Source organism: Pogona vitticeps, chromosome 15 (genome assembly GCF_051106095.1).
Source record: "Pogona vitticeps strain Pit_001003342236 chromosome 15, PviZW2.1, whole genome shotgun sequence".
Taxonomy (NCBI): Eukaryota; Metazoa; Chordata; class Lepidosauria; order Squamata; family Agamidae; genus Pogona; species Pogona vitticeps.
In genome coordinates this window covers 11631231-11700319 of record NC_135797.1, presented here as the reverse complement: position 1 = coordinate 11700319, position 69089 = coordinate 11631231, and the positions used below count along the sequence as shown (strand labels likewise).

The 69089-nt window shown below is 49.3% G+C and overlaps 4 protein-coding genes across 12 annotated transcripts in view; 1 reads left to right on the top strand and 3 right to left on the bottom strand.

Annotated features, from left to right (window-relative positions):
* RELA (RELA proto-oncogene, NF-kB subunit) overlaps positions 1-32450 on the bottom strand; it is a 36387-nt gene extending 3937 nt beyond the window's left edge. The window contains exons 1-10 of one of the 2 annotated variants that reach the window (XM_072984325.2): positions 32127-32450; positions 14808-14840; positions 12264-12415; positions 11010-11158; positions 9822-9913; positions 8769-8903; positions 7648-7752; positions 5915-6127; positions 962-1042; positions 59-133 (exon numbers count right to left, since the gene is read on the bottom strand). In XM_072984325.2, coding sequence (XP_072840426.2) covers positions 59-133; positions 962-1042; positions 5915-6127; positions 7648-7752; positions 8769-8903; positions 9822-9913; positions 11010-11158; positions 12264-12415; positions 14808-14840; positions 32127-32181 — 1090 coding nt within the window. In that variant the 5' untranslated portion in view covers positions 32182-32450. Of the gene's footprint in view, positions 1-58; positions 134-961; positions 1043-5914; positions 6128-7647; positions 7753-8768; positions 8904-9821; positions 9914-11009; positions 11159-12263; positions 13703-14807; positions 14841-32126 lie in introns of those variants that run through there. The other variant, XM_078382082.1, reaches the window with a different exon arrangement.
* Positions 32451-36500: 4050 nt separating this feature from the next.
* On the top strand, positions 36501-52653 carry KAT5 (lysine acetyltransferase 5). Of its 7 annotated transcripts, none has more exons than XM_078382079.1 (15): positions 36501-36612; positions 36713-36779; positions 38894-38962; positions 39977-40113; positions 40460-40612; positions 41788-41868; positions 43668-43742; positions 43857-44144; positions 45580-45669; positions 47439-47579; positions 48709-48802; positions 50274-50433; positions 50675-50756; positions 51500-51630; positions 52462-52653. In XM_078382079.1, exons 1-15 carry the CDS (start codon positions 36601-36603, stop codon positions 52502-52504), a joined length of 1623 nt encoding a protein of 540 aa, XP_078238205.1. In that variant the 5' UTR covers positions 36501-36600; the 3' UTR covers positions 52505-52653. The 7 variants fall into 7 exon arrangements, with proteins under 7 accessions (XP_078238205.1, XP_072839878.2, XP_072839877.2 ...); XM_072983777.2 differs by having other exon boundaries at positions 40433-40612; positions 43896-44144; XM_072983776.2 differs by having other exon boundaries at positions 40433-40612.
* Positions 52654-52770: 117 nt separating this feature from the next.
* RNASEH2C (ribonuclease H2 subunit C) lies at positions 52771-55453 on the bottom strand. Its single transcript, XM_072983782.2, has 4 exons — positions 55185-55453; positions 54074-54186; positions 53547-53666; positions 52771-53304 (listed from the first exon to the last, which is right to left on the bottom strand). Exons 1-4 carry the CDS (start codon positions 55348-55350, stop codon positions 53278-53280), a joined length of 426 nt encoding a protein of 141 aa, XP_072839883.2. The 5' UTR covers positions 55351-55453; the 3' UTR covers positions 52771-53277.
* Positions 55454-57440: 1987 nt separating this feature from the next.
* AP5B1 (adaptor related protein complex 5 subunit beta 1) lies at positions 57441-62849 on the bottom strand. Of its 2 annotated transcripts, XM_072983957.2 has the most exons (3): positions 62768-62849; positions 61254-61414; positions 57441-60168 (listed from the first exon to the last, which is right to left on the bottom strand). In XM_072983957.2, exons 2-3 carry the CDS (start codon positions 61404-61406, stop codon positions 57571-57573), a joined length of 2751 nt encoding a protein of 916 aa, XP_072840058.2. In that variant the 5' UTR covers positions 61407-61414; positions 62768-62849; the 3' UTR covers positions 57441-57570. The 2 variants fall into 2 exon arrangements, with proteins under 2 accessions (XP_072840058.2, XP_072840057.2); XM_072983956.2 differs by lacking the exon at positions 62768-62849 and having other exon boundaries at positions 61254-61871.
* Positions 62850-69089: the final 6240 nt, after the last annotated feature.

Here is a 69089-nt window from a genome sequence, read left to right as displayed (position 1 = left end):
GAGGCCCGTTGAAACGGGGAAAACACAGGGCCAGGGGGAAGAATCTAGCATTTCTTACCGCTGGAACTGGGCCGTGCCAGGCTATGCTTCGGAACAGCAATGCGGCGCGGAGAGCGTGATTCTGGGGCTCCGACTGTAGGGGAGAAAAGAAAAGTGGGTCAAACAGCAGGTAATCTCAAAGCGAAATGGGTCCAGCCACAACTTCCTCTCCGCCCCAAAGGAAAGAAGCCGCCTTGCCCAAAGGAAGGTACCCGGGGGGTTCGCTATTCAACCAAGAATGAAAAGACTTTGACTCTTTAGCTCCTTTGACCTTCTACGCCCAGATGTCCCTGGCCAACATGGTAAAGGATGATGGGATTGAGACATCTATTCATGCATTGGGACGAGGACCAATAAACTGAAGGTGAGTGCCAACGAGGCAAAGGATCTATAAACTGGTGTTTCCCATGTCCAAACACGGGACATCCATCCATCCATCCATCCATCCATCCATCCATCCATCCATCCATCCATCCATCCATCCATCCATCCATCCATCCATCCATCCATCCATTGACTAACCCATCCATCCATCCCTCTTTCCTTCCTTCCTTCCTTCCTTCCTTCCATCCATCAATCCATCTCTCTCTCTCTTTCCATCCATCCATCCATCCATCCATCCATCCATCCATCCATCCATCCATCCATCCATCCATCCATCCATCCATCCATCCATCCATCCATCCATCCATCCATCCATCCATCCATCCATCCATTGACTAATCCATCCATCCATCCCTCTTTCCTTCCTTCCTTCCTTCCATCCATCGATCCATCTCTCTCTCTCTTTCCATCCATCCATCCATCCATCCATCCATCCATTGACTAACCCATCCATCCATCCATCCATCCATCCATCCATCCATCCATCCATCCATCCATCCATCCATCCATCCATCCATCCATGACCCTCAATTTTTACCTGCAAAGGGCGCCTTTTGCACAAAGTTCTTGAAAGTACTGAGTGTCCGCTTGCGTTTCTCCTCGATACGATGAAAGTCACCTGTTTAAAAATGGTGGAGCAAAAAAAAAGGAAAGTCATAAATAACTAAATAAACCTATGTCCACTCCTGTGGTTCCTTGTGGGCCGTGTTCCCACAGCTCAGCCGCTTAAGTTACAAAGGAACGAGAGGGCTTTGCACATGTTCAGAAGGGCACTTAAAGGCAATTTCATGCTCTGGACTAATCTTGCCGCGTGCTGTACGAAAAATCACATTGTGGTATTTCCCCCCCCCCTGCTCAGGAAGTGCAGACCTTACTTTTTTTTGCATACTTAGGTACACACATATTTCCACTATGGACGACTTGTCTGAAATCTAAACACACAGGCACTCCGCTTGAGGCACGCCTGCGTTTGTCTCTCGATAAGTCTGGATGTCCAGGTTTGGGCAGTGGCCAGGAGTGCGTTTGCACAATTAAAACTAGTGCATCCACCACACCCGTTCCTGGAGAGGTCCGATCTTGCTACGGCAACACATTGCTTAGCTACCGTGTTTCCCCAAAAACAAGACAGGGTCTTATATTCATTTTTGTTCCAGAAAACGGCATTAGGGCTTATTTTCAGGGGAAGGTTTATTTTATTTTCATGTACAACCATCTACATTAATTCAAATGCAGTCCTGTCATCATCTTCTGGTTGCTGCAGAAGGGTGGAGGATGGGGCTTTCACTGAACTGGGGCTTATTTTGGGGGTAGGGCTTATATTATGACGAGCATCCTGAAAAATCCTACTAGGGCTTATTTTCAGGTAAGGTCTTATTTTGGGGGAAACAGGACACATCCTGACTGCATGACTGTTCACACACATTACATGGGTCTGCCTAGGGGAAGTGTGATTACATCAGCTCTGCTAACTGCCGATCTGTTTCTGGGCAGAATTCAAAAGTGCTAGTTTTAACCTATAAAGCCCAAAATGTATTGGGTTCAAGCTATCTCAGGAACTGCATCTCCCATTATGAGCCTGCCTGGGTTTTAAGATGACCGGGAGAAGCCTTCCTCTCAGTCCCACCACCTTGACAAGCGTTCTTGGTGAGGACACAGGAGGGGGCCTTCTCGGTGGCTGCTCCCAGAGACTCTGGAACTCCCTGCCACTGGAGGCCAGCCTGGGTCCCATCTTTGCTGTCCTTCCACAAGTTGGCAAAGACCTCTCTCTCTCCTTTTCACACACACACACACACACATGTCATGGATTTGATTATAAAAATAGAATAGTGTTGTATTTCATAGGATTTAGTTCAGAGCTGCAATGAAAAAGCTAGAAATCTGCTTATGCCCAGGTGCTAATTAGAGAGAAAATGTACAAGGTCAGTTCTTCTCCAGCTAAAGAAAAAAAAAAGTTAAGAAGAGCAAGCTGACCTTATCTTATCTCAACTCCTCGATGGACAAGGACATAACTTCTTAATTTAAGGAAGATGGAAGAAGAAGAAGGAGAAGGACGGAGAAGAGAGATGGGGGAAGAGTTTGCTTTCACGACAGCCAGAGACGACACATGGAGAGAGATGCGTCCGGCAGAACTTTAATCAGAAGACTGCGTAAGAATGCTTATTTAAGATATAGCTAGACTGTTTTATTATTTTCACTTTATAGAGGAAATGACTGGTGGCTAAGGCTGGGGGTTATTTTGGAAATACTGAATAACGTTAAAATAAGCTTGTTGAAATGATATCTTTTGTAATAAAATATAAAAAGGCTGCCTTTGACGGAGCTAACTAAGAAAAGGCAGCCTGTCAAGGTAAAATGGACCCCTGAATGTCAAAATGCTTTTGATGCATTAAAGACCAAAGCCATCAATGCCCCTATTCTAAAATCACCTGATTTTAACAAGTCTTTTGTTTTACAAACAGACGCCTCAGAATTGGGTCTCGGAGCAGTATTATTACAACAAGGAGAAGATGGGAACCTGTATCCTATTTCCTACTTCTCCAGAAAACTCTTAGAACGAGAAAAACATTATGCCGTACCGGAAAAGGAGGCACTTTCTGTTGTCTGGGCATTAAATCTATTAAGACCTTATTTATGGGGGCGCAAATTCACTCTGCAAACTGATCACCGAGCTTTGGTTTGGTTACAAAAAATCAAATCTCACAACCAGAGATTGCTAAGATGGAGTCTATCCCTGCAAGACTTTGATTTTGAAATACAACATATTCCGGGAAAATTAAATATTGTTGCAGATAGTCTTTCACGAATGTACGCTGATAATGAAACTGAGTAATTAAGATAACTGTATATACACATGTGATATTGTAAATAGTCACTTGCATAATCAAATGTTAAGTTAGTAACAAAATAAGAACTTTAATAGTCCTATATTTTGTATCTTTAAGGGGGGGCGTGTCATGGATTTGATTATAAAAATAGAATAGTGTTGTATTTCATAGGATTTAGTTCAGAGCTGCAATGAAAAAGCTAGAAATCTGCTTATGCCCAGGTGCTAATTAGAGAGAAAATGTACAAGGTCAGTTCTTCTCCAGCTAAAGAAAAAAAAAAGTTAAGAAGAGCAAGCTGACCTTATCTTATCTCAACTCCTCGATGGACAAGGACATAACTTCTTAATTTAAGGAAGATGGAAGAAGAAGAAGGAGAAGGACGGAGAAGAGAGATGGGGGAAGAGTTTGCTTTCACGACAGCCAGAGACGACACATGGAGAGAGATGCGTCCGGCAGAACTTTAATCAGAAGACTGCGTAAGAATGCTTATTTAAGATATAGCTAGACTGTTTTATTATTTTCACTTTATAGAGGAAATGACTGGTGGCTAAGGCTGGGGGTTATTTTGGAAATACTGAATAACGTTAAAATAAGCTTGTTGAAATGATATCTTTTGTAATAAAATATAAAAAGTCAAATTGTCTGTAAGCTGTCTCCTTGTATAGACCAAGCTACTATAGTAAATTTGATATTTTTGAACTAAGATTGTTTTGATCTGGCCACATTACGCTACTAAATGAGGGTCCTAGAGTAATAAAAGAGGAAGAGCAGACCTTCCAGATTGTTTATTTAAAATCGAGACAGACTTGGGTGAAGGAGTGTGAAGTCGCCTAGAGCAAAATTATAGGACCCGATTTTGCTGGCATTAGGGACTAATCATTCTGAATCCCTCTCTGTCTCGTGTAAAGGCAGTTCTAAGGAACGCTTTTACCACATATTTTACCATATATTTTACCACATAGGTACACACATATTTCCACTATGGACGACTTGTCTGAAATCTAAACACACAGGCACTCCGCTTGAGGCACGCCTGCGTTTGTCTCTCGATAAGTCTGGATGTCCAGGTTTGGGCAGTGGCCAGGAGTGCGTTTGCACAATTAAAACTAGTGCATCCACCACACCCGTTCCTGGAGAGGTCCGATCTTGCTACGGCAACACATTGCTTAGCTACCGTGTTTCCCCAAAAACAAGACAGGGTCTTATATTCATTTTTGTTCCAGAAAACGGCATTAGGGCTTATTTTCAGGGGAAGGTTTATTTTATTTTCATGTACAACCATCTACATTAATTCAAATGCAGTCCTGTCATCATCTTCTGGTTGCTGCAGAAGGGTGGAGGATGGGGCTTTCACTGAACTGGGGCTTATTTTTGGGGTAGGGCTTATATTATGACGAGCATCCTGAAAAATCCTACTAGGGCTTATTTTCAGGTAAGGTCTTATTTTGGGGGAAACAGGACACATCCTGACTGCATGACTGTTCACACACATTACATGGGTCTGCCTAGGGGAAGTGTGATTACATCAGCTCTGCTAACTGCCGATCTGTTTCTGGGCAGAATTCAAAAGTGCTAGTTTTAACCTATAAAGCCCAAAATGTATTGGGTTCAAGCTATCTCAGGAACTGCATCTCCCATTATGAGCCTGCCTGGGTTTTAAGATGACCGGGAGAAGCCTTCCTCTCAGTCCCACCACCTTGACAAGCGTTCTTGGTGAGGACACAGGAGGGGGCCTTCTCGGTGGCTGCTCCCAGAGACTCTGGAACTCCCTGCCACTGGAGGCCAGCCTGGGTCCCATCTTTGCTGTCCTTCCACAAGTTGGCAAAGACCTCTCTCTCTCCTTTTCACACACACACACACACACACACACACACACACACACACACACACACACAGAGAGACAGAGAATGATGTGGTCATTGTACACAATCTGAAGGCAAGGGCTGGTGGCCGCTTTACGAGTTCATTAAATCACCCCAAAAGTAAGCCAACTTTTGACCCCAGGCAGATCGTCATCATTTCTGACCCGAATCTCATTTTGTAAGTCGCTTTTAAGAAATGAGAGAGGCCCGGACACGTGGCCATGATTTTCAGAGGGTTTTTTTTTGTTTCTTTTTTTCTTATTCTGTTCTTTATTCTTTTTTATTATTTACGTTTCTGCTGTAAAGTCTTAAAATTACATTGTTGTTTTTACTGTAAGCCGCCTAGAGTGGTCTAATATGATCAGATAGGCGGGATAGAAATAAAATAAATAAATAAAATAAATAAATAAATTTTTTGGCCTTTTTTTTTGGCACAACCCCCAAAACTTTCTGTGCCAACCTGACGAACACCCCCCATCCCCTCCATGGGGTCAAAAGCTAGTGTCCGTTGGTGATTTTTATATGGGAAGGTCTTGGTCTTTGGAATCCTTGAACCAAGACGGTCTCTGGAGGTGCTCTGGCAAGTGTAATTTGGGGGGGAAAAAAGAATTTCCCCCAAGCTCTTGTGGGTTTAAATCCCTAAAAAAAGCAAGAACATTCAAGGATTCCTCCCTTTTAGTTCTACTGTCTTTTCCGCAGGCAAGAAACGGCTGGTGTCTCCGAGAGCAAGAGGCAAAACACGCTCTAGAAAAAGGGCTATTCCTGCTGGCTTGTGTGTATGTGTTTGTGCGTGTCTTGAAATACCTTCATCCGGGAGATAGCGGAATTCCATGGGCCCGCTGACTTCTTTGTCCGACGGGCGGCGCAGCTGCATCTGGACTGTCACCGGCTCCCGCAGGGTTTGGTCCATGTACGGCGGGGTCTTGAAGACGATGGCCACTTGCCGGTGGACGTCGGCCTGAGAGAAAGACCCCCTTGCCTCCCAGGAGTCCTTGAAGAACCGGACTTCAATGTCCTCTAAAACAGAGACAAAGGACTAAGATGTAAGTCGAGGGGCTTCTGAAAGACAGGAGTGCGAGAAGCGACGATGCAGGGGAGGCCAACAGCCGAGGGACCCTAACCCACGACTTTGTCCCAACCAGAGGAGAACCAACCAAACCAACTGGACTTTGTGAGTCAACACCAATGAATAAATATAATCAGAATTCATACAAACCTATATCCATATGGTAAATCGTTTTATCTATGGATGCCGCATTTTTCCGTGTATAAGACTACACTTTTGTCTAAAAACTTTAAACTAAAAATTGAGGGTCGTCTTATACACAGAAGCAAGCTGAGGAGAGAACACACACAAGCGGAGGGGAAAGCAGGGATCAAAGCAATCCTGCAGGACTTTGATCCCTGCTTTCCTTTCCAGTTGCTAAGCCTTAGCAAAAGGAAAGCAGGGATCAAAGCGCTGTAGGATTTGATGTTCTGCTTACTAAGTCCCATGGGGCTTAGCAAAAGGAAGAGGGGAAAGGATCAATGTAATCCTTTGGCTGTATAAAGAGAAAAGGGATCAAAATGATCGTGCAGTGGCAGGATTGCTTTGATCCCTTTCCCCATCCTTTTGCTAAACCCCGAGGGCTTAGCATGAAGGGAGAAAGCAGGGATCGAAGCAGTCCTGCAGTGCTTTGATCCCTTCCCCCCTACACTTGCTAAGCCCCACTTTGATTTCTTAATTGTGGGTTAGAAAAGTGGGGGGCATCTTATACATGGGGGTGTCTTATACACAGAAAAATATATCCACTTTAACTCATAATGTTTGAAAGCTAGGTCCTTGGGGGCAGAAAAACAGAGAAAGAAAGATCCTTTATGGCCATCCAAGCCTTCACATTGGTCTCTCTCAAGGCGGTATATTCCCTCCCATTTTTTTTCTGAGACCAATAGAAGCAGTGATGGGATGTCCCAAGAAAGTCTGACACCTGAGCCACAGAAGCAAAGAGCACATACTTACTTCAAGATGCACAATACAGTACAGCCACGATATCTAAGCCCTTTCCCCATGGACGCAGAAAAATCAGGAAGTAGCAAGTACTACACATAGCATAGTCTCTGCCTTCCTCTAAGTAACTAGTTCTGGTAAATACATCATGGAACTACATAAAGTCAGGGCCCCTTATCCATGGGGACCAGTATCCACTGATTCACTTACCCACGGTCTGAAAATATCAAAAAATATTAAAAGAAAAAAATCCAGAAAAACTATGATCTCATGTATTACCAGAACCAGCCACTAAAGGGAGCCAGAGAATACTTGTTAATACATAGCAAGTCTCTGGCATCCTCTAGTGGACAGTTCTAGTAATGCATGTGAAAATACATTTTGAGTCCCCCCCCCCACATTTGAGCTTGCTTGCTTGCTATCTATCCAGCATTCACTATTATCCGAGGTTTTTAGTATCCACATGAGGCTTGGAACCAATCACCAGAGAATTGGGGGGGGGTCCTACTCCTACCCCCAGGCAAAGACAAAGCAACCTCCAAATTGGTACCTTTCTGGACTTTGTCACAGAGAAGGAAAATCTCGTCTCCCCCCAGGCAGCTTCCCGAATTACGATTCACTCGACAGATCTTCAGTTCAGCTGTGTTTGGGGCACCTTGAGAAAGAAAAAGGTGAAAACACACTTGGGGGGGGGGAGGTTGGTGCCACCCACCACAACCCCATTGAAATGTTAGGAGGTAACTTTAGACCCATCCCTTTTCACGGGGACTCAGCACAAGGACTAAAAAGCCAAGGTTCCAGTCCTCACTGAGCTATGAAACTCTTATGGGCGTTAGGACCAAGTCACTGGCAGCCTCTACCACCTAGCAGGACTGTTGTTCTAAGAATAACATGGAGAGAGTCACATACTCCTTTGAGAGAGCAGTTGAAGGAGAGGCAGGATATGGTTCTAAACCATCAATAAACTGAGTTCTAGAGCATCAATAAGCTGGGTTCTAGACCACCAATAAACTGAGTTTGTGTGCCCTTGGCTTGCTTGAATCTTGGGGCTTCTGAAATGGAACTGAAAATGAGACCGATTGGATTTAAGGATGTGACGAATTCTTCCAGATTCTTTTTTTGAAAATTATGATTATTATTCCTCATGTCAGGTCAGGATGCCTTGACATGATGAAGAATTTCCCTTGATGAGGAATTCTTGGGAGATTCTTCTCCTTTAAGCAACAGAGTGTGCATTTTCTCCCTTCAAAATCCTGGCCATTTCTGCAGAAGCTTCTGTTCAAAATCTGAGTCTTCGAACAGAAAGCACATGTGCGTGAGTACACCCGCTCACCCCTGCCTCCACAGGCAGAGAAATCACAATGATTGTTTGAAAAGGCACAAGTAACCCATCCAAGGCTTCGAATCCCTAGATGTCCAGGCAACGAAGCAGCAACCCTGGGCTCCCCCCCTAATTTCACCCCAAGAACTGCCGTGAGGACCTCTTCCCCCTCCTCGTCAGCAGGGGAAATAATGTTGTATTTTCTCGCACAGACCAGACAAATAAGGATTTGCCTCCGATCCTGATCTAATCAAGGCTGAATCGATTATTCAGCCCATCCCCAGGTGCCTCTTTGTCTAAATGCATGGCTCCGCTTCTCGCCTCAATGCCGTCCCTAGATGAGCACTCACGATTGTCGTAGATGGGCTGCGAGACCACCAGAGGCAGCTGGACCAAGCGGCTGCTGCCTGCGTCCCGGATCCACACCTGGAAACACAGTCGAACCGCATTCAGGTCGTAATCTCCTTTTAACTCTTCTGCAGACACTGCGGGGGAGAGAGAAGAGAAACAATAAGACCAATACAGTGGAACCCAAATATCCGCCGGGGATCAGTGCCAAGCCCCCCACAGACCCAGAGGAGCCATCGTCCACAATGACCTGGTGGGTTGGGCAGTTGACACGGGGGCAAGATGCTCTCACAAGGAGCATGAGCCCAAACGTTGGGCATGATGATCCAGGATCCTATTTTCAGGCAGCGGATAGGTGGATCAGTGGATAGGGATCCCGTGGATAGGGGAGGGCCAGACGGGGACTGCCTGCCTAGGAGCGCTCACGCTCTATCACCCTGACCTACCTCACAGGACTGTTGTGAGGAGAGAAAAAGAGGGATAAGAAAAGCCACGTATGTCCACTTGAGCTCACCGGAGGAAAGGTAAGACATTACAGTGGTGCCTCGCTAGACAGTTACCCCGCATTACAGTTTTTTCGCTAGACATTGACTTTTAGCGATCGCAATAGCGATTCGCAAAACAGTGATTTCTATGGGGGAATTTCACTGGACAATGTTTGGTCCCTGCTTCGCAAACCGATTTTCCCTAGACGACGGATTTTGACAGCTCCCTCCGTGCTTGCAAAATGGGTGTTTTCGGGACCTAAGCTTCGCAAGACAGCGATTTAAACAGCTGATCGGCGGTTCGCAAAGCGGCCTTCCTATGGCTGATCTTTGCCAGACGACGATTCTTCCCAACTGGAACGCATTAAACAGGTTTCAATGCATTCCGATGGGGAAATGCTTTTCGCTAGACGATGATTTCGCTAAACAGCAATTTCAGTGGAACGGATTATCAACGTCTAGCGAGGCACCACTGTATATCAGAACAAAATTATAACAAAGGTAAAGTAGACGTCCAGTGAGCATGTTAGCCAGAACCATCTTACTTGATGACTCCTCGCCGCGTCTTACCGTTGAAAGGGTTGTTGGCCGTTTCAAGGCGCCTGGCGACCGCTTTGTCCAAGTCTCGTTTCCGCACACATTGGATCCCCAGGTTCTGGAAGCTGGGAAGAGCCAGACAAAGAGGGAGGGTTATCGGCCGGCATGGAGAGGAGCGAAGAAAAGGCCGCAGAGGGAAGCAACGGGGCAGAAAAAGCAGGGGCGAGACAGGAAGGAAGGGAGCGAAATCTTGATCTAAGCCCCGCTCGCCATAAAAGTCACGGGCGATGTGGGACCAGCCCCGACTCCCCCTCGGCACGAGGGACAGCCGTCCACCCCGCTCTGAGTTCACTGCAGGAAAGGTGGGGAAAAATCAGAAACGGTCATGTCCTGTGACAGACAGACACCTCTCCCACCTATGGAGCAGGGCAAAGAAAAACCAACGATTTAAAAAAAAAATCAAATGGCTTGTAATCACAATTTTAATCACGATTCAAAGACAGTTATGCAAAGGAAGGGCAGGATCTGTTCTCGAATCTCCCAGAGTGCGGGACCACAGGATGATGGGCTCAAGGTACAGGAAGCCTGATTTTTGGGGGGGCTGACTATCAGGAAAAACTTTCCAACTGTTAGAGCAATAGGACGAGGGAACAGAGTCTCTCGGGAGGTGGGGAGCGCTCAGACGCTGGAGGCTTTCAAGAGAAAAAAATTGGGACCACTCTCTGTCAGATCTGCTTTGCTTTGGATTCCTGCCTTGAGAAGGGGGTGGGACTGGATGGCCTTAAGAGGGCCCCTTCCAACTCCATGATTTTACGATTCTTTAAACACTGATTTCGATTTAAATTTAAAAATGTTTTGATTTTAAATTTTAAAAAATTACTTTTTTGACTCATTGTCAAAAATCCATTCCCCCCCCCAAAAAAAATTTAGATTGTGATTTAAATTGCAATTTCGAATCCATTCTGATTTAAATCGATTCTGACACAGAATATCCCCCCCCCGAAACCGGTCCCTTCGCCTTATTAAGAAGAGAGCCCCCCCCCAGGGAGGCTTTGAGCGGACGGCTGGAAATGTGAAAGAAACAGGGCAGACTAACTGGAGAGAAGCCCCTCATAATGAACCCCAGGAAGGAAGAGTCTTTGGTCCGGCTTGCCACCCACAGACAAAGGGACCCCCTTCTCCCGGGGGGGGGCAAGGCTCGGCTTCCCCCCCTGGGCTCACCTGTGGATGGAGCGTTCTGGGGACAGCTCGGCCTCGTAGTAGCCCTCCCTGCAGTCTTTCCCCACGAGGTCGTGGGGGTGCGGCCGGTACGGGGACTCCTTGGTCACCAGCGAGATGCGAACTTTGCCTGGACCCACGTAGTTATGGATCTAGGGGGAGCAAAAGACAGGCGGGGTTTGGTGGCCAGCTTCCCATCTGGCCCGAAATCCAGATGGGGGGGGAATTTTCCCAGCCAGGATCTCGGCACCACCAAGGTCGGCTCAGACACCGCGTGCGCAGACGGAAATGTGAGCCTGACCACGTTCGTAACAATGTTCGGCTCTGATGGAAACTCTGAATCGGAAGGCGGGCAAAGGAACCCCCCCCCCAGAAGGGTACATGGCCCCCCCACTTCCATTTTTTTCCTCCTTTAAACGGAACCCCAGGGCTCTCTAAGAGGCACGGGGGAGATCCCCGAAAGACGTCAGAAGGCGATTTTAAAACCTCGGTCTGAACCCTGACTGACCCTTTAAAGCCAACATTTTTTTCCCCTCTGCTCTCCGATCGCTAGACAAGCATTTGTAGGAACGATACCTGGAAACGGCCCAGCTCTACTGCAGAGGCAACCTTTTAAAACATCCAATTCCTGGGCTGTCCTTTTCTAATTATTATTCTTTTCAAATGAAACACAAGCTAAAGATCTCTTGGCCGTTGTAGGTTTTTCAGGCTGTAATTCTGGAGGGTTTTTTTTTCCCTCCCTAACGTTTTGCCGGTCTCTGTGGCCGGCCTCAAGAAGACATTCAAATCCCCGTTTCATTCCCTGGTGTCTTCATAAGACACCCTCTTCTCAAGCAAATGGATTTCGTGGCGTGCCCTTTCACTGGCCACCCGGAGACTAACTTTCCTGCCCCTTTTATCTGGTTCCCGGGCCATCGGAGGGCTACAGAACTGCAGTTCTTCCCAAGGACTCTCATCAAAGTGGCCAAATATCGGCCAAACCATCGACTTCGCCCATCCTTCCCAAGAGGGGGACCGCAGGCCTATTGCGTTCCTAGAAACGGGGGAGTGTTTGTGAACATTCCGTGGCATCCAAGCCGTTGTCCTTCCACTTCTGCCGTCCCATCGCGAGGAAAATATTTACCCAGATGCGCCCCATCTTGTGGGCAACAAAGCCCACACTCAGCCCGTTCCGGGGAGCTTCTGTTCCCAAAGAAGCCTCACGCCAGCCCAGGGAGTGTGCCAAGAGGGCAGGCGGGGTGGGGTGGGGGGTCTGACCTTGATGGTGGGGTGGGTCTTGGTGGTATCCGTGCTTCGCTCCCCAGGAATGGAGCCAGCCAAGCGCCCTTCGCACTGGTAGCGGAAACGCATGCCGCGCTGCTTCGGCTGCTCGATGATCTCCGCAAACGGGGTGCTGCTGGGGGCCGGGTCTTTGAGCGAGAGAGTTAAAGAAAGAGGGCGAAGGCTACACGTCAGTATCGGCGAGAGACGGCCCCGTCCTGGGCCGAAAAGGAAGACCTGCGGCCGACACAGGTTTCTAGTCCTCAAGACAGAAGGCTTAAATAACCGAACGCACGCGGGTGGATGAGAGCTCACACCTGCTTCGGAAACGATGGCCTGGAGCAGCGGTTCCCTTTCCCCAACCTTGGGGGCCTCCAGATGTGCTTGGACTTCAACTCCCAGAAATCCTGGCCAGCAGAGGGGGTGGTGATGAAGGCTTCTGGGAGTTGTAGTCCAAGAACATCTGGAGGCCCCAAGGTTCGGGAACCACTGGCCTAAAGAACAAGAAATCTTGGGCCAGCCAAGACCCCCCCAAAAAAATGGTACCCCTATTTTTTTAAAGCAGCCGGGGGAGGCATTCATGTGCAATTTGCCTCCCTCAGATCCTAAGCGCCACCCAAACGCAGACTCTTGGATTCTTTAAAAAAATACAAAAAAAAACCACAAACCCATTCCGTGGGGAGGGGAGTGATTTTGTTCTAGTTCAAAAAATGAAATAGAGGGCAGCAACCCTCCCCCCCAAAAAACAAGAAGTTACGGTTCCCCTCCCGGCCTCTTTTCACCAGGAATGTTGCCAAGCCTGAGGTCCTGAGTTCCGAATCTCCGCAAGTTTTCAGCACCGCGCCAAAAGGCTTGGGACTCGGGATGCGCATGCACAGAGACAAGGGGCCCCTATGGCTGCGTCGGTCTAGCATAAAGGGTCCCTCCTCCACACCTAGAGGCCATCACCCTTCGCCGAGACGAGCATCGCTAAAAGTGCCTCTGAGAATACACAGATTTCCCCCGTCATCACCTGGCCCGTCCAAACCCAACCTGCCCGTCGCAGCTCCGGGGCTGCCAACCTCTTTCCCCTTCGGCCGAGTAGCCCATATATCCTCCGAGAGTCTTAGCCTCACACATCGGAAGAGGCGGCCCAGAGCAGAAGCCCAGAATCGGTGCTCGGCTCAGAAACCGGGGCATAAAGACGGCGTTCTCTGCAACCGCATGATTTCCAACCCGATCTCGCGAATCCGGATAGAAGGAAAGGAGGCTTCCGGACGGGCAAGGCTGTGCTCCGAGGCCCATTCATTCCCTTCTCGGTGGGGCGGGAGCAGGCGGGAAGTGAACACGCTGGGTACACACTGTACATTCCTAACCGTTGACTATATTTGTTTTCTCCGCATGGCTAGGAACTTTGTGTGTGTGTGTGTGTGTGTGTGTGTGTGTGTGTGTGTGTGTGTGTGTGTGTGTGTGTGTGTGTGTGTGTGTGTGTGTGTGTGTGTGTGTGTGTGTGTGTGTGTTTAAAGCCTCTCCACTTGTTTTTTTTGTCCTTTTCACGCCGCTGAGCTGGAAATTGCTGCCCGCCAAGAGCACCGGTTTCGGACACACCAAACAGCCCTCTGCCAACTTGCGGCTCGAGAGGCGGGAGAGGCGGAAAGAGCGTGCTCGCACTGCGTCCCCCCCCAAAAAAACACACACACACACACACACCTCTTCACGTTCTTGAGAATTGCAACTCGAGAACTGCAGCCCGGGGGATTTCCCCAGCCCCTGCTTTGAAGCAATACGGGAATTTCTTTTCCAAACGAGGCAGGATGAAGTCAGCTCATGGCGGTCACTGTGCCCATTCTGCCAGGACGGCACACACACACACCGGCTCCGGCCTCCCCCCCCCGCTTTGCCCGGCTCGGCTGGGCTAACAAAGCCACGTTGACATCACCTACTGCCAGGGGGGGGGTTCCATCATCCACAGACAGCAGAACAAACCAAAAGCCCTCTACTTTCGGGGGGGGGAATCCCAAGGCAAGGAGCGGATTCCTTCCCACAAAACTCAACGGCTACAATCCTGTTGCTTAGGGAGCCACCCTAGAGCAGAACTCCCAAGCCGACGCCAAAACCACAGCGCGATCCAGAGGAGGTCCGTTCGAATCCCACCAAACGTCTGGACTCCCACCGATTCAAGCATCTTGTAGGGGGGAGTTCCGCCGTTTATAACCAGGTGCCGTGGGAAAGAACAGCTTCCTTTTCTATTCCCACCTGTTAACTTTCCCAAAACTCTTCTGGCTGAACGGCAGTGAATAATACGGGGTTTATGATATTTCATTCCCCAAAGAACTCCAGATTTTCACCTCCCTGGGCAAACCAATATATCGGGCATAGATAAGATCAATGCATCATGCTTTCAAAAGTTCTGTTTTCCTAAATGTAAGAGAAACAAAAACGTGGTATGACATCGCCACCAATTTTGGATGGAGGGAATTCATCACCCGGATGCAACCTTTTTGGGGAAGCTCCAAGCACCCTACTAGCAAGACGGGGCGGGGGGGAGGATGTATTACTTACCCCAGGTTTGTTGAAAGATCAGTGGTAGGAGATCTGAGGAGGGAAAGGAAATTCAGGTTAGCTTTCTTGCAAAGGAAAGCATAAAAATGGCTTTTCCCCGGGTTTCTACCCAGAAGGGCAGTGATTCCCCACTTCCCCCCATCTTTCTCCCCAGCTGGGGCTGGCTGCCTTGTGGGGCTAGACCCCATAGAATCGACATAGCCCCTTTCCCCAAACTAGCCATGCGTACAGGCTACACAACGAGATACAGTGGTGTCCCACATAGCGACGATAATCCGTCCTGAAAAAATCGTTGCTATGTGGATTCGTCGCTATGTGGGGCAAAAAAGCCCATAGGAACGCATTAAAACACGTTTAATGCGTTTCTATGGGCAAAAAACTCACAGTTCTGCGGAAATCCTCCATGAGGCTGCCATTTTTGCTGCCCGGTAAGTGAGGAAAGGGCGCAAAAACAAAGCGGGTGACCATTTTCTTTACCCGGCAGCCATTTTGGAACCGCCAATTGGCTGTTAAAAAAACATCGCTATGCAAAAATTGGTAAGCGAAACGCTTACTGATCATCGAAAGCGTGGTTTTACCATTAGAAACATCGCAATGCGATCGCAAAAAACACATCGCTATGCGGATTCATCGTTAAACGAATTGCTCGTTATGTGGGACACCACTGTAATTAATAGCACGCTAACATTGCCAAAAAAACCCAGAAACCCGAGTCCTGGGGAACCAGAAAAGTGTGGGACAGCTCTTAAAAGGGGGCAGGATGGGTCAATCTAAATAGAAACCCATGTGAGCCATGCAATTTAGTTCGAACCAAACAGCAATCCAAATACAGTGGTGCTTCGCTTTACGATTGCCCCACATTACGACGAATCCACTTCACAACAATGTTTCTGCGATCCCAATTGCGATCGCAAAACGATGGTCTAAATGGGGGAATTTCGCTTTGTGATGATCGGTTCCCTGCTTCGGGAACCGATTCTTCGCAAAACGATGACTTTTAAACAGCTGATCGGCGGTTTCAAAATGGCCACCAAGTAACTAAAATGGCTCCCCGCTGTGTTTAGGGATGGATTCCTCACTATAAAGACAGCGAAAATGGCCGCCGTATGGAGGATCTTCGCTGGACGCTGAGTTTTAAGCCCATTGGAACGCATTGAAAGGTTTTCAATGCGTTTCAATGGGCTTTTTATTTTCGCTTTACGATGTTTTCGCTTAACGGCGATTTTCCTGAAACTGATTGTCGCCGTTAAGCGAGGCACCACTGTACAGCAGCACCTCCAGATCCACAGGGAATCAGTTCAAAGCCTCCCCTCCGTGGATGCTAAAAAAATTTCAGATTAAAGCAAATACTATTTTAATAGCCAATGTTATACATTGCATGATCTCTGGCACCTCTAGTAGCCAGTTCTGGTAATAAGGATATTGTAGAAATATATTTCTCTACTAAACGCAATACATAGCATGGTCTCTTGCTCCCTCTAGTGGCCAGTTCTGATAAATTCATCTTTAGAAATAAATATTTCTAGGATTTAAAAATATATATTTAATACTTTCAGATGCTGGACAAGTGAATCCGGTGGATAAGGGGGTCCTATTGTACTTATTTATTTATTTTATTTACAATATTTTTTAGCCGCACCATTGCCAGTGGCTTCTGATCTATATACCCATCTGGGCAGGCCATTAGTCTCCCAATCAGCATCATCTGCTCAGCTTTCTGTATGCCATGTGGCAGGAACAGCAGAGCCCTAGATTTTGAGATCCTTCCCTAACCTACCTAGAGATGCTAGAGGACTCTGCTTGGGACCTTTGGCATGCGCCACTAAACCTCCCTAATGGTCTCTCCTGTAGAAATAAAGTCTATTTTATGCCAACTATTTCTGCCAAATCTTGCTGTGCAGTAGAACCCTGCTATCCATGGGGAGCGATTCCAAACTTCCCTCGGGCAAATGCTGAAAAATGCAGATTATAGTGAATGCTGTTTTAATAGTGAGCCCTATACATAGCATGGCCTTTGGCTCCCTCTAGTGGCCAGTTCTGGCAATGACATCATAGAAATATATATTTCTAAGGTTTTTAAAATATTTTTAGTATTGAGAGAGAAAGGAGAAAATACAACATCAAACCCACACTTTGCACAGGCTTAAAGTTCACTGCACAAGCAACAACTCTGACATCTTTCAGAGAAGGACCAAAACAGAACAGAGACCATGACTTCAGGCATCACACCAAGCCATGGTTTGTATTAAGCCTAGCCGAGACTCCTAACCACAGTTTACGGCTTCAAAAGGACAAGGTGATCCGAGCTAAGGTATTCTCGAAGGCTTTCATGGCCGCAACCCGAGGGTTGTTGTAGGTTTTTCGGGCTTTGTCTGGGGTACATCGCAACTTTGCTTCCCGGTCACCCAAGAGTGTGAAGTTTGCGGGCTGCAAATATTGTGGTCTTTGCATTGTACAGTTACTGATGAAGGCCTGCTCACCCTTGACAGAGGTTTTGTAGAAAAGCGGGTCCAAGCTGTTCACACCCTATCAGCTTTTGTGGGGTCTAACCCAACAAGGATTGGCAAAATGAGCTTTTTCCTAACCTTATGTATTTTTTGAGCCGAGTCTTGAAAAATCGAGACCTAGTGTTGAACATCAAAAATTTTAAAAAGGGAGAGCAAACACCCCCCCCCCAATGCTGTTAATTTTTGAAATTGAAAAGATTTCACTTCTTGAAGTAGCCTTCTTAATTTATTACTTACTCAATAAACAGCAAGATTCACAAGAGTCTTAAACCGACTTCCTTAATAATAAAACCGTCTTAGAATTGGAAAGGGGCCCTATGAACCATGGAGTCCAATCCTTCTCAAGGAGGCCCAGTGGGGGAATCGAACTCCGAACGTCTGGCTTCGTAAGCCAGATGCCTAAACTACTGAGCCCTCCAGCATCTGCCAGTTCCTTCTTTACGGACTTCCAATGGGGAATGCTTGAATGTAAATGTATGAAAACCGAATTGTGGTTGGTGAGCGCGAACGCACAGAATTATCATCCCTAAAGACAGATCTACAATTTTATTACTTACTGTGTATACTCGAGTATAAGCCTAGTTTTTCAACACAATTTTTTTTTGCTGAAAAAGCAACCCCCTCGGCTTGTACTCAAGTCAGTGTCAAAATTACATGTCTCCCCTGTAGTGTGGGTGTTCTCTGGATCCCCCGCTCATCTAGGGGCGCCTGCAGCCTCTGTGGGTGGTCCGATGACCTGTGTTAAGTACACTGCATTTCCTCTTCCAGGACACTCTCATCCTCCTCCTTCTGCATATTCTATGTACCCACCCTCAGCTTATACTCGAGTCAATAAATTTTCCCAGGTTTTTTTGGTGGTAAAATTGGGTGCCTCGGCTTATATTCGGGTCGGCTTATACTCAAGTATATACTGTATTTTATTTAAAATATCTTTTACCTCACCTTTCTCCTTAAAAAAAAGACCCAAGGAATGCAACTAATTATTTTACCAATTCTTAATACAACTCAGTCACGGTATAGTGACCGAACACTGATAGAAACCTCATCCGCTTGTCCGGAAATGAAAAATTAAGCTGGGATGATTTGCATGGCCCTTTCTCCAGGAAAGCTCCCTTACTATGAGACGATCGGCATGCCCTCTGCAGCCGGGATTCTTTCCCCTATCTATTTAATATGCTGCAAATAAAACATCGTATTTGTCCGTGTATAAGACTATACTTTTGTCTAAAATCTTTAGACGAAAAATTGAGGGTTGTCTTATCTACGGAAGTAAGCTGAGGAGAGAACAAAAACAAGTGGAGGGGAAAGCAGGGATCAAAGCGATCCTGCAGCGCTTTGATCCCTTTCCCCCTACACTTGCTAAGCCCCACTTAGATTTCTTAATTTTGGATTAGAAAAGTCTTATACATGGGCCGTCTTATACATGGAAAAATACAGTAATTTGTCTATTGACTAAAGAGATATTTAAATACAACGAGCAGTCTTCTTTTACTGCTGCAAACGAGAATTTTGGCATGGACAAGACTTACTGGCGTTTCACGGGCACTTGAAGAAGTCTAAAATAAGAGACCAGGTATAGTTAGCTGTCTTGGCACCTGAAGTTATTTCAGTTGTACAAACAGGCTCCTATTGGCACAAAGTTTAAATAACTTAGCCATTAATCTGACCACTCCAAGCAGCAGGGTGCCTAGCAATTAAGCTCAAGTACCACGCTTTTCAACACAGAAACTTCCCCTTATAATTTCTCCTCCTCCTTCACCACTGAGCAAGGGAGTGAAAGGAGGAGGAGAAATTATCCCGTCCCGCAGAATAAAACCAGGATGGAGAAAAATCAATGGATTTTTTTAAAAAGACCTTTATTTAAATCATGATTAAAACAAAAACATTTTGATTTAAATCTATTTATTTAAAAAAAATCTGATTTTCCCCCCAAAAATTTAAACCAAGAGAACCCCCATCCTTCCCCATCCTTCCCGAAACCCCAGCTGAAGTGGCTGCTACACGGAAGAAAGTACACGTCAGAACAAGATTTAATACCCCACACTGCCTGCCTGCCAAAGTGATTAACGCAGCATGTGCCTGTGGAACCTCCTGCCACAGTAAAGTCCTCTACGTATTACTTGTCTGTAATTCCCATCAGTCAATTGTGAGGATGATGGGGACTGTTGTCCAACCAAGGCCGGTGGGACCCACACACCCCACACTGTTGTATACATACATTTGTAGAGAAATTTCATGGTGCTAATATGCTTCTGATGTTCCGGCCTCACTGTTTAATACACACACACCCCACCACGTTTATATATGTATCTGCCCCATCAAAGATAAACCCATTTTATTTAAAGTTGGGTTCCATCTTATTGGTTTTGTTGGGCAGATGGGGTTAGCGTTTATTTTATTTATCTTTGCAAACCGCTTAGAGAAGTGTCTTACAGTAAGTCAGCAGCATATAAATTTATGAAATAAATACCGTATTTTTCCATGTATAAGACTATACTTTTGTCTAAAATCTTTCGACTAAAAATTGAGGGTCGTCTTATACACAGAAGTAAGCTGAGGCGAGAACAAACACAAGTGGGGGGGAAAGCAGGGATCAAAGCGATCCTGCAGCGCTTTGATCCCTTTCCCCCCTACACTTGCTAAGCCCCACTTAGATTTCTTAATTTTGGATTAGAAAAGTGTGTGTGGGGGGTCCTTATACATGGGAGCGTCTTATACATGGAAAAATACGGTAAATAGCCTTTTGCACTGGGGACACAATGCTCATTTACGGCTCAAATACCTTTATGGCTCAAATACATTTAGTCAGAGACCAACAAGGCTACCTCTGGGGGGGGGGGGAGGAAAATGGGAAACGGTGCCAGCCGCGTTCTACGACGCAGAGCCCACCACCCTGCTGAAGAGGAGTTTCAAGAACCAAGAAGCAGGGAGGAAAAATTCACTTTCAACCCTGAAAAGAGGAAGTCCACGAGACACACTTCCAAATACTTCAAGTGCTGACAAAACACAAGAGGGGGAAAATATTTCCCTATTTTTAGACCTTGATCTTGCAAGAGAAAAACGGGATGACAGGGACGTGCCTAAGAAGCAGCAAAACTTTTCTCTTGGATTTTACCCCCCTTCCTCTCCCTAGCCATAAGAGACAAGGAAGAGTTGTATTCTAACACATCGACAGGGAAGGATGTCCTCAATCGTTTTCTTAGGGAAATATGCTGTTGCTGACTTTTGTTGTTGTTGTGTCCAACTCTTCGTGACCCCATGGACCAGAGCACGCCAGGCCCTCCTGTCTTCCACCGCCTCCCGGAGTTGGGTCAGATTCATGTTGGTCACTTCGATGACCCTCTCCAACCATCTCGTCCTCTGTCGTCCCCTTCTCCTCTTGCCTTCACACTTCCTTCACATCAGGGTCTTTTCCAGGGAGTCTTCTCTTCTCATGAGGTGGCCAAAGGATTGGAGCCTCAGCTTCAGGATCTGTCCTTCCAGTGAGCACTCAGGGTTGATTTCCTTCAGAACGGATAGGTTTGTTCTTTTTGCAGTCCAGGGGACTCTCAAGAGTCTCTGTTTCGAAAGCTCAAAAGCCAAGAATAGGGGGGGGGAACCCCTTGGACCCTCCAGATGTTTTAGACTCGAAGTCCTAGAAGACCCAGCTGTGACAAGTTAGGAGACTGTGGGAAGGGGTATTCTAATATACAGTCGTGCCCCACTTAACGATTACCCCGTATAACGATGAATCCATTTCACGATGATGTTTCTGCGATCGCAATTGCGATCACAAAATGATGTTTTAATGGGTTTTTTCGCTTTGCGATGATCGGTTCCCTGCTTCAGGAACTGATTCTTCGCATTACAACGATCAAAACAGCTGATTGTCGGGTTTTCAAAATGGCTGCCGGCTGCTCAAAATGGCTCCCCGCTGTGTTTTTGGACGGATTCCTCGCTATACAGGCACCGAAAATGGCCACCCCTATGGAGTATCTTCGCTGGACGGTGAGTTATTCAGCCCATTGGAACACATTGAACAGTTTTCAATATATTTCAATGGGCTTTTTTATTTCGCTTTACGACATTTTCGCTTTCCAGCTATTTCGCTGGAAAGAATTAACATCGTCAAGCAAGGCACCACTGTATCTCGAAAGCCAAAGCACTGTCTTGGCCCCTACGTGGAGCCCAGAGATAGGCTACAGTTACTTCCTACCTAAAGGTACTCCCGATTTGGCCCAACGGGGCCGTCGGCCACCTCTAGAGCAAGCCCTTTCTAAGACGGCTCATGAACTTCTCTTTTGAATGCCGAGAACAAAGGTGGGGAAGAGGAAGAGTCCCTTTTAAGTTCTGCCCTCCGAGACCTTTTTAAAGGGGAAATATCCCGCCAATAAAATAAGATTGCAGCCTTTGTGGCTGCAAATAGAGAACTGAGTTGATAAGGGATGTAAGAAGCTGCCTTTTCTCCGAGTCATCTTATCACCCACTGACTTGCATTTACTGTCCAAGGTTTGGCATGGCTCTTAATCTCCTGCAGTACCTAGAGAGGCTGAGATTCGAACTCGGGATATTTTGAAGGCAAACGGGAGCTCTGTCTCCAAGCCAGGGAGCCTTCTTAAAAAAACCAAAAACTTCCAGCCTATACTAGGATGGTTCAGTTGTTCTCTGAGCTCCAAAAATCCCAGGAAAGCTACTCTCCCTCTTTAGTGCTGCTCTTTTTAAATTTTAAATCAAAATAACATTTTTTTTTCAAACGATCATAGAATAATTGAGCAGGAAGGGGCCTCTTAAGGCCATCCGGTCCAACCCCTGGCTCAAGGCAAGAATCCAAATCAAAGCAGGACAGAGGGGGGGGGGTTTCAATTTTCTCCCGAAGGTCTCCAGCGTTGGAGAGCTCACCACCTACCAAGGTCACAGGTTCCGTTGTACTGCTCTAACAGTTGAGATGTTTTTCCTGATATTCAGCCTACATCTGGCTTCCTGTCGCCTGAGCCCATTCTGACATGTCCTGCACTCTGGGATGATCGAGAACAAATTTACCGTATAAGACGCCCCCCACTTTTCTAATCCAAAATTAAGAAATCTAAATGGGGCTTAGCAAGTGCAGGGGGAAAGGGATTAAAGTGCTGCAGGATCGCTTTGATCCCTGCTTTCACCTCCACTTGTTTTTGTTCTCTCCTCAGCTTACTTCCGTGTATAAGATGACCCTCAATTTTTCATCTAAAGCAGGGGTGTCCAATCTTTCACCTTCCCTGGGCCGCATTAGAAGATGAATATTTGGTTTGGGCCGCACATACATTTGGTTTGGGCCGCATGGGGGGGGCAGCCCTAGCCATCCTCCGCAGCCCTGCTCCAAGCGCGCTTACTGGCAGCTGCGATCTCAGACAGCAGAGCCTGCCAGCTTCGACTCCAGTGGCTTTATGGGGCTGGGAGGGGGGCTGCTTATTGGCGGGGACAGTGCAATGCAGTCACGCAGTCCCCCTGTCCCCTCCCCTCCCCCTCCTTTCTTCCTTCCCTCTCTCCCCCTCTACTGTTGTGGCATGCCCCGGCCACATTCTGGCCGCAAGTGCCGGCAGTGTAACTTGAAACATTGGAATTTCTTTAAAAATAAAAAATTGCACTGGGCCGCATTACAAGCTTACCTGGGCCGCATGCGGCCCTCGGGCCGCAGGTTGGACAAGCCTGATCTAAAGATTTTAGACAAAAGTATAGTCTTATACACAGAAAAATAAAGTACATAGTGAAAGCAAAACTAATCCAGATTCCGGACTACAACCCTCCAGGAACAAGGATCTCAACTGGCAAGGCATGGGCTTTTTCGAAAGGTAACACAGAGACAGGCAGTGTTGCCTTTTCAGTGTACTGAAAGTATGGTGCCCCTTCTTACTCCTAAAATATTGCTGCCCGAGAGGTTATTTCGGTGAAACGGGAGACAATTTTGTATGTATGTGCACCCCAAAAAGTAAGAAAACAAAGGACTTGAATTTCCACGTTTCTGAAGCAACCTGTGAATTTATTTGCTCATTAAAGAAGAGTACTAAATACAAGAGCGCCTGCTGTCCACCGTGATTGATTTTCCCCTTGATAAACATCCAAAAAACCCCAGAAAGAATTTGAAATAACAATCACTCTCTCCATTCCGAGAGTTTCTGTAGTTCTAGAGTAAGGTAGGAATGTTACACCGATCTGTCATCACTCCCGACAAGGGTTACCATTGTGTTTACTGGCCAGTTGTTTTAAAATTTTCGTTCAAGGGCATACAAGCTAACAGGTCCGGCACACAGCACAGCTTTGCCCCGGCGCCATCAAAATATGAAAAAAAAACAAAACCCAACTCCATTCTATCGTTCCTGAAGTTTCCAAAAACTTTGTGGGTTTTTGGAAACTCTGGGTTTTTTGCTTTTATGATTTTCGTTTCTGGGTGCAACTTTGAGAAATCAGGCGTTCTTGGCTTTAAAACCTCCCTGAGTCACCGGGAAAACTTTATGGCCAAGTAGAAATTGGCACTGTAGCTTCCTCTGGTCTCAAAGCCAACCTCCATTTCCCCCGTCGACGCTCTAGAAAGACTGTCCGTGTCTGACGTGGAAGGAAAAACATCAGCCTTACAGAACCCGGGAGACCTCCACACTTCTCTTCCCTTAAATTACTCCATAAGGCGCTCACACACACGTGCGCGCGCACACACACACACACACAAAAGCAAGGATCTAATAGGGCTTCTGACTTCATGCGAGGCAACCAGACCCGGTACCTGCCAATATCTGATTGCCATTGTACGCAAAGTCAAGTTCCAGGCATGGCTCGAAAAAGCAAGAGTGGAAAACTGTTGGCTTTCCAGATGTGGAAGAATAGCCACTCCCATCAGCACTGGTGCACTGATGGGAACTGCAGTTCGCCATAACATCTGGAAGGCCACACCACCGCCATCTCTTCCATAGAAGAGCACCAGTTTGTTCAAAAGATATGCTTTAAAGGCATCGTTGTTGGGCCTTACTGCTTTGAAAGCATTTTGGTACCTTGGCTCAACCATCTCTGACACCCTCTCTCTGGATGTCGAGCTGGATAAATGCATTGGGAAAGCAGCTACCATGTTCTCTAGACTCACAAAGAGAGTATGGCTCAATAAGAAGCTGACGACACATACCAAGATCCAGGTCTATAGAGCCTGTGTCCTGAGCACACTCCTGTCCTGCAGTGAGTCCTGGACCCTTTGTGCACGGCAGGAGAGGAAGCCGAACACCTTCCATATGCGTTGCCTCCGACGGATTTTTGGTATCACCTGGCAGGACAAAGTTCCAAATAGAATAGTCCTAGAGCGAGCTGGAATTTTTAGCATGTACACATTACTGAAACAGTGCTGTCTACGTTGGCTTGGGCATGTTGTTAGAATGGCTGATGGTTGGATTCCAAAGGATCTCCTATATGGAGAATTAGTGCAGGGAAATCGCCCCAGAGGGAGACCACAGCTGTGATACAAGGATATCTGCAAGTGGGATCTGAAGCCCTTAGGAATAGACCTCAACAGATGGGAAACTCTGACATCTGAGCGTTCAACCTGGAGGCAGGCACTGCATCACGGCCTCTCCCAATTTGAAGAGACCCTTGTCCAGCAGGCCGAGGCAAAGAGGCAAAACCAGCAAAATCAGGGAGCTGGACAGGGGAGAGATTGTATTTGTCTTCAGTGTGGAAGGGATGGCCACTCTCAAATTGGCCTTCTCAGCCACAGTAGACGCTGTTCCAAGTCCTCCATACAGAGCACGATACCATCGTCTCTCGAGACGGAAGGATGATGTTGCTGATACCATCCTTTATTTTAGTACGGTATTTGTTTGATCTTTTTTAGTATTTGTACACTCGCTATTGTTCGCTTTTATATTGGCCTTTGAACGACGTAAGCCACCTCCGGTCCTTTTAAGGAGAAAGGCAGGGTAAAAATATTTCAAATTGATAAATAAAATAAATGACCGGCCCACTGGTTCAGCCTGTGAAAACAATCTGGAACACGTAGGATGAATCCGAGTGACCTCTAAGTAGACAGCAGCCCCATGTTTGATCCCTGGATGCAGGAAACAATCGCCACGAGGATCCAGAGCTCAGAAAAAGCCTCTCTTTATACACTAAAACACAGTAGTCCTTCCAGCGTGGACACTAGAAGCCAACGATCCATAAAGCCGTACTCCCCGAGGAGATATTTAGGCAGTGCCAGATTTAGACTGTTGCACGCAATGGTACTAGTATTTTATCAAAAGGAATTAACAACTCCGTGGGACCTTCATTATTTATAAAACCAGTTTCCTACTCACTGAGCTGGCAAGCAAAGGGACTTGTAACACCCTTCCTCCCCATCCGCAGAAGGTATTTTGACTGCAAGTGTTTCGGGAGGGGGAAAAATAACTTTCTCCTTTTCTCTTTCCCTTTTTTAAGGGGCTGACGCTGTCACGGAGCGCCAGATGCAGCTCTTGACGAACTAGAATACCGCCACCAACCAATGCCTCCCGGATACAAAACCATTTCAACGCACGAGTCAAAAAAAGTCCGAACATACCCTGCAACCAAACCAAAAGGGTTCCGAGAATCGACCGAGATGCTCAGCCGAGCATTCCGAAGAGGGTCTCTCACAAATACCGTGACCCTCCATGCAACGGTATCGCTGCTCGCTGTGCGGAAACGGGACAGTAACGAAAACCGACAGGAAATAATCCGTAAAGACAGGAAATCATCATCTGAAATGCGGTGTCGAAGGAGTACTCAAGCAGGACCGCCAGAAAGCTAAATAAGTGGACGCTAGGTCAAATCAAGCCTGAATTCTCGCTATTTTGGACTTAGCATGAGATGAGATTCACTGGGAAAAACAATTAGCGCTAAGGAAAGCGGGTGGTGGTAGGAAAAGGAGACGACCAATGATGATGGAGGTTTGACTCAATGAAGGGAGCCATGAGGCTGAAAGATTTCTCCAGGGATGTTAACGACAGAACCTTTCAAGGACGATGACCTCAAAAGGCACCTTAACGAGCCATAACCACCAGCAGGTAAACTAAGTCTCCATTTGTAAGTCTGACGGCTCAGGTGTGCAGCCGTGGGAGAATCCCGTAATCTGAATGGAAAACATATTGCCAGCTTCTGAACGCAAAACGAGACTCTTTAGCTTGACTCTTAACTCTTCCCACTCCCCATTCAATGACTGAGGTCAAAGCAGGCAGGCGATCCAGAGGGCTACCCCGCAGAGAAGCATCTTCTCACCCACATCCGAGCAAACCCCCGCCATGTTCTGGAGGAGACGGAGGCAGCCCAGAAAAAGGAATCTCTTCCATTTGCTTGAAAGTACCGTATTTTTCTGTGTATAAGACACCCCCACCACCACTTTTCTAATCCAAAATTAAGAAATCTAAGTGGGGCTTAGCAAGTGTAGGGGGAAAGGGATCAAAGCGCTGCAGGATCGCTTTGATCCCTGCTTTCCCCTCCACTTGTTTTTGTTCTCTCCTCAGCCTACTTCTGCGTATAAGACAACTCTGAATTTTTAGTCTAAAGATTTTAAACAAAAGTATACTCTTATACAGGGACGTGGTGGCACTGCGGGCTAAACAGCAGAAGCCCGTGCTGCAGGGTCAGAAGACCAAGCAGTCGTAAGATCGAATCCATGGGACGGAGTGCCCGTCGCTTGTCCCAGCTCCCGCCAACCTAGCGGTTCGAAAGCATGCAAATGCAAGTAGATAAATAGGGATCACCTCGGTGGGAAGGTAACAGCGTTCCGTGTCTAAGTCGCACTGGCCATGTGACTACGGAAGATTGTCTTCGGACAAAAACGCTGGCTCTACGGCTTGGAAACGGGGATGAGCACCGCCCCCCTAGAGTCGGACACGACTGGACAAAAAATTGTCAAAGGGAACTTCTATCTTTTATAGTCTTATACACTGAAAAATACAGTACTAAGCTTGACATCTTTCCGTGAGCCGCCCCGTCCAGAGGGGCAAAAGCTTGCCCTTCTGTTTTTCATTCCATCGAGGTCTTCACACAACTGAATTTCATGCCGGGGAGGGGGAGAGACCCCATACTAGAGTTGCAGCCAAACTTGGTCAACGGTAGGGCTGGTGGGATTCTGCCAAGGGGCAAAGACTGTGTCTTCAGTAACAAGTCCCGAGTCCCTATTAAAAACAAGCTTTTTCCCCCGGGGGGAGGAAGGAGGGGCTGGTGGGTCCTAAGTCAAGAATCCAAGTCATTGGGGAAAAAAAAAACCCACCTCTGAGTCAAGTCACCCGTGCGACTTCAGTCTGACTTGAGAGCAAGTCTCAAAACTGGAATCTCTGTTCCTGGTCAAAGGAGTCGGGTGGAGTGAGAGCCGTCGCTGGAATCCATCAGCCAGCGTGTCTAGCTGACGGCTGATCATGCACGCCGTACCCACCCACACAACCCCATACCAGCCAAGCATTAACCGTGCCCAGAGACGAGCTGGCAGCTCCTTTGCATTATGCCCGTCTCAAGAGTCGCTCCCCTCTTGGGTCCGAAAGGCAAACAAGGGGACGGATGGCACCCTCGCCACGGGCTGATTGCACCGGAAAGGCTAGCCGGGAGGTGCCAGGGCGGCCCCACCCCACCCCACCCCAAAATGATGTCCCACCTCTGAAATGCATGCACTGTCAAAAAAGAGATTTCCCTTCTGTTTATTCTGGCCATTGAGAAAAGAACGACAAGAAAGGCTGTCATTCGTGACTTTTCCACTCTTTGGCCAAATTCTGGGATGGAATCCCATCAGACCCACTTGAGGCCCCCGGGGGACACAGAATTTATGTCTGATGGGTCACAAGCCAAAGTACTGGTTTTAACCCATAAAGCCCTGAACGGCTGGTGTCCGAGCTATCTAAAAGGCTGCATCTCCCTCTATGAGTCTGCTCAGGAGATTAAGATCCTCGAGGAGGCCTTTCTCTGTCCCACCACCCTTGTAGGTGTTCTTGGTGAGGCCACGGGAGAAGATCACCTCTGTGGCTGCTCCCAGAGACTCTGGAACTCCCTGCCACTGGAGGCCAAGCTGGCAAAGACCATTCTCTTCAGGTAAGTTTTTCCTTCGTAACTGGCAGCCTAAGTGGGGTTTAGCCACCTAGAGTGGTTGCAATGACCAGATAGGCGGGATACACAGTAAATAAACAAACAAACAAACAAACAAACAAACAAATAAATAAATAAATAAATAATTTTTTTAAAATGGAGTGTTGCATTCTGTTGTTTTTAAATGTGTTTTTAGTACTGATTGCTTTGTCCATTTTTAATAAAAAAATACTTGTTTATTCATCTTCTGATATTTGCACATTGACTGTGTTTAGCTTTAAAATATTGTCTTTTTAACTGTTGTAAGCTGCCTCGGGTCCTTTTAAGGAGAAAGGTGGGTTAAAACATTGCAAACCAACCAATTTCCCCCAACTAAGTGCTGAAACAGACTTCAGAAAAGGACGACGCTTCAGGATGCAATGATACAGATTTCTACAAATCAAAACATTGTACGAATATAACCTGCCACAGTTTGCAATGAAAGAGAGCAAAATGCGGCCCAAAATTCATGGTGCCAACCTATGGAAGTAGTCAATATATTTTATTTATTAATTATTCAATTTATACCCCGCCTCTCTAGACAGAGTCTACTCGCAGCCATTGCCATTCACAGGACAGACGGCTGGCACCAGTTTTAGTGAACCTCTTGACAGATTAAGATTCCAATCCTACGCATGCGGATCTGGATTAAATCTCAATGAACACAGTGGGACTTCCTCCTGAGTAAATGCATACAACCCTCGACCTCAACGCCAGGGCAGATAAAAATCAAGTCTTTCTTAATCACGTCGATTTAAATCAAATCAATTGATTTTTTAAACTTTAAATCACACGAAGAATCTGGGCTTTTAAAAGTTTAATTCACGATTTAAATGAAATCTGCCCTATTCAAACCCTATAGCTTTCCTGCTTCTTGGACTACAACTCCCATAATCCCAAGCAAGCCTGCGGAAAGAGGAAGTCGTGCAAAAGGTTGATGGTGGGGCTGACGATCGAGGGCTAGAACTAATCCCCACTTTACATCAACATAACATAGCGAGAAGACTGCTTCATGGGCTAATCTCTCTTCTTGTCTGGTCTACCTCACAGGATCGATGTGAGTAGGTGGGGAATTTGCTACGTCCAGCCCTTTCGAGAACTGGCCAGACATGAATGTAAATCGCACAGAAACGGCATCCCTCATCCCTCTTCTTTCACGCTGTGTCTCTTAAGGCCAGCGGGTCGGCTTTTCTCAATTTTATTGCCATGCAAAACACTCCAAGAGCCTTCAACCTCGACAGCATGGTATAACTTATTTTATTTATTGATTTAGAATATTTTTATCCCACCTTTCTCTTTAAAAGGACCTAAATGCCATAATGTTTCTTCTTGTTGTTGTTGATGTAGCACAAGTGCTCTTTTAAAAGAGTTGCTTTTTTATTTTATTTATTTATTTGTTTGTTTGTTTGTTTATCTGATTTGATTTATATCCCGCCCATCTGGTCTATACGATCACTCTAGGCAACTTCCAACATTTTGTGAGAAGCTTTTAGATCCGGCACACCGCACCGTTCTGTACTCCGGAGAATCAAAATAGGAATGAAACTCTTTCTACGGTTTGTCACGTCTGATTCTTCGCAGGCATTTCATGTTTTTTACATTTGAGGCACACGGGGTGGGAAATAACAACGGTGTTCCTTTCAACGCCACTCACTGTAAAATATGGCAATAATGACTGGTATAAAGGGACAAACCTCGACAGCATCTTAAAAAGCAGAGAAATCACCTTGGCGACAAAAGTCCGCATAGTCAAAGCTACGGTTTTTTCCAGTAGCGATGTATGGAAGCGAGAGCTGGACCATAAAGAAGGCTGACCGCTGAAGAACGGATGCTTTTGAATTGTGGTGCTGGAGGAGACCCTTGAGAGTCCCCTGGACTGCAAGGAGAACAAACTTATCCGTTCTGAAGGAAATCAACCCCGAGTGCTCCCTGGAAGGACAGATCCTGAAGCGGAGGCTCCAATCCTTTGGCCATCTCATGAGAAGAGAAGACTCCCTGGAAAAGACCCTGATGTTGGGAAAGTGTGAAGGCAAGAGGAGAAGGGGATGACAGAGGACGAGATGGCTGGACAGGGTCACTGAAGTGACCAACATGAATTTGACCCAACTCCAGGAGGCTCTGGAAGACAGGAAGGCCTGGTGTGCTCTGGTCCATGGGGTCACGAAGAGTCGGACACGAGTTAATGACCAAACAACAAAAATAAATGGCATTAACAACACAAAGATGACATACAGCCACAAAGGGTCGCTCAACGGCCGTCATCCCATGCTCCCAACGCATAGTCTACTTGCGGATGTATCAAGGTTCCCGCACGACAGACTGTCAACAGCGGATCATCTATAGCTGCCATAAATGGACTTTCGGGGTAACCCATTATAGGGGAGAAACGATCTTCCCACCAACCCGTCTCGCTGCCAGAGAAGCCAGGAGTAGTGTGTACTGTACCAAATCAACTTTTCAGAATTCATCATCTGCTTTACATACTTAAATGAGAGCTCACGTTCCAGATTTTCTCATGAACAGCCGTTTAGAAAACCGACAGCAGTTTACCAAACACGACATGCACACCGATTATAAAATGCACACCGATTATAAAATGCACACCGATTATAAAATGCACACCGATTATAAAACAATGCACACCGATTATAAAATTAGACAGCCAGGTAGCTCATGGGATTTGGAAGGAACAGCCTTAAATAATAAAGTTAAGACCCCCAAAAAAGTAAAAGGTTTCTCAAACTGATTTGATGTCTCAGTGAGTTTTTTTTTTAATTTCATTTTTAAACAGTGGCCAGAAATACAAAGCAAAGCCTGGACCCATGTAAACTAGTGGGACAACATGGTTCCCAAGGTTTGTGATAGGGGGAAAAACCTCTGCACATGCTCTAGGGAATGACTATGATTGAGATCCGAGGCTCAGAACAGGCTGAACTCTTTGTTACTGTCAGGTTATTGATTGCCACCGTTCTTTTCGCCGTATAAGACTCCAAAAAGCAGATTTCCAAGATCCAGCAGAATGAAACATGGGGAAAGCAGACCATCAAAAGAAAATCTGTAAATGTATTAAGTAGAGTCTTATCCTGGATCAACTACAGAGCGGAACCAGACAAGAACCAGCTCCTGAATTTGATAGGAGAGCCAGGCGGGTGTCCTGGATAAAAAGTGACCCAACTAGGACTTAGGAGACCCGGGTTCGAATCCCTCCAACGTGTGTGTGGGGGGGGAATCGCAAAGGAAAGCCCAGATTTTTTTTATCCTCCCCATACAACCCTCTTTGAGGGCTGCCGCCACAAGTCGGAAGCAAACTCGGCGGAACATATCACAACAACGCATCTGGCAAGCACAACGAGCGTGCGGGGCTGGGGATTAGTAGCCCCACTTCTTCCCCCCCCTCCAGATGCCCACACCCGAGTTTCAGCACCGACCTGACCCAGCGCTTGACAACATGACCGTTTCGTACCATGTCCAAAAAACAACAACTCATATTTATATAAATAAAGATCTTTTAAAGATCTCCCTCCCTCCCCGGTAGGAGAGCACCCCCCCCATCCGCCACACCCTAGCCAACTTTTCGAGCCACTCAGGTCGCCCACGGCTCATGGGGTGGCAACACCCCCCCCATCCACCCCCCCTTCTCCCCTTCTCCCCGGGTTGGGATCGTGTGAACGGGCACAGACGCGATCGCTCGCTTCGGGGAAGGGGGGAGATGCCCCAAAGGAGGTGGGGGGGAATAAAGGGGGGGTACTCTTACCGCCCATGGCTGCATTGGAGAATCCGCCCGGAATTTGGGGCAAGGGCTCCCCCATGATGAAGGGAAGGCGATCGGGGGTGGGTGGAGGGGGGGGGGAAAGATCCCAGGCCTCGGGGGGAAAGAGGACGAGGAGGAGCCCCCTTCCAGGGCCCGCGATCCAGCCGGCCCAGCCGCCTCCGGAAGGCCCTCCGCCGGTAAGCAGGAAGGAGCGGAGCCGGGGAAGAAGAAGCGAAGCGAAGCGAAGCGAAGCGCGAAGGGAAAAGGGAGGCGCGCCCAAAGCCGAGCCTGTTTCCCCCGCAATGGAACGTTCGCTACAATGTTGCAGCCCCGAAAAGGAAACACCCCGCCCCCACGTGACCTCCCCAGCAAGCCCCGCCCCTTTATGCAAATAAGACCCGGGAAAAGGGGCGGCGCCAAAGGCTGCAGCAGGGCCGTTTAGGGAGCGGGTGCAAGTTCAAATCCCCGAAGCCGAGCGAAAAAAAAAATGCAAAAATTCTTTGGAGGAAGGGGGTTTTTTGGAGAAGTGGCTAAGTCGGGCCCCCTCATCTTCCCCGAAAGGGTAAGGGCGATTGAGTCACTCCCGAATGGCCCTGATAAGGCGTGGCTCCGGTTTTGGAAGAGAAGGCGGGGAAGCCTTTGGAACGCCAAGAGACATGATTTTGGTTCCGCAACTCCGCCAGTCCCTCGTCTTTTGTGGGGGGGGGGAGTTCCAAGAAAAAACGTCTGCAGAGCCCAGTTTTTTCCCCCTCCCTATGGGGATTCGGATTTGGGGGAATTCAGGCTGTGTATTTATTTGAAATACTGAAATAAAAAGGAGAGAAAAGCAGCTTATATCATTAAAAACACACTTAAAAGCTAAGAAGAGCAAGTAGACAAATATTTTAAAATGAATGAAACAAGTAGTATATTAGAAGCAGCCACTAAAATCTGCATTAAACAAAATTGGGGAGAGATTCTAGCCCCCCCCCCCCCGAGTTAGGCAAAGGCTTTGGACCACTTTGTAGCACCCTAACCAATTTACAAAAATTGTGATGAGGATAAAGGGAAGACAAGCAGACTATCAGTCATTTTACTGGAGTAAATGTAAGCTAAGGAATAGGTGTGTCAAGCAATATCAAAACAAATTTTAAAAAACATGAAGACCACAAACACATTGCAGCCCCTTAAATTGCTATTTTTTAACGTGAGCTTTCGTGGACTGGGGCCACTTCTTCAGACAGAGTGAGATGGCATGGTAAATATTTATACAGATAAGGTAACAATTCTCAAATACTGTAAATCAAAAAAAAAAAATTAATAACAGTGTCAAGATACTATCATCACACATGCACACCCGAGTCAGCATTTATATCTTTCTTGGGCTGCTGCCAGTTTTAATCAGGATTTTACTCAGTCATCATTTTAACGGCCAGTATTACCTGCAGTGTGTAAGTCAGGCTCGGAGGCGTTGGGATCAGAAACAGCAAGGGCATCATCCGTAGCCCCTATGAAGAAGGTGCACATCCACAGCTGGGCGACAGATTGCCAGTATTTGATTTTTAGGGTACTGTACAAAGGAGCAATTTCCTACCCGCAGTTAGTACCAATTGTGTAGGAGACTGAAAAGGAGATACACAGGTAACCTAGTCACACCGAGTAGACATAGTCTAGAGGGGCAGGGTAAAAATCAAATAAGTAAGTAAATAAATAAATCTTCCCTTACCTCTCCATCACAGTAAATACTTCTAAAACTACATCTATGCATTTCTAAAACTACGTCTATGCTGGAAGAAATATCAACAACCTCCGATAGGCAGATGACACCATTCTGATGGCAGAAAGTGAGGAGGAATTAAAGAACCTTGTAATGAGAGTGAAAGAGGAGAGTGCAAAAAACGGTCTGAAACTCAACATCAAAAAAACTAAGATCATGGCCACTGGTCCCATCACCTCCTGGGAAATAGAAGGGGAAGATATGGAGACAGTGACAGATTTTATTTTCCTGGGCTCCATGATCACTGCAGATGGAGACAGCAGCCACGAAATTAAAAGATGCCTGCTTCTTGGGAGGAAAGCGATGACAAATCTTGACAGCATCTTAAAAAGCAGAGACATCACCTTGCCAAGAAAAGTCCGCATAGTCAAAGCTATGGTTTTTCCTGTCGTGATGTATGGAAGTGAGAGCTGGACCATAAAGAAAGCAGACCGCCGAAGAATTGATGCCTTTGAATTGTGGTGCTGGAGGAGACTCTTGAGAATCCCCTGGACTGCAAGGAGAACAAACCTATCAATTCTAAAGGAAATCAACCCTGAGTGCTCAGTGGAAGGACAGATCCTGAAGCTGAGACTCCAGTACTTTGGCCATCTAATGAGAAGAAAAGACTCCCTGGAAAAGACCCTGATGTTGGGAAAGAGTGAAGGCAAGAGGAGAAGGGGACGACCGAGGATGAGATGGCTGGACAGTGTCTGCAAAGCAACCAACATGACTTTGACCCAACTCCGGGAGGCAGTAGAAGATAGGAGGGCCTGGCGTGCTCTGGTCCATGGGGTCACGAAGAGTCGGACATGACTAAACAACGATGCATTTCACTCAGTATATACTAATTTTATGCAAAGCAGTAATCTCTTTTTGATGGAGCATTCCCTCTGCCTGTCGAGCAATCTTACTCACATCTGGATCTAGTCTTACCTTTCCTAAGCAAACACGCTCATTGCTGCTTATCATCATCCTGGCTGCCTCATTCTCTCGCCGTCTTTCTTCGAAGCCATTCTGTACAAAGGAGGAGGCATGGAGCAGGGTTTGGGCAGAGCAGGCATGAGCCGTGAGAGAAGACGGCCTGAAATCATTTTTCTTCAAAGGAGCTCTAAGTGGACCTGTTTGGATTTCCATTTATTTATTTTACCTCCACAACGCCTCGACACCCATCAAGGTTATCACAGCTCAATTTGAGATCTAAACCAAGAACTCCTATAGATTCTAACTAGCACCAGAGAAATACCCCCTTTTTTTTCATTTTTGAGACCTTGGAAGATCTGGTAGGAATCCTGGAGAGAGTGAATTATTCTTACTAGCTGCAACGGTGAAGGGCGCTAGAATTGCAACCCAACAGCTGGGAGGCTGTGCGAGCGCACAGGCCAATTGCGATGCTGGCAGCTGTCCTCACAAATCAGAACTGGATATCCCAGTGGTTTAGGTCTCTCCATGCAGAGTTTGATTCCCCACCGTGTCTCCTTGACAAGGGCTGGACCCGATGATCCACCGGGTCCCTTCTAGCTCTGTGGTTTTAAGATGATTATTGCAATGCTGCGGTAGGTGAAAGTGTACTTATTTTCCAGAAACAAAGGCTCCATTGATTTTCTCACTTATTTTCAGGATTTTGGACGCAACAGTGTTATTGGACAGTGTTTGCGTGTATACACAACTTGTGCAGCCAACACAGCTAGTTGTTTGCAAGTCTGCGTTCGAAGTCCAGCTAGTTTAGGTGTATATACAAGTCATTTCCAATTTGCACACTCCTGGGAGAGCCCTAGAAAAAGGGAATTGAATGGCAAACCCCTTCTAAGCATTCTCCAGCTGGAAAATCCTGGGAAGGGCACCCACAAGTCAGAATCGACTTGATGCCATGCAATGCTTCTTAATTATGAGTTAATAAGGTCCTATTCATAAAAGTCTTTGTAATCTTAAGGCGGTGGCTTCCTTTCTCGAGTCTCTCCTTCACACGTTTGCCTTTTCCCGGCTGCCTCCAAAAAAGTATTGCCTTTTCATGATGTGAACCAAGCAGTAGCAGAAAAAAATAAAATAAAATTCAACCAGAATTAGGAACTGGGGGGGGGGAGGGCTGCTGGAGAGTTTCAGCAATTTGAGTCTCTAGATAAGGGAGCCAGAGGTTGGGAGTTCGATTCCCCTCTGCCTCCTCGACCCTTGATGAGGTCTCTAGTTTCCCTTTTCAGCTCTGCAGTTCCATCATCATCATTGTTGTTGTTACTGTTATTAAGGGGGGGGGGGTTTCATCCACATCCGGGGCTTTTCTACCTATCCGGGGAAACCCACTGCTATCATCCCACAAACAATCAACACATCAGCGCTTCGACGGTGTTCAATCCAAAAAAAGCTTGCTGACAGACTTTATTTTATTGCTATCTCTGAACAGACTGCGGCGTCCCTTCCCCGCCAAAATAATAATAATAATAAAATAATAAAAATAATAAAATAATAAAAATAATAAAAAATAATAATAAAAAATAATAATAATATATAATATATACTGTATTATATAATAATAATATAATAATAATAATAAACGAATTTATTATTATTACTAAATATATATTATATATTATATAATATTATTATATTATAATAATATAATAATAATAATAAACAAAAACCAGGAAGCGCCTATTACGAGCGCCCCGGAAGGGGTCCTTCTCCGACCCGGAAGTAGTTTCGCCCGGAGCCGGAAGAGAAGGCCACGACGAACGGCGAGGGTCCAAGATGGCGGAGGTGGTAAGTGGGGAGCCCTGGGAGGGGGAGGGGAGGGGAGGGGGTTAAGGGAGAAAGGGCGCGGTGGCCTCTTTCCCTCACCCCGCCGGGCCTTCTCCCGCAGGAGGAAGTGACCGAGGGCTGCCACCTGCCCGTGCTGCGCCGTAACCAGGAGAACGAGGACGAGTGGCGTGAGTAAGGGGCGGGGCCGCGGGCGAGGGGCGGGGCCAAGGAGGGAGGGGCGGGGCCAAGGAGGGAGGGGCGGGGCCCGGGCCAGGGCTCTCGCTTTGGCCCGGACGATCCCATGGGGGACCCTGGCCGGGGGGGGGGGGGGAGAGAAGTGGGAGAGACCTTTCGGGCTCGGGGGGGGGGAGGTCGAAAGAGGGAACTTCTGCCTGCTTGGCTAAACACATTTAAAATTTATATAGCGCTGAATAATCTCTAGTAATTAATTTAATGCTGCCGTGATTGTCATATAATTATATAAATACACGATGTCATTATAGTTCATTAATTTATTAGCTATACATACATATATGCAGACACCTTTGGGGAATGTGGGTGGCGTATAAGTTAAATAAATAAATGAAAAACTTGAGAAATAAATATACACGCACATATATACATATGTGTGTGTATATTGTATATATATGTGTGTGTATACTGCATATACATGTGTGTGTACACTCTATATAAGTGTGCGTGTATACATATATATACATATAAGTGGTGCCTCGCATTGTGACATTAATTCGTTCCAGCGAAATCGCTGCTGAACGAAAACGTCGCAGTGCGAAAATAAAAAGCCCATAGAAACGCATTAAAACGTGATTGATGCGTTCCTATGGGCTTAAAACTCACCGTTCAGTGAGGTATACACACACATGTGTGTAAGTGTATAATAGTTATGTAGTATGCAACATAATATATGTTATTAAATATGATAAATGTTTATTTAAATGTAGGTGTCACGTCGTTAATACAGAGGTGTTTCCGTGGGTGCACCTGATAAGGGTTGCTCCTACAGCAGGTGTCAGAAATACTTCTTATATGTGTATGTATTTAAAATAATTTTACCCCCGCCTTTCTCCTTAGAAAAAACCCCAGGTGGCTTGGATCATTAAAAAGTCAATATTTAAAAACTACAAACAGTAGGTATATAACTTTAAAAAAAGAGGAAGTGTTGCATTAAAAATGGTAATAAAACCAATACTAAAACACATTTAAAACAGAGCGCAACAATCCATTAAAAAAAAATCCATTCTCAGACCACCCGTTGTGAAAGGAAAGCCTGCCTATGTTTTGTATTTATCGTATGTTACGAGGATTTGCCTCCTACACTGGCTGCAAGGGAGTCTAAATTGGCGTACGTGGCCCTCCTTACCGTTTCATCCTCCCAACAGCCCTGCGAGGTAGGATCTTCTAAGTGACAGCCCAACACCACGAGGTTTCCGAGGGTGTGGGGGTGTGCAGGATAACAGCAGAAAGGTTTCGGATAAGCTGAGGATGTAGGGAAGGCACATATAATGAAGGGTGCAAGTGATGGATTTCTTAGGCTCGAGTTAATTCTGATTAATGTATTCGCGAAGGCTTTCACGGCCGGGATCTAATGGTTGTTGTGGGTTTTTCGGGCTCTGTGGCCGCGTTCTGGAGGTTGTTCTTCCTAACGTTTCTCCCGTCTCTGTGGCCGGCATCTTCAGAGGACAGGAGTAGGAAATCTGTCTCTGCTCTGGCGCAGTTTTATGCGATAGCTGAGTATTATTCTAATTAAAATCTTCAGTGGCAGGATTAAAAAAGCACCATGTGTTTTACAGATGACAGGCAGTCAAAAATAAGGTTTCGATGTCACCTTTTGAGACTGTCTCGTGTTGCCGTCATTTTTCCCCCCTTTCCAGTAATCCTAATTGATACTTGGGCAAAGGGAACACATGGCTATTACCGGCAATATGATGTGCAATAATGCTTAATTACAGCTATGTTAATTAGGGATGGGCTGTTTGGAATGAACGAACTCCCAGTTCCACAGTTTACGAGGAACCCCCTTCTCCCGTTGAATTATAGGACTGGCAGTTGTCAAAGTGACAGGGGCTATAGCAACCCACCTCTCCTTCACGTCCTTATTAAAAAAAATGTCTTTTTTCAGTGTGAGAGTCACAGTGATTCCCCACGACTCTCGAAGATTAATGAGGGAACGAATGCTAATGGATGTTTTTTAGGGTTCTATAAGGACCAGGGGAGTCCCCCAGACTGGAGATCTTTCTCTGCATGTCTCTTAACCAAAGATGATTTCTTTCTTTCCTTTCAGCACTGGCTGAAATTCTCAGCGTCAAAGACATCAGCGGCCGGAAACTGTTCTATGTCCACTACATTGATTGTGAGTAGGCCCTCCGTGGGCTGAGGAGAGCTGAAGGGACTTTGTTGTAAAGGGGCTTTCCTAGAATTTGGGGGGGGGCAGAAATGAGACTCCAGTCTAAAGGTAGAATAATCTGTAAAACTTAAGTTCTGTTGAATCAAGAGTGGGTTTCGGTCCTTCCGCTCCCGGAAGCCCCACAGAGTTGGGGGGGGGGGGAGTCCCGGCTGTTTACTTCTGCACGTGCGATGGATAGATTAATCTTATTCCCAGAAAATGCATGTGGTGGTTGAACCTCCAGCGCCAAGAGGCATCCTAGGGCATGACTCCCTGCGTGTGTTTATCACCCGCTTGAAACGGAAGGACCAGATCCTTTCCCCCTGCCCCATTCTCCCTGCACAAGCTGGGGAGAATGATCCTTCAATGGGGGAAATCATCTTCCCATGCGTGGGAGGTTTTGGGCTGCTTCGGGAGGTCGCCCAAGGAACTGCCGCCCCTCAGTTTCTGCCGCCTGAAGCATTCATGAGAAAGTCACTCTGAGTCTCTTCGGCCACTGACCGAGGAGCAGTGACAATCCTGCCGAATCTATGGGGAGTAAAGGGAACTTCCTGGTTTGCTTGCAATGCTTCATAGGTGCTCAGGATGTTAGAGATAAGAACCCACCTGTTTTTTTTTTTCTTATTTTGAGATCCTGGCGGCCATACCTTTGGGTCTGATTGCAGCCGAGGCCAGCCAGAAGGTTTGAGCTCTCGGTGCGAGCTCCGCTGAACCGCCGTGCGTGCTTGCCGCATGCAGGCCGTATTCGTAAAGACGTAGGATAGCTAAGAGGACAAAGCTGTCAGGCAAACTCTTGAGCAGCATGAAAAGCTGAGGAATCTGGTAGGAAGGAAGTTATCTTGAGCTGCTGGAAGGGCTTAGGAGCCCTGACGTGAGCGCCCACTTGCTGAGCTGCAGCGCTTATAGGCAGGTGGGTCCCTGCGTGCCCCTCCTCAACCACAGGGGGAGAAAGAAACCCTTGCCTTGCCTTTGACTCTGCAGTTAACAAGCGTCTGGACGAATGGGTGACGCACGACCGGCTCGATCTAAAGAAGATCCAGTTCCCCAAAAAGGAAGCTAAGACTCCCACCAAGAATGGACTGCCAGGGTCCCGGCCCAGCTCTCCGGAACGTGACGTGGTAGGATGATGGGGACCGGGGGGGGGCAGAGGAGGGCGGGATCTTGTTGTCTGGAGGGTGGTTTTCAGCCAGTTCCTTGGGAACCCAGGCCAGGTGGAACGAAGGGCAGAGCCTTCCATGTCATAAGAATGGGACCTTTTGCTAGGCATTATTGCACATTTGCTCCCCACCACCCCCGGCGCATCGTGGTGCATCCTTTTCTTGTGCTGCCTGGCCTGCCGCGTGTGGGGTTGGCAGTCCCCGGCCCACTCCCCGAGAGCCGTAGCGCAGCCCCCCCGTTCCCCATGTGTTGGTAACGCCCGTCTTCCTCCCTACTCAGAGGAAGACCTTGGATCTGTCTCTCCAGCCAGCCGCAACTCCATCCAGCGGTAAAACCCTGCCCATCCCGGTGCAGATAACCCTCCGCTTTAACCTACCTAAAGAGAGGGAGGCCGTCCCTGGCTCGCCCGACCAACCCCTCTCCTCCAGCTCCTGCGTCCAGCCCAACCATCGCTCAACGGTACGAACCGGCGCTCGGCCGCCCCGGCTCGCTCCTTTTGTCTTCTTGTCCCACCCGGCACATTCTCAAGAGGCCGCACCGGCTGGGCGGGGTTGGGTGAGGTCTGGGCCGGCGAGGGAGGCCTCCGGGGGAAGAGCCGCAGGGGGATACAGCCGCCTTCCTCTTGAGGACCACCCCCTGTTATTTCCCTCCCGGGTCGAATCAGGGCGGTGGAGCCTTTGCCTCCACCGCGTGGCGCCTGCAGACGAAACGAACCATTTCCGCCTGGCTTGAACGCTCCTTGAGTGGTGTGCCTTTTGCACATGTTCAGGGAACCTAGCTCAGTCTAGCTTTCCAAACCCACGAGCCAAGCTCGACTCTGGCTGTCCTTGGTGGTCTGTGAACCCCCAAGAGTCCAGGTCAAGTTGCAGACGACGGCTTCTCGCTGCCCTGGTGAACTGCTTTGTTTAGGCTGGTTTGGAGCCGGTTTTCACGGTCTGCAGTAAATTGTTTCTTGCCGGCCCCTTAGCCCTGGCCCAGGTTCCTGAAGGAACGGGTGTACGTCCAAGCTTCTCTGCTCCCACGCGCTGGCACCGAGTTTGCCCACCGCATGGGCCAACGGTCTTTGCTTAGCTGGGCTATGAGCTTCAGATCAACGTCAGGCGTTCCTTTAGTCGTCCTGCTCACATTTTCTCCAGGGAGGTGGCGGTACGGGAGCCCCCATAAAAGACACTCTTTCCCATGATGTGCCCAAGTTAGAGCGCCACATGCTGGTTCTTCTATGGTGGACGGAGTTGTTCGTCCCAGGCAGGACCGGGACAGAAACACAGTCCCCCCTCCACCCCACGTTGCTGACGTCAAGGACACTGTGTAAAACAGACCTCTTTTATTCCCAGGAGAGAGGAGTGGTGGTGGGGGGGCTAAGCTAATCACTGCAGGGCAGAATTGGTTCCCCGAGGAATCTCCATAGCTCTAACCACTCTTGTGGGTTTCCCAGTCCCCCCAGCCCTACCCCAGTCCCCTTCACTCCATGGCAGATGAGGAAGCGTCCCTGGACGGCCAGCCTCCAGCACAGGCTTTGTCTTGCCCTGCGTCAAAGCCACTCTGCCTGCTATGGGGTGTGTGTGTGTTTATGTGCGCGCCGGGTGCAGCAACCCAGCAGCCTAAAAGCATCGGCTTGTTTTGGTTTCTTACAGAAGCGGAAGGTGGAAGTGGTTTCTCCGGCGACCCCCATCCCGGCTCCGACGGAGACGACTCAGGCGTCGGTGTTCCCCCAGGTGGGCGGCCGGGCGGGCCTCTTCTCCTCTAGCCTTTTGCTACACAGAAGGAAAAGTTGGATGATGAACCTTGAGCAGTGGACGCGAGGGGTTTCTCAGCATCCCCAGGCATCCGAAACTGCTTCTCCACGTTCCTCGGGTCGAGATTTAGTGAAGTACAGAAGTACAGAAATCAAACCCAAGTCCTCGTTTCGGAGGCCTTCAAGAGAAAATCGGACAGCCGGCGATCGGCGCTGCTTCGAATCGGATTCCCTCCTTGAGCAAGGGGTTGGGCTTGATGGCCTTAAGAGGCCCTGTCTTCCGACTCCATGATTCTATGATTTTTGTGTCTGTAAAAAGAGAGGTGGGGTGCACTGGGTCTCCAGATGACCGTGGTAGTGGTCTTCTGGGTGGGTGGGGTAGTTGTCTGGAGAGCCAAAGGACCCCCCCTCCCCGCAGGGCCAAGCCAGATTGCTTTGGGTCTCAGTTTACAGGATAGCACGAAGGTGATGTAAAGGGATGTAGCCTCACATAACGGGATTAAAATTCAGATCAATGTCAGATCAACTTTTCTCCTGGCAGTGGAGAGAATTGGACAATTAGGTTTCATTCGTACTGTAGCGGAGACAGGCACAAAAATAGGAGAACACATGAAATAGGTCAGGATCTCTGGCAGGTTTTAGCTTCACCTCATTGAATTCATTTGGACTCTGAATATTTTTAGAAAATTACAACAACAATGTTTTTAAAAATGAGCCCTTGCCACAGTTGATCCTATTTCTCTTTACAGCCACGAAACAGAATATGTGTCTTGGTTATCTTTTGCCAAGGCTGCAGTTTTGAAGTTAACTTTTTTAACTTCAAGACTAGAGTTTTCCAAATTCTCCTGCTGGCCAGGGGACGTTGTGCAGAAAAGTAACTTCCAAACTCCCGTATGCCGGCATCTGAAGTCTGTTTCTTTTCCATCTGAAGTCATACAGTCCATAATCCCCACTGAAATAAAAAAAAGGGCTGTCTGTGAGTGACTGGCAACTGAGATATACGTTTGGCAAAAAAGAGAGATGTATTTGCGTGCAGGAAAAAGTTTTCCTCCCTTATCAGGTCATTCCTTGAACTCTAGTGCCTGCACATGAGTTTGTACATAAGACAGGATTTGGGGGAACCCTGAGCGGGTCAAGAAATGTGCTTGAGCATGGCGTCGAAGTCCCCGTGGGTTTTACTCCGCCGTTCGCATCACCTCGCCCCCAGCTTCCTCTCTCTGGTTTGATCTCTTCCCAACTAACCAGAGAAAGACGCCAAGAACCAACTTCAAAGTCTTTCCCGGGCTGGGAAGGGAGCAGATTAGAGACGGGACGTGGCCTGCGGCCACCCATCGCAGAAAAAAACCAAGCCCGAAGCGAGGTTCGGTGATGTGTTCAGCGGGCCCCACTGCAGGCAGGAGCAGTTTTGAGTCACACGGATCACGAAAAGCCCAGGTTCCCCACCAAAGTTTGGCTTGTCCGATCGTGTGCGAACACCTCTTGGGTTTGCGTTCCCTTCTCCGGTGTGTCTGCTCGCTTTGCAGAGTCTCGTGGGCTCATTCAGGACTTCTACCAGTCTCCTTTCGGATAGCTGTGTTTTCCTGGCTCATGACAATTCAAACCAGGGGTGGGTCTAGGGCCCTTCTGGGAGGACCTGTAGGTTTTGAAGGCCCTTCACCCTCTCTTTGTTTATAAGCTGAGTGCGACGGTGGTGGTGGTGAGGACTGGCCCCTTTTTTTCCCTACCAGACGCCCCTCCCTCTGTGATCTGACTCTTTCCTTATCCCCCTGTTTTTTCCAGAACGGCTCTGCCCGCCGAGCGGTGGCCGCCCAGCCTGGCAGGAAAAGGAAATCCAACTGCCTCGGTACAGACGAGGTAAGTCCTTGGGGCTCGGAGCGGCGTCTTGTCTTGTCTTGTCTGTCTGTCTGTCTGCCTCCTGAAGGCACCAGGCTGGAAAGATAGAAAGTGGCTCCTTTCCTGTCCACCCAGAATATCCCACCCACCCCCCATCCTGCTTCTTGCGAACAGGACTCCCAAGACAGCCTGGATGGCATCCCGTCAGCCCCGCGCATGACGGGAAGCCTGGTCTCCGACCGTAGCCATGACGACATCATCACGCGGATGAAGAACATCGAGTGCATTGAGCTCGGCCGGCACCGCCTGAAGCCCTGGTACTTCTCGCCTTACCCCCAGGAGCTCACCACCCTCCCCATCCTTTACCTCTGCGAATTTTGCCTCAAGTACGTCAAGAGCCTCAAATGTCTGCAGAGGCATCTGGTAAGTGCAGCCTTCCCCCCCCCCCCAAAATCCTAGCAGGTTCCCCTGCGTCCTGCCTGCTGGCGCATCATTTCTGCAGCCCCGAGGGGATAAAACCTGAGCCTTGGCAGCAAGGCTAGTTACAGACATACTGTATTTTTCTGTGTATAAGACGCCCCCCCACTTTTCTAATCTAAAATTAAGAAATCTAAGCGGGGCTTAGCAAGTGTCGGGGGAAAGGGATCAAAAGCGCTGCAGGATCGCTTCGATCCCTGCTTTCCCCTCCACTTGCTTTTGTTCTCTCCCCAGCTTACTTCCATGTATAAGATGACCCTCAATTTTTAGTCTAAAGATTTTAGACATAAGTATACTCTTATACATGGAAAAATATGGTAGATAGTAGGAAACCCACCACCACCCACCCACCCCAGCCGCCGTACCACTCCCTCAGGGTTGTACCAGTGTGAAAAACTTTTAAAAGTCCAAACGTTCATGGCCAAATGGGTTTCTCCAGGCCCCTCTTTCTTAGATGTACACCAGGAAAGAGGCCGGCCGCAGTTTGGGCTGTTGTTTTAAAGTTACTGCTGAAGCAGCTACGGGTTGGATAGCATGCCCTGGTTCTTCAAAGCACAGGCCATTGCAGCCGAAGGGTACAACGGTGATCTGCCTTGATAGTAGCATGCCATCCAATCACTTCTGATTTACGGTGGCCTTTTCAGGTTTTCTCGATAGAAATACCCAGAAATGGTTTACTGTTCCCTTCTTCCTGGGATACCTTGAAATGGTGCAGCTGGCCCAAGGCCATCCAGGCTGGCTCTTCCCCCCAGGAAGGCCCAGTGGGGGAATCAAACTCCCAACCTCTGGCTCGCTAAGCTATCCAGCCAGCTTCAATTGCTGGGAAGAAATACAGGCTAAAATCTGATAGTCCTTCTAATCCCATGTTTTCTCCTTTGGGCTCTGACCGTCACAGGTTTGTAGCAGCAGAACTGCTGTGGAATTGAATTTGTCGCTTAAGCTGAAGGACACTGTCCCCCCCTACAGTCCGCATCTCCTCCCCCCAAAGCAGAACTTTGGAATAGTTACTTTTTTAGGCTGCATCACCCCCAAATCCCCGAGCCAGCGGGACCTCTGTTTCCAGACTGGGACTGACTCTAGATATAAATCACCAGCCTCTGTATTTTCACCGGCTCCCCCCGATATCCTGTTGACCGGAATCCTAGAACGACAGAACTTCCATCTGGTCCCATCTCCCCACCTGAAGGCAGGATCCGTCCTGCCGTTCATAACAAGCAGCCTTTGTACCCCCCCAAACGTCAAGCCTGGGGGTCATGAAAAAGTGTACCCCACTGCGCAGAACGTGTAACCATGGAGGCTGATTCATGTTGTGTTTTAGAGCTTTAAGCAGAGCCGTTTGTGGTTGGGGGGGGACTCAAGCCATCCCTCTTCTTGTCCGCAGACCAAGTGCGACCTTCGGCATCCACCGGGGAACGAAATCTACCGTAAAGGGACCATCTCCTTCTTCGAGATTGATGGGCGGAAGAACAAAGTAAGAGCGCTTGCCGGGCGTGGGTGGAACGACGACGTAAACTCACTTGGTTCCGTGATGGGTGTTGGCAGAGTCAGGCTGGGGAGGATTTGAAAAAAAGGGCTGCGGGCAGGATCGTCCTTATCTGCTGAGGTTTCCTGTGCCTTGGCCCACTTTTCTCAGGAGTCAAGCTGAGAGAGATCTTTCTCAGCTGTACGGCCTGAAATCTCTCGCTGGAGACAGTCCGGAGCGAAGCTGGGACCTTTTCTAGGCAAAGCAGCCTAGGAGGAACTGTGTTTATGCCAGCTCGCTTCTCGTCAATCGAGCCCAACGCTCTCCGACATCGTTTCCCAGGTTCTCCGGCAGGAAAAGGTCTTTAGACTTTCCTTGTCCTGATTCCAGTGGGCTCAGGGTGTGTCCCCCACAACGCTTCATCCTCAACCCATTTCTGGGTCAGTCTAAGGGAGGCTGGTCCAAAGACACCCTGAGAATTTCAAGGCACAGCGAAGGAGACTCAGACCCAAGTTCCCTCAATTCCCAAGGCAGCCGTTCTCAATTCCGACCATCCCCTGGTTCTTTCTCCCCTCTCTGATTCTTCTGATTTGAGATGCGGTCAGAAATGTAACTCGGAACCCCCTGCATGATTGAATTCTGGTCCTTCACACATGCACACTTGCTTAGGAATAGAAGTAAACTGTCCAGTGGAATGGAAGGAGACCGTGTATGACGCCTCCTTGCATCCTATAAAAACCTGGATTTTGCAAGCAAAGGGCCATTTGGACCCCGTGGTCCATAGAACTTAAACTACCCAGCTCAGAATCTCTCTGGGAAGCAGGCTGGACGGCAAGGCACCGAGGCATAGCAGAAGTTCACACCGGTGGTAAAATAAACAGGAAACGGCATTTCCACCTCTTGGTAGTGAAATGATGTTCTTTGTGAAAGTATTTCTTTTCCGTTCTCGGCCCTCGCCAGAGACACACATACACCGCCTAAGACTCACAAAAGAAATATGAAACTTGCATAAAATAAAATGCACAGGAAAAATAGCATTTCTAAGTCCGTCTGGGTTGGCTGGTCAGTCTCTATAGACAATTTTTAAGGGGATTAGCAAAGATTTGTGGCTTCCCATTGTTTAGTAATGGCAGCAATAAATCAATCTCTCTCTCTCACACACACACACACACAGAGAGAGAGAGAGGGAGAGAGAGAGAGGCATTATACTGCTGCAGTGGATCTGGGTGCGAAAGAACTGCACCTCCCCTCTGCTTTGATACGCTCAATGCTGGGGCTCAGACATCTTTGTTTCTGCATGCAAGACACCCACCTTGGGCTTCTGTGGATTCTAGTAGCGACACCTGCAAATACAAAGCCTTCGCAGCCCTGCTGTGTAAGGAAAAGAGGAAACGGCCATCATCTCGGTCTCCGGTCGGAAAAAGATGGTTCCTTTTTCTTGGCTGAGTCTGGCCCAGCCTTACTTTTTGAACCTCGTGCAGGAAGCCAGATTTAGGCTGAAGATCAGGAAAAAAAAAACTCCTTAACTGTTAGAGCAGTATGAGCATGGATCCCAAGACCTCGGGGGGTGGGTGAGCGCTCCAACACTCTGGAGACCTTCGTTGGTCCACCCTCTGCCGGATCTGCTTAGATTGGGGTTCCTGCACTGAGCAAGGGGGAGTTACACTGACTCAATTATTCTATAATTCTGTGCTGTTGCTGATGATGATGGCTCGGGCACTTCCTGCTCAGGGAAGGTTAACCCTCTCCCGGCCTCTGTTCTCTTCCCCCTTTTCCAGAGCTATTCACAGAACCTCTGCCTGCTGGCAAAGTGTTTCCTGGACCACAAGACCCTCTACTACGACACAGACCCCTTTCTTTTCTACGTCATGACGGAATACGACAGCAAGGGATTCCACATCGTTGGCTACTTCTCTAAGGTGGGCTGCGGAGGCCTCGTTCGGAGCCGCGGCGCTGTTGGGTCGTGCTCCTGCAGGGCTTAAGACTTTCTCATCTTTAATTTGCCCCCCCATTCCCCTTCTGCACAGAGCTGGGAATCAAAGGCAAGGCATGCCATTGTGCGCCTCCACAATTTAACAGCACACACTCGCCGGATATATGGTTTTCTTTTCCTCCTGAGCCCCAGAGATTCAAAAGGGTTGAGGGTCTTTCATTGTAATTTCTTGGCAGCAAGAGTTAAAAGTAGGGAGGTGTGAGGGTGGAAGCAGGAGCGTGCATTACTCTGGAGTGGCAGGAAAGGGATTACCTGTATTTTTCTGTGTATAAGACGCCCCCCCCTTTTCTAATCCGAAATTAAGAAATCTAAGTGGGGTTTAGCAAGTGTAGCGGGAAAGGGATCAAAGCGCTGCAGGATCGCTTTGATCCCTGCTTTCCCCTCCACTTGTTTTTGTTCTCTCCTCATCTTACTTCCGTGTATAAAATGATACTCAATTTTTAGTCTAAAGATTTTAGACAAAAGTATAGTCTTATACACAGAAAAATACAGTAATTTCAGAGTGCTGTAGAAATCTGTTTACCTGTCTCTCAGCTCTCCAGCTTCATTCTTTTCTTACTCTTGATATTCCCGCAAGCCTTTACATTTTTATTTCTGAGATCATCCTCGCAGCCGTAAGGATTAGAAGCCTGGTTTTCACGTAATTTTCAAAAGCAGTGGGATCTGCTGTTTCTGTATTTTGACTCAGGCCTAAAATGTTAGGCGTGCTTGAGATATAATCATCATCGTTTTAGAACGGCAGAGCTGGAAAGGGACCCTATGGGTCATTGAGTCCAGCCCCAGAGGCCCAGTGGGGGAATCAAACTTCCAATCTCTGGCTCCACAGCCAGAGTGCTAAACCACTGAGCTAGCCAGCAGTTTTATGGGATGCTTTCTGAATTGGACCGGTGGTACGCAAACGGCATTAAAACTCCAGACTCTTTTGTATAAAAGGGGATGCGGTGTGGGTTGGAAATCTACTTTCCTCTATCACTGTTGTAAGTTTGGTCAGAGGATGGTTAGAGAGGCCAGAATTAGCGAATTGAACCCACTGCTTGCTTTGACTTTTGCTGCAGGAGAAGGAATCGACAGAGGATTATAACGTGGCCTGCATCCTCACTTTGCCCCCGTACCAGAGGCGAGGCTATGGAAAGTTGCTGATTGAATTCAGTAAGTGGATCCTTTATTTTTATTTTTTGCTATTCCCACCTTGAGTCTCCCTGTTCGGTTTCTGTGCAGAGCGAGGCAGCTGCCTTCAGGGACGGTAGCTGGGGCAGACGGCAGGAAGGACAACTTTAGCCCACCCCCTTAGAAAATGTTGTGGGTGGAGGGTGGGAATAATGTGGGGTGTGTCCTCTGCCAGATGTCGCCGGACTCCTCCCTGACCATCGATCACCGTTGCCGATAGCATCCAGGTCTATTCTCGATCGTCCCAGAGTGTGCAGGACATGTAAGAATGGGCTCAACCTACAGGAAGCCACATTTCGGCGGAAGATCAGCAAAAACTTCTTAACTGTTAAAGCAGTACGACAACGGAGCCCATTGGAGGTGGCGAGCGCTCCAATGTTGGAGGCATTCCAAGAGAAAACGAGACCACCCTCTTGTCCGATCTGCTGTGACTTGGATTCCTGCCTTGAATATGGGGGTTGGACTTGATGCCCTTCTAGACCCCTTCCAACTCAATTATTCAATGATTCTATCAAAATTCCACCCTCTCCTGCTTTCTTTGGTTGGGGGCAAGAGGCCCAGGTTCCCTGTCCTCTCTTTAATTATTTTGTAACATGCAATGGCATCGTTTCCTTCTAAAATATTTCCGCATGCCCGTCTCTGTGTAGTCGATGCATCCCCTTTTTTCTTTTTGAAGGGCCTGCAAAGCCGCTCCGTCCTGGCTTTTTTTTTTTACTTCTAAGGAAAAGGAGAGGCATTCTTTATCAGCCTCCTTCCCCCATAATTTGAGGACAAGGCAGGCCATAAACAAACCTATTTTTAGCAAATCTGTTCAGTCAAATGCACGGAAAGTGCCTCGTGCGATGCCTGCTCAGTGAAGCAACCGATCCTCTTTTCTTGGACGTGTAGGACTGCTGAGAAAGGCAGCCTTTTAGAAGGCACCCCCTCCCCTTTTGCTGATGAGAAAGCCCCTGCTTTGCATCCTTAGTGGAATAGGCCAGCCTTGTAACGAAGGTCCTGAGCCTGCACAGAAGGAGGTCGGCGAAGGGCTGCGTTTCTGGGCTGGACCCCCCCCCCCCCCCAAGGAAAGGCGGCCGGCAGGGATCAGCCCGCTGTTCCACTGGATAATTTAACACAGGCTGGGGGGACACACGGCTTCTCGCTCTTCCACCTCTTAATTCTCCCAGACTCCTCAAACCTGTCTTCCCAGAAGCGACACAATTCTTCCCGATGTATTTTCCCTGTTTTGTGTTTTTAAATGAAAACTGACAGCCGTGTGGATGCGTCCAGGTCTGACGTTAGAGCCTCTGGCCCTGGATCGTTAAATGGAAGGAGGAAGGGTGGGGTGCTCCCTTATTTGGCCAGATCATTCCTGCCCCGTCCACCTTTTGCTCATTACACACACTGATCTTCTCAGGGACCCCTGCTGCCCCCTTAACAACCCCACCCAACGCCATCCTTCTTTCCTCCCAAGGCTACGAACTTTCCAAAGTGGAAGGGAAGACGGGGACGCCAGAGAAGCCCCTGTCGGACTTGGGCCTCCTGTCCTATCGCAGCTACTGGTCTCAGACCATCCTCGAGATCCTCATGAACCTCAAGTCGGAGACGGGGGAGCGTCCGCAGATCACCATCAAGTGAGGGCGGGGAGCAGCGTCTCTTGGGGGAAGGGGGCAGAAAGTTGCATGAAAAGCGCCTGAAATCACGGCAGGGGTGCGTGGGTGGGTTTGAATCCTTATTCCTGCAGTCCAGATGTTTTCTAAGACAGCCAGCTGCAACACCACCCTATCTCCCGGCATGCTGGGGGGGGACTCTCCTTCCTTCCTTCCTTCCTTCCACTCAAGTCTCCTGTCCTCCCTGTTACTTTTTTTTTTCCAGCGAGATCAGCGAAATCACGAGCATTAAGAAGGAAGACGTCATCTCCACGCTCCAGTACCTCAACCTCATCAACTACTATAAGGTGGCGCCACCGAACAAACGGCTATTCTTAAACGTCCTTGCACACTCGAGAGGCCGGTGTTTTATGATGTGGTTTTTGGGGCAGTTACTGTTTTAAAATACTGACACTATAGTTCCAGGGGTCGCCTTCCACTGCAGTTCGTGGTCCGTTACGTTTGCTGTTTTAAAAGCAGGCCTCCGCTTGCTTGCTTCTCAGGAGTAGAAGCAGATACTTTTTTTAACCTACCTTTTAAAAAAAGTTTGGAAAAAGTCAAGCCACTGTTGTGTGCTTAAAAAAAGAGGGTCTCCTGTCATCGCCCCCATACCATGTTAACCGTCAAAACAGTGCATGCAGTAGCAGGTCAAATCAGCGCTTGTCCCCAAAGGTATTCCTCCCCCACCCCCAGGTTGGAGAAAGTCACTAAAAGAGTCGAAAGTTATGCTTTTAAAGGCACAACTTATAAAGGCCAAAGTATTTTCATAATTCGTTTTTGAAGGGGTTCATTCGTACGAAACAGTGTTGAGAGAGGAAAGCCGTGTCTCTGGGCTGCCGGTAGTTCTTCCCCGCATCTCGCATCTCATTTTACAAAACTGGGAAACGGGTGCCTAAGGGTCAAAGGACTTCCAGATCCTGCACTCAGAGGTGTATAAAATCTCAGTGGGGTTGGCACCATCCTGCCTAGGTGTGGCGAATTGCACGTCGATCCGTTCTTTCCTTGAGGACTAGAAACCTTCTTTGAGAAATCATTTTTCCTCCTTTCCTAGGGCCAGTACATCCTGACCCTGTCCGAGGACATCGTGGAGGGCCACGAGCGGGCCATGCTGAAGCGAATCCTGCGGATTGATTCCAAATGTCTGCATTTCACTCCGAAAGACTGGAGCAAGAGGGGGAAGTGGTGAGGCTGAGGTCTTGACTGCAACCAGAGGGGGCTTCCGGGCCCTCCCTCGCCGCCTTCTCTTGCCTTCTCTGCAACGGGAGAGGGGGGGGAAATCAGGCAGGGCCCTTCCCGCTCAGATGGAAAGACTTTCTCTCCCCCCCCCCCATGGGCTGGGCAGGGACCGTCCTTGGAAACAGAGGGAACCCTGTGAATCCTGCCCCCCCCCGCCTGCCTCTTTGTACAGAGCACTTTTCTGGAAACGTTTTCGCCAGGCGTGGCGCACAGAAGCCGAAGAAGGCGCGCGCGAGACCGGCCGCCCCGTCTCCTCCTCCTCCGTTGCGGTCGCTTCGATATTTATGTGTTAAAAGACACTCTTTTCTCCACTTCCATTCCCCTGTTCGGAGCCGGAGCCCTTTCTGGAGGGGGGGGCGTTTTTCCGTGGGGGATGCTTTTCAATGGGGCGTGATAGGAAAAGGGGGTGTCACGATTGCCTCTTTTTAAGCTGTCGGCTGACCCGAACTGCAGAGCCATTTGCTGTGGGGGGGGGGAAGGTCTCGGTGACTTGCTTCAGAAGCTGCTTTCCGTTCTCAAGACCTTGAGGGCATCCAGAGACAATGGGGGGGTGTGTCTCCCCACTTTCCCTCTGAAAGGGGGGGGTATCTGACTCCTAGTGATGCGCCGTATGGCCTTCTCTTAGCCTTTTTCCTTAGCGGGTGGGGGCTTCGTGAACAAGGAGGACAATTATAAGCAAACCTGTCAACCCTCCCCAACCTCTGTAAACAATAAATCAAGAAAGTGTGTTTTTTTTAAAAAAAAGAAAACAACCAGTGTCCATTCTTTTGCTTTCAGTACCATACGCGTTCTCAGGAGCTTAAACGTGTCTCTGCTATGAGGACTAGAATCTTAAGGCAAAAACTCCACAAAAACCTTGTGACGTCCTCAGGACAAGTGAGTGATATTCAATATACATAATTCTGGACCGTCAGCGGTACAGTTCTGTGAAAGCGCAAGCCGAATAAAGCTTATTTCTCTTTTAAGGTACGGCAGACTGTATTGTCGCTCCTACCCTCCTTGAAGGGTTTTTATTCTGCTTTTTGGTGTTTTATTTGGATTTTCACACTTCGATATAGAAACGGCAACGGTCACGACAGCCTAAAATTGTTGAACATAGCAGTTTTAATTATAATTATAATAAAGTCTCCTAATGACTTTTAAGATGGAGGGATGATACGACAAATCGGAAGCCATTTAGAATATAATTTTATCTAACGTGTGGGGAGAGGGGAGGGAGTACTTAAAAGAGTACTCCGCCTTGCGCAGCTTTCTTGGCGGGCAGAAAACACGAAAATTAAACTACCTTTGGACTCGTATCATAAAAATTACAGGCACCGGCAGCAATGCCAGATTCTTAAATCAACATTTCTTGGGGATCCGAAGCCCAGGAAAAACCACATTCTGCCCAAGTAAAAAAACCCCAAACTGGGCAGGAGAAACGGGCACTCGGAAGAGCAAGGGTGGTGGGCGCAACCAGCCTGCAAGACGGGGCTAGGGGGATGGTGGTTTGCGTTCTTCTGTCTCCTGAATTCCAAAATCTGCATCCAAGGGCCGTGTCTTTTCTGAAGTTGCATGCGCCGAGGTGTGTTGCAGTGGTGGCTATGCCACCCCTCACTCGTCCGCCACGGAGGCATGGATCTACCAAGAGAAATGCATAGAAACTGTCACTCATTGCAGAGTTTCCTGCAGGGAAGAGTCCTTCCCTGCAGGAAACGCGATCCAGCCGGACGCAGTTCCAGATTAAGGAGAGCCGCCGGATGGAAAGCTAGGATTCCCAACCTAGCCTTCCATAACGGTTCTATCGTGATGGTCACCCTTGGTCTCACCCAGCGGTCACCGGGGCACGTCGGCCCTCCGAGCGGGGGCTGGCGGGCACTCACCCCCTCGGCGATCTTCGGCCAGCGGAGAGCCATGAGGATCTCGTCCGTGGCGTTGGGCGCCCGTTCCAGGTTCCACACCATCAGCGACTCAAAGGTGGATTTCACCTGCAGCTGCCTTTCCTGGGGGTCGGGGGGTGGTGGAAGAACAGTCGATGGGGGTCACATCCAGCGCCCATACTTCCTTTTTGCAGACCTGACCCCAGTCTGTCTGGCCACCCTTTGAACACCTATATCCCTCGTACAGGCAGAGGCTCACAAAGCCATCCCAGGTTCATTTTTCTGCATTTTTGAAAAAACCGCACGGCCATTTCCGCCCTTTACGCTTAACGATATACAACGGAAATCTGTATCGCTACCAGGAGGTAAGTTTGCATACATTCTCACGGCCTGCCCTGCTGTTGATCCTCATTTGATCGCCTGTCGCGATAGAGATGGCCGACTGAAACAAGATCCCCCCCCACCTTGCTCTGGTCCCCCCTGCTCTGGTCGGGCACCCGGCCACTCTGCCCCCCAGCCGAGGAACTCACCGCTGGTGGCATCAAGGGGGGCTGGCCCTCTTCCAGTACCAGCCCCACGTAGCCCTCGGGAACGGCGGTCCGGATCCCCTTGAGGCTTCGCCCACGGAAGGACACGGATGACACTGCCGGATGCAAAGGGGTGGGGGGAGTAAAATTACAGATTGACAAGAAAAGCAATGGCGGGGGGGGGGGTAAATATTGGGCTGGTGGCTCTTAGGAGACTTCAGGTCCGGTCAAGAGACGGGTAAAGTGACTTTTCAAAAAGCAATAATCCCTGCTCCTCGTTGCACGGTTTGGAAAGTCGCTGGCTGTCATTACAGCATCGAAACGGTAACTCAAGAACGTTGGCTCCCAACCTTCTGGAGACCGGGTTGCCATGTCTCTCTGCGCCTCTGCTCCAGGCTTCCAAGCCGGGCGAAGGGGAGTTGCCCCAGAGAGGACCGCCAACCCCTTGGCCGAGGGAAAGGGGTGCTGAGGAGTCCCCTTAGATGAGTCTTGATCCCTGAAATGCATGCCAATGTTTAAGCCTCCATTTGGGGAAATTACCAACTGGAGGATTCGAACTCATGTCCCTGACACACACCCCTCCCCCCAGTTCAGTCTCCCAGCTTTCAAAAAGATGCCTCTCTGGCTTTCAGGATCAGCCTCCCCAAATCCTTGAAACTCATGGTTAGGAACAGGACAGGGGGGGAGAGAAGCAGGTTTCCAGGCAACACTTACATCAACCGCATTGCTCGCATGGGGTCTACTCTAAAGCCGGGACCAACCTCTTCCCAGGTCTACTCCAAAGCTTTTAAATCGGTTTTCTCTCTCTCTCTCTCTCTCTTTTTTTTTTTTTTTTTTTTTTTTTTTTTGCAACGAGGGGAAGCCGCCTTGGGTGTTTTTTAAAGAGAAAGGCGAGATATTTTTTTTTGTTTTTAATTGCAATTTTTAAAAAGGTCGATTGCATGCACACACATGCATTTGTGTGTGTGTATATGTGTGTGCAATCGGGGCGTCCCGTCCCTTATCCACCCCCCCCCAAAAAAATCCACGAGGCCAAACCCTTCCCTGCCCGACCCGCGTGTCCGTGCACGTGTGCATGCATGCGTGTGTGCGCGCGTGTCTGTCCGCCCGTTACCGTCGGGGTCTCCCGGGTCCGGGCGTCGGATGGCCGGGGCGAAGTAGCGCCGGACGGCGGCGTCCCCGTCGTGCTCCACCCGGCAGGGGAGGAGGTGGAGGGCCGCCCCGGGAGCCCCCCGCAAGGAAGGCAGCTGCAGCCGCGCCGGGCCCCGATCCTCCTCCATTCCTCCCCCGGGGTTTGCAAAAAAACGATCAGAGCCTCCTCCTCCTCTTCGGGTCTCCTCGGAAGTCAGCCTCGACTTCCTTCCTCCTTTCGGAGAGGAGAACTTTTAGATTTTGCTCTTTTTTTTTACAAAAATGCAAAAAAACTGCGACTCCCAGAATTCCCCTCCCTTTGCCAGGATCCTCCGCCGCTGTGGAATTCTGGGAGTTGTAGTCCAAAGCAAACCCTTCCAAATTTAGCTTTTTCAAAGGATGACCTGGGATGGGATCTTGTTTGAGCCTGCCTTTTCTATTTGAGCTCGGTTTTTTTATATATATATATTTTTATATATTTTGCTGAAGCAAAATATATAAAAATGTATATATATGTATATATATGTATGTATGTATGTATGTATGTATGTATGTATGTATGTATATATATATATGTGTGTGTGTGTGTGTGTGTATGTATATATATACACACACACACATATACACATATATATACACATACATATACATAATATATATACATATATATACATACATATATACATATACACACACACATATATATACATATACATACATACATATATATACATATATACACCTATACATATACACACACACACACATTGCTTCTTCAGTCCAGATTGCTTTTTTTTCTAAATATGGAGGAGCAGGATGCACTGGGACAAACCTCCCCCCCCCAAAAAAAAAATCAAAACTGAGCTCAAAGAGAAAAGACAGGCTCAAAAATTACATATATATTTTGCTTCTTCAGTCCAGATTGTTTTTTTTAATATGGAGGAGCATCCATATTTCAAATATATATTGCTTCTTCTTCTTCTTAATATATTTTGCTTCTTCAGTCCAGATTGGTGTTTTGTGTTTTTAAATACTGGTCCCGGCTGATTTCATCCTCCACCCGCAGCCGTTTTTTTTTTTGCAAAGCTAATGGGTTTTAATGGCACATTTGAAATCAAGACCCCCACACACACACACACACCCTCCAATACTGTTGTGGAAACAGCTCGGAAAATACGTTGTCCCTTGGGAAGAGGGAGGTCAGGATCCGCCGGGTGACTTTCCCACCTTTGCCGATCACGAAATCCTCGCCCTTTGACCCAACGAGTCTTGCTCTCCCCCCCCCCATCATCACCACTCCCCGTGGCAATACCTACACACACATTTTCCTTTTCAGATTTCCACTTCTCGCGGGGGACACGTCTTGCCTCAACGTCTTAAGAGCCGGAAGGGACCCTATAGATCGAGAACAACCCCTGATCCGAAGCCCCAGGGAGGGGGGGAATTCGAACTCTCAACTTCTGGTCGCGTGATGGCCTGTCTTAGTCCGAGGCCCTTCCAAGGCCTCTATCTCAATCAGCGTTTTGTTGAGACGCCATGAGGACTAGAGTCTTTATTTTACACAACCGCCCCAGTAAAAGGCAGCCTTATATTGTCTCTGAAGACAAGTTCTTAACCATCCTCGCCCTAAAAAAAAGAAAAGGCACAGTGACAAAATTGGGGGGGGGGATTCTTGGCTCAGTCATGGAATTGTTGTGCGATCACAATCCGGATATGAGCCAACAGTGCAACGGGGTTGCAAAAAAAGGGCAAATTAGGCTGGATTAACAGAAGAACAGTCTCCATATCCGGTATTCGTTCCCCTCTATTTTGGCCCCATCTTGAGTCCTGTGTCCAGTTCTGGACAGGACACCTGAAGAAGTATGATGACACCCTGGAACAAGTTCAGAGGAGGGCGACCGGGAGGATGATCAGGGGGCCAGTATGGGGTGCATGTTAGAATTTAGTTTGTAATATGCACTATTTGTATTTTTGTTGTTGTATATATATATTTTTGGTCTTAAAAATAAAATATTTAAAAATATTTGGGTTGCCACCCTGAGGAGGGGGTTGGATTTGATGGCCTTATAAGCCCCTTCCCATTCAATTGATTTTACGGTTCTACGACAGCAAGGGCTTTGGCGATCGATCTGTCTCCCCTCTGCGCTACCTTGATCGCTTTCAAAATACTGCACGGACCGCACGCTTCAAGCCCTTTCTCCATCCATCTTGCTTCACAGTGACTTCCAGGTTGCAAAAATAAACAAAACAAAAAAAGGGTTTTTTTTATTTGAAGATTACCCAGAACACAGGCAGGCGCTCAGAAGCCGAGAGGATGCTGTTGGCTTTAGCGGGCACCCATCCTTCCTGCTACCCCCCGCCCCATGCTTTCACCGGCTCTCCGCCAGACCCTGCAGGTAGTTGTTTAGAGAAGGCAAGAGTTTCCAGTTGTCCGTACGGATGCCCACGCGGGCCACGTCGTCCACGCTCCGTACCCGGAGGAGAATGTGGCAGCCCGGGGGGAGGACCATGCCGATCTCGTAGGAGCCCCCTTGCTCTGCCACGACGTACCTGGCAAAGTGGCTTCGGATCACAGCCCCCAGGTCCTCCGGCGCCACTGGCAGGACGGTGAGGCTCTCCGCGCACTTTTCCCCGGTGCCAGGGTCCAGCCGGTGCCAGAGAGCGCCGAAGAGGCCCTGGCGTTTTTCCGAAGGCCAGGCGGGCACCGGGAGGGGCATAAACAGATCCGAGAAGGTCACTTCTACCGGCTCCAGCCGGCTGCAGCGGGTGAGGCCGTCCGGCGTGGCGTACACGGCAGAGGCCTCCAGCCGCGTCGGGTAAGGGCACCGGGGCTGCAGAGTGAGCGTCAGCGTCCGGGGCGGGCGGTGGGCGGCCAGGCACGGCACGCACACGTCCGGCACGGATTCGTAGTGCCGGTCGGAGCAGCCGAAGCGGAGTTCCACACAGAGCAGGAGGTCAAAGGGGGGCGCGGGGGCCCCGGCGTGGACCAGCCGGTAAGTTAGAGAGAGCCGAGAGGGCCCCCCGGCTTCCAGCAGCCCCCGGCAGTAGTCCTCCACGCCTTGCTCGGGATCGGGGGACGGAGGTCCCTCGCCGCTGGTCCCCACTTTCTCCAGCCTCATCGGGGCCGGCTGGGTGGGGTGCACCGTCAGGGAGGCCACGAATCTCTGGCTGTCGGCCACGAGCGAGGCCGAGGAGGAGGAGGAAGAGGAGGAGGAGAGCGTGCGGGCCTTGAGGGGGCCTCCCGGGGCCAACACGGCCCCGTGTTTCTCCCCGGAGAGGCCGGTCAGCAAGGTGTAGTAGAAGCGGGCCCGGTCTTGGACGTCCACATCGGCGTGGCTGAAGGACACGGCTTGCAGGAGGTCGGCCAGGACGGCCGGGGCAGGCGGGGGACGGAGCTGCATCAGGTTGCGGCAGACGGTCAGCAGGATCTGGCCCGCGCGCCAGTCGCCCAGCTGGCCCCGGGCCACCAGCCGCTGCAGGAAGCCCATCGTCTTCCCCTGGGGGAGGTCTTTCTCTTTGGCCAGGCGGGCCAAGACCTTGAGGTGGCCGCCGAGACGGCCCGGGGTCAAGGGAGAGCCCACAATGAGCGCCTGCAAGCCGCGGGCCAGGCTCCGAGACCAGCGGCTCTCTTCGGCGGCCCCCCAGGACTCATCCAACAGGTTGATCACGTTAGGGGCCAAGGCCCCGTTCTGGCGGTAGAGGTCCAACACGCACTGGGTCAGTTCGGCCATGGGGGGCTCCCGGGTGCCGAAGGAGCGGGCGAAAAGGAAGGCCGCTTGGAAGAAAAGCCGGATGGCCTCCAGCCCGCCTCCCCGGGCCACCAGCCCCCCGAGGGCCAGGACGTGCTCCAGGAGGTAGCCCGCTCCCTGCTCCGCCATGGGGCCCTCGCTCTCCACGCACACCAGGCACATCACGTTGAGCCGGGCCAAGGCGGTGGCCGGATCCTGGAAGAGGGCCGGGAAAAGGCCCGACGTGGCCCCCGGGGTGAGGAGGACCGGCAGCCCCTCCTCCGTGCCCGAGCCCAGTGGCCGGTTCTCCGGGAAGTGCAGGAGGCAGTCCAGGTGGAAGAGGGTCACCGGGGTCAGCAACGCCGGGTGCTGAGCCAGGGCCACCAGGCGGCGGAGCAGGAAGGCTTCGTCCTCGGAGGTGAAGAGGCTGTCGGTGAAGAGCGCCTTCAGCTGCAGGAGGGCGTGCTGGAGGGCCGCGTCGGCCGTGCCGAAGAGGCGCACCAGCTGGGCTTTGAAGATGGCGGGGGACTGCGTGCGCACCATGCTGACCACTTGCGCCAGATGCCAGAGGAGGTGGCTTTGGGCGGCCGGGGAGAGGAGGTAGGAGCCCTCCAGCAGCGCCGAAACCACCAGCTTCAGCTCTCGGAGGTCGCCCGGCGAGGGCAGCAGGACCAGCCGGTGGAGGGTGGCCAGGGAGAGTTCCCTCGGCACACCGGTGGCCTCCCACGCCGGCCCCCCGCGGCCAGCCAGCAGCTCCCCGAGCGTCCCCTCCCGGGCGCCCTGAGCCAGCAGCCGGACCCCGTTGCGCAAGGCGAGGCTGTAGAGAACGGTGTAGCCCTGGTGGGCCATCGAGACCTCCTCCTGCTGCCACGCGCGCAGGGTCTCCAGCTGGCCGGAAAGCAGCCCCGGGTAGCAGCTCTCCGCCTCCCGCAGGCACTCGCAGGCGGCCGCCCGGACGGGCCACTCCGCGGCGCCCCCGCGCCCGTCGTTGAGGTCCGAAGCCAGCTGGCGCAACAGAGCCAGGTAATCGCCGGAGGCCTGGCAAGCCGGCCCGAAGGCGTCCGTGGCCACCAGCACCGTCCCCGTGGCGAAGAGGAGGTGGCGCCGCAGAGAGGCGTGCTTGGACCCGGGGCCCAGCTGGGTGAAGAGGGAGAGGAGGGAGGCGGCCGCCTCTTGGCCCGCCTTCACATCTGGGCACAGCAGCGTGGGGTAATCCAAGAGGAGCATCAGCAGCGAGACCTGCAAGGAGAGACCAAATTCGTCAGGAAGAAACCAGCCAGGAAAAAGGGGAAAAAAACGATACAGCGGGCCACGGCGAAGCCGGATTTCCGGGACATTCTCCGCGGGAAGATTCTCTTCTCCCTCAAATGATCGGAGATCTCTTTAGCCCAAAGGGTCGAGATTTCGTATCTGGGATTGGCAGCAAGAACAGCAGGCAGGGGCCCCATTCAGAGTTTCAACTCTTCCTGTCTACTCCCTTCTAAATCTGGAGTGTGTGTGACGGGCCATCAAGTCAGAACGGACTTACGACGACCCTAATAGGGTTTATCAAGGTAACAAGGGTATTTAATGGAGTGTCTTTACCAGTCCCAGACTGCCAGTGAATTTCCATGTCTGAGCGGGGATTCGAACCCAGGCCTCTTGAATCTCACTCTGGTACTCTCTCCACTACAATGCATTGGGTACCCTGCCATTTTCGATATATATGTTCAAAGCTCCATAGGCTCAAAGCTATGGAACGGGAAGGAATAACAGAACAGGAGGTAACTCTCCCCCCTTATCAGAACAATACACCCATAACAAAAAAATAACACCCTGATCACAGGAAACACCCAATTTCCTGAAAAGGACAAAAGCTGATCCCACAGCTACAAATACTCAACTATCCACACACACTACACCAGAACACAGACAGAGTTCTGACTCCTGTCCTCGGAGGAGGCCGGCCACAGAGACAGGCAAAACGTCAGGAAGAACAACGTTCACAACACGGCCAAAGAGCCCGAAAAAACCCATAACCACCATCGGATCCCGGCCGTGAAGCACTCTGTCTGTGCTCTGGGGCAGTCTGTGGGAGTCCTGATTCCTGTCCTCTGAAGGGGCCGGGCCACAGAGACGGGCGAAACGTTAGGAAGAAAAACCTCAAGAACACGGCCGAACAACCCAAAAAACCCACAACAACTATTCCATCATGGTGCGCCAAAGCGCAGCGGATGAGGGACCAGCTGGGCATCCAGACATCGGCGGAGACCCTTCTTCGGGGTCCCTTTAACGGTTCCACATAACACACTTTTTCTAAGGACCGAAGGAACAAACGTTATTACCTTGAGCTGCTCCGTTAATCTTTCGCTCCGGAGATCCCGCAGCAGTTCGGCCACAAAGGTGTCACTGGCGCCGTGAGATAAGAGGAACGCGGTGGGACCTGACCGGAAGGCGGCGATGGTGTCCGGCCAGCTCTCTCCTCCCCTCGAACCCATGGCAAAGCCTGGGAAGTACATCAGAAAGAGAGAGAGAGAGACAGAGAATGTTAGATATGGACTTTTCTCTACTATCTCTTGTTGGTTTCCTTCCTTCCTTCCTTCCTTCCTTCCTTCCTTCCTTCCTTCCTTCCTTCCTTCCTTCCTTCCTTCCTTCCTTCCTTCCTTCCTTCCATCCATCCATCCATCCATCCATCCATCATTTCTTTCTTTCTTTCTTTCTTTCTTTCTTTCTCTTCCTTCCTTCCATCATTTCTTCTTTCTTTCTTTCTTTCTTTCTTTCTTTCTTTCTTTCTTTCTTTCTTTCTTTCTTTCCTTCCTTCCTTCCTTCCTTCCTTCCTTCCTTCCTTCCTTCCTTCCTTCCTTCCTTCCTTCCTTCCTTCCCTCCTTCCTTCCTTCCTTCCCTCCTTCCTTCCATCATTTCTTTCTTTCTTTCTTTCTTTCTTCTTCCTTCCTTCCCTCCTTCCTTCCTTCCATCATTTCTTTCTTTCTTTCTTTCTTTCTTTCCTGCCTGCCTGCATCCATGTGTGTGTGTGCGTGTGTGTGTGTGTGCACGCGCACCTTGTGTGTGCCTTCCTGGGGGGGACACACCTCCCAGAATCAGACAGGCCCAGGGGATTTTGGTAAATGTAGTCTAAAGCCGGAGGTCTAGCCTCAATAACACAACTGCAAAAGGAAAAAAAGGGGGGGCGTTTGGGGTGACCCAAAAGCAGATTTTTCCCCCCCTCCCAGCCAAAGATGGTGAGGTTTACTCAGTTCTTGCAATTCAAGCAAGACCGATTCTGGGGCTCTGAAGGCATTCCTGGGGGGGGAAGCCCTTGTGCACCCCAACTCCAAACAGGATCTTAAAGGGGTGCTAAGGGGAACCCATCAACCAGGTGCCTTAACCTCGAACCCTGCGCAATTCCCACGTGCAAGAGTCCTGTAGAAGGGGACGGGGGGGCACTCCCGAGGCACGCACTCCACCCCCCCCCAAAAAAAAACTCGACAGAGGGGCAGATAAACCCGATTCCGGAGCGTTTGAGACTCGCTGCCTTGTTTATTTAATGGGGGGGAGGAGGAAACCGGGTCGTGTGAACAGCGGGAGAGGCGGACACGCGTGTCGGGGGGGTGGTCAGCAGAAGGGGGAGGTCGACCGGGTCCTGCTGCACGTGCTTGGGACTACAAAGCCCAGCAGCCCCCACGGTCAAGGCGGGGAGCTCTATAGCACGGAGGGTGGGGGGGCGCGTAAGTGGGGAGTGCAACCTTGTATGGGGCAGGATCGGGTCCCTCTCCCCCCACACCGCCCCCCCTTTGGGCTTTGCATGGGTGCCGAAGGGGCCCGCTTTGCGACCGGGAGCGCCGCGCACCGACTCACTTACCGACCGCCGCCGCCCAGCTGTTCCCGGTCCTGCTTCCGACTTCCTTTCCGGGCGCCGCCGCCGGCCGCCGCTAGAGGGAGCCCGAGCAGCTTCTCACGTGGGTCTCCTCGGCGGCGCCCCGCTCCCGGAGACTCTGGAACTCCCTGCCACTGGAGGCCAGCCTAGCCCCATTTTTCCTGTCCTTCTAACAAGCAGGCCCAGGCTTTTCTCTTCCGGCAGGCTTTCCCCTTTCAGGACCGGGCTGCCTGAGTGGGGCTTTAAATTCAGTTATTCTATTCCTTTAAATGCATTTTCCTTTTGCTTACTCATATTTATTTGATCCTTTTTTAGTATTTTGTACACTCACGTCTGTTGGCTTGAATCTGGCCTTTGAACGATATCAGCCCCCTTGCTTTTTTATATATATATATAAGAAGAAAGATGGGGTAAAAATATTTTAAATAAAGTTAAATGATAAATACAGGTCCCAGCCAGGCCTCTAGCTTTAGGTCAGATGGACTCTGGTGTCTAGAAGCCGTTGCCTTTTATTTATTTTATTTTATTTATTAGATTTCTATCCCAGCCATCTCTAGACCAAGGGTTTACCCTTTGTGGGCGGGAGACATCACAGCCCTACATGCCCTGAGGCTATTCTTATATATTTATATTTAATTTTACATGTAAAGATGCATTTTTTTAGGGAAGAAGCGGCATCTTGCCAGATGGCGCTGGACTCGAACCTCGGACCGCATCAGGCAGCTTAAGCAAGAGTAAAAAAAGATAATAAGGGTGCTGGCTCAGCCATGTTTGATGGCCTGCAGATTCTCCTCCCTTTTAAAGTAAGGCTATAAAAAGTGCACACCCCCAGCAAAGAACTTTTAACCCTCCGTTCCTCAGGACAGTTCAGCGTTTGCCCTGCTGAGCAAGGCTGATGGGATCCGGAGTCCAAAGACCCCCCCCCCCGAGTGGCCAGAGATTTTCTACACCGAATGCACACTCAGGAAACAATCCATCATGTTTTCAAAGGCAGAACTCAATATTCCATTACTCCACCAACTTCTATTAATAACAACAATAATATATATTTTATTTTTTAAAAAATTGAAAGGGTGAGATTTGAACTCCCCCCCCAAGGAGAGAGGGGTTAAATATTGCTTCTTAGCTACAGGGAAAGAGGGAAGCCGCTGCCTCCCCCCGAAGAGCCACTGTGAAAGAATTCAAGGAATTCAGAGAGCATGCCTCTGAGCATATGCAGAAAACCCAGTTTCGGGCCCGATCCTGCCCCAAAGCCTCAAGCTGGCAGAGGCCCAGGAAGAAACCGTTTTCGCTGGCACCTGCTCGCTCTCCTTCGGGAGGAGGGGGGGGCGCGAGAGGCGAGGCCGGCGGTTTCGTGAACGGTTTACTCAGGCCTTGCTCAACGAAACTCTGGCAAGTCTGCGCTTGCCGCCGTTCGCACCCGAGCCCAGGTGTAACTGTGAGCTCGGCTCCTCCGTTAGCTCCGCTGGAGATCTTATCGGGGAGCCGAGCCTGTTTGCTGGGCTTCGTTTTTCGGGACAGGATCCCCCCTTCCGGGAAACGGCGGGGCCTCCTTCGACGCGGCCCTGGTTGCCCGTTCGAACGGAGATCCACTTCTCGGAGAGATCCTTAGGAGAAACTGTTTTTGATCCTGATCCTCAGATGGGTGGGGAAGGAATAAAAAAAGATTCCCCCGGGTTTACACTTTTCAGACCATTTTATTATTTTGGAGCAATGCTGGTTTCAAGCAGTGGCTTTGAAACCTCGGGGGGGGGGTTATCTGTATTTTTAAGAAACAACTGAAAACATGGATGTTTAGGCAGGCCTTTTCCCTTTCCAGCTAATTCCTAATTATTCTTTTTTCCTTTTCTGCTACAATATACCCTTTTTCTCGCCATCATTGGGGGAAAAATTTTTAATTTTATTTTATTTTTATTTATGCGAATTATGTTATGTGATATGTTATATGTTTAATTGTTTTATAGTGTGTGTTGTAAGCCGCCTAGAGTGGTCACAATTGACTAGATAGGCGGGGTATAAATGAAATGAAATGAAATGAAATAAAATAAAATAAAATAAAATAAATTAATTAATCAATTAATCAATCAATCAATCAATCAATTAATTAATTAATAATGCTTCGAGCCAGATCTACAGAAAGCATGCCTCTGGCCATGCGCAGAGTGCTGGACATTTGGGAAAAGTCAGCGCGCCAACCCAGCACATTCAGTTTCCAACCCACTGAGATGTGCTTTGCCCCCCCCCGGTTCCCCCTTCCTCCCCAGGCAGAAAATGCCCCTCTGGCCCTGACCCCATGGCAGGCCAGCCTTGATCAGCCTTGCAACCCAACCAAGCTGGACAGTCCCTGGGCTGAGCGGAAGGCAGGATCCGGCCCTGCCCGTCTTTCTAGTGGCGGATGGGGGCCCTGCGCGTGTTCTCTACGAAAAAGGAGCGGAGCGCCGCTTGGCATGAGTTCAAGAGGATTGCGCCAGCTGGCTCGATCTCTCCGGGTGGGTGTGAAATCTGAAGGAGGGGGGGATGATGAAATCTAAGGGCTCTTTCTGACACCTCTCCGCTCATCAGCTCCCCAGAGCAGGGCAGGATTCCCAATCGGGGCCCGATTTGCACCGAGGCTGTTGCAATGCAGAGGAGGTCATCCGAGGCCGCGGGCTGGAGATCATTGGAGTCGTCCAGGTCCCCCCCCTCCCCAAACCAAAGCTGGCTTCCACATTCCTCTCTCGGCTCCACACCTCACAACTCGTTCCGAGACCTGTTCCCGAAGTAGTCGCCACCCATCCTGCCTCCCGGCAGCTTCTGCCTCGGGCGAGGGCAAGACATGACAGTTTCAAGAAGAACACACAAACACACAGATATACACACTGGGCATCTTTTGACAGAGGTTTGTGGCATGGACTTATCGCAGGGGTAATGGCGTAGTGGTGGTGGCAGAGAAACAGGATTGATCCCCAAGAGTGGGACCTCACCCGACAGGGACCCCCACTCCACCCTGGCCCCTTTCGGGCAGATCTTTGGGGCACAGCAGAAGCCCCCCTAAGCAGATCCAGCAAAAAAAGGGGGGGATCCTCACATTTTTAATCAAAAGGCAAGCCCAATCTATGGGCATCTGGTGCCGCACGCTCCCCATCACACCACGAAGTCCAGAGTTTTAAACTAACCTCCGGGCATCACCTAAGATCTTTTTTTTCCCCCTTCGCCCATGTGGGAAGCGACATTGTCCGAGGAATAAATCAGATGGTTTTCAAACAGCAACCTTCAGAGCCATTGGGGCCGCTAAAACATCCATATGAAGGGGGCATCGAGGACACCAGCGTAGGTATGAGATTTCAGAAATGGAGCCACTCGGCATGCGCTCAGAGGACCATGGTCACAAAAAAAAATCACGGCTCCGATCTCTATGCCGGTGGGTATAAAATTTGAGGGACGAAATCAAAGGCTCTCTTTTTTGACACCAATTCCTTTGGCAGTTCCAGAGAGACGCACGGGCCACGATTCCTCTCTCGTGGGCAAACGCAGAGGGTGGTGGACGACGGGGATCAGGAAACGGGTTTGCCAGGTCTCGGGGGGGGCGAGAACTTTTGAAAAGCACCTACGGGAGGAAATGGAAGGAAAAAGGGGACTTTTGTAGCCGCACAAAGGTGGAGTCTGTTAGGTTCTGTGTTAAGTTGGATTTAAAAGCATCAAAATGTTCTCATGAGAGCGTTATTCAGTCAGGAGAGCTTGGCCTGAACGCCCTGATCTCGGCCTGCCAGCCCAAGGGCGACTCTCTGGTGGCAAGGAGTTCCACAGGCTAAGGGCAACCCCCAAGCAGGCCAATATAAAAGGCTGACAATGTTCACGGTGGACGCATCCCTTAAGAGCTATTAGCCAAAAGGTATCACCGGGTCCTTTTCTCCCGAGTAACAGAGGCCAGGAAAGACATCTTTGGGAGGACTGACTCTGGCCTCTATGTACGAGTCCCAGAGCAAAACCCTACCATCACAGCCGACGGTCGGGGATTGTGGGGTTCGTAGTCCAAATCCACGGGAAGGCCGAGCATCCCCGAATCCTGATCCAGTCTGACTGGGATTAACTCTCCCTCTACAAGTGGGAGATGTAGCAGATGTGCAGCATCATGGGCTATTTTTCTCCGAGTGCTGGCCGACCCATATGAGTGAGGATGATTCTCCTGGGTCCCTTCCTAGGCTTCCTGCCTGGTTGCCCTACTCCTCCCAGCCCTCCTAGCCATTTGGTGGATCGTGGGGCTTGTAGTCCATCTGGTCTGGAGGGCACCTCTGGCCCTCAAAGCAAAATAAAAGGATGGGGGGAGGCAAATGGGTTCCCTTGACAGCTGTTTTTAGTTAGTCTGGAAGTTCTAACATCCAGGATGTCCAACATCTGTCCAGGTTTTAAATTTGGACCTACCACGAGGGTGGGCCGAGTGGCGTCTTCCAGATGTGAAAGGACTCCAGTTCCCAGAATTCTCCACCCTTGGCCATAGTGGCAAGGCCTGCTGGGAGATGGAGTCTCAGATGATTCCCAGGCCCCGGCGCAGGGAGAGGGCTAAGATTTAGCTCTCTTGACCTGAATTGCAACCGGCCTTTCCTCCTTGCCTCAGTTTCCCTGCTGCAGAACTAATTGGCACTTCTCCTCTCCCCCAAGGAGGGGGCGGACAGTTTCACTAGTGACAGTGGGCGAGGCCACTGGGATTAAAAACAAACGGCAGGAGCGCCAGCTGAAAACAGAACGGGCTGTTATTAAATTCGTAGGAATGGGGAAGCAATCACTGGGGCTCAGAGGATGTTCAAAGGAAATGCTCCTGCCTAGCTAATGGGTGGGTTGGCGGCCGCTCGCGGCTTGTTCCACATTTGCAGGAGGGAAACGGAGGCTTCTCCCAGGAACTCTGGGCACGGGCCATCGGTAAAGCGAGAACAAAGGATGCGAAGCCGGTAGGATGTTAAATGAGCAATCAAGAGCCATTAGAGTTACAAAAGGCCCGCTCCTCAATATGTATCAGAACCCTGCCTTCTGATCGCTGGTGTATCGGAGCTGCTGAGAGTTCCCATTGGCTCATCCACTATGGTTCTGGGGCATTTTTTCCCCTTAACCCTTTGAGATTTTGTTTTCTACTCCTGCAAATTTTAGTCTTTAACCCCGAAGCCTCCCTTTCACCCAACCGGGCTCTCCAAGCGCCCAGCATCTCCCACCGGGGAGTTGCCTCTGGCTCTTGTCCCTCCAGATGTGGGGGGGCGGCCCCCTCCACAACATAGCCCAAGGGAAGAGAGGACACAGGATGTCACCCCAAACGCCCAAACAGGTGAAGCTTCCTCTGACTTGCGTTTTATGAGCAGAATTTCGCCCCTCGCCTTGCTGAAACCTGTTGGGTAAGGCGTCCTCTTAGAGCGGAGGGACAGGGTGTCTTTGAGCACCTCTAAAAGCGAGCCAGGGAGCTCCAGTCCCAGAACGCGGCTAAGCACGCTGTTCTTTCACACAGCTGTCATTTCCAGACACCCAAATTCATGGCCAGTGGCAGATGCCAGGCTCTGAAATCCTCACCAACGTAGAACCATAGACTCCTTGAGTTGGAAGGCGCCTATAAGGCTATTGAGTTGAACCTCCTGCTCAATCTACAGAGAACCCACACAGATTCTCCGTGCCCCACCGGTAAATTCCCTCTCCCAGTGCCCCCCTAAGTGAGTTGGCATCAGGGAAACCATATTGCCCCTCTGCCACATTTCAAACCATGCTTCCCACCATCCCCAGCCAAGAAGGGTGGACACGGCAGTCGGACCTTAGGGAAATATTGGTGAAACTCTCTTTCCTCCCCTCGTGTAGAGGTTTACAAAGACAAAATGTCTTGATCAGCCTTTTGGGGAGTCGTTGGTCAGCTGTTTGGTGTGTGGATTTATCGGGCATGGGCCGAAAGAGATGCCCCTTCATTCCAAATGGCCTTTGGAGAATGTTTTGCTCACTGTTGGATGCAGATCTTGGTAAAGTGACTTTCTGGGACATCGATTCCCAGAATCCCCAGCTCAGGATGCTGGATGTTAGTGGTGGGGGCAGATGTTCCAAAAAAACCACACCACTTTCCTGAGATTGAGCCGGGAGTCAACGTCGCCTGCAGAATAAGAGGAAGAAGCGGCTTGGAAAAAAACCGAAAACCTCGGAGTCAGAGGTAGCTGGGCCGCCACGCAACACCGCGCGCTGATCTCACAACACAACAAAGCGTGTCGTAACACTTTTAACAGCGGCCTTTGGTGAATCAGATTCACCTCTTCACCAACACCACCCCCTGGGTTGCATAAGGGCATCCTCAGATGCCGTGCTTAAG

What these genes read in the sequence shown, in the direction of transcription:
- RNASEH2C (XM_072983782.2), bottom strand. Translation starts at nt 55,350, where the DNA reads ATGGAGGAGGATCGGGGCCCGGCGCGGCTGCAGCTGCCTTCCTTGCGG. An exon ending in CCCCCTTGATGCCACCAGCG is followed by an intron (nt 53,667 to 54,073) that starts GTGAGTTCCTCG and finishes CCCGACCCCCAG; the next exon opens with GAAAGGCAGCTGCAGGTGAA. An exon ending in GGCCGAAGATCGCCGAGGGG is followed by an intron (nt 53,305 to 53,546) that starts GTGAGTGCCCGC and finishes TTCTCTTGGTAG; the next exon opens with ATCCATGCCTCCGTGGCGGA.
- AP5B1 (XM_072983956.2), bottom strand. Translation starts at nt 61,598, where the DNA reads ATGGATGGATGGATGGATGGAAGGAAGGAAGGAAGGAAGGAAGGAAGG. An exon ending in GATTAACGGAGCAGCTCAAG is followed by an intron (nt 60,169 to 61,253) that starts GTAATAACGTTT and finishes CTCTCCTTGCAG; the next exon opens with GTCTCGCTGCTGATGCTCCT.
- KAT5 (XM_072983776.2), top strand. An exon ending in AGGCGTCGGTGTTCCCCCAG is followed by an intron (nt 41,869 to 43,667) that starts GTGGGCGGCCGG and finishes TGTTTTTTCCAG; the next exon opens with AACGGCTCTGCCCGCCGAGC. An exon ending in ACCTCATCAACTACTATAAG is followed by an intron (nt 50,757 to 51,499) that starts GTGGCGCCACCG and finishes CTCCTTTCCTAG; the next exon opens with GGCCAGTACATCCTGACCCT.